The 71,008-nt window shown below is 33.4% G+C and overlaps 2 protein-coding genes across 3 annotated transcripts; one reads left to right on the forward strand and one right to left on the reverse strand.

Moving 5' to 3' along the window:
• Positions 1-566: 566 nt before the first annotated feature.
• On the reverse strand, positions 567-35,921 carry LOC108912801 (head-specific guanylate cyclase-like; the record flags this gene model as incomplete). Its single annotated transcript, XM_018718185.1, has 10 exons — positions 35,830-35,921; positions 35,242-35,466; positions 29,329-29,405; positions 24,765-24,847; positions 16,091-16,451; positions 11,208-11,341; positions 8,780-9,015; positions 6,257-6,436; positions 3,422-3,560; positions 567-733 (listed from the first exon to the last, which is right to left on the reverse strand). Coding segments are annotated over exons 2-10 (1,557 nt in total), but the record flags the coding sequence as incomplete, so codon positions are not given.
• Positions 35,922-37,608: 1,687 nt separating this feature from the next.
• On the forward strand, positions 37,609-64,220 carry LOC108912807 (ADP-ribosylation factor GTPase-activating protein 3). Of its 2 annotated transcripts, XM_018718197.1 has the most exons (10): positions 37,609-37,754; positions 39,577-39,768; positions 42,268-42,396; positions 45,855-45,965; positions 50,096-50,227; positions 50,511-50,776; positions 53,117-53,412; positions 54,149-54,349; positions 61,422-61,549; positions 64,105-64,220. In XM_018718197.1, the coding sequence occupies exons 1-10, from the start codon at positions 37,683-37,685 to the stop codon at positions 64,120-64,122; spliced, it is 1,545 nt and encodes a 514-aa protein (XP_018573713.1). In that variant the 5' UTR covers positions 37,609-37,682; the 3' UTR covers positions 64,123-64,220. The 2 variants fall into 2 exon arrangements, with proteins under 2 accessions (XP_018573713.1, XP_018573714.1); XM_018718198.1 differs by lacking the exon at positions 45,855-45,965.
• Positions 64,221-71,008: the final 6,788 nt, after the last annotated feature.

Below are 71,008 nucleotides of genomic sequence, written 5' to 3' on the forward strand. Positions count from 1 at the left end.
TATATCAAATCTGAAGATGATTTTCTTTGGGTAAATAACTTTCTTTTATTCCCAATTTCTAAAAGTCTGGTTGACTTTAGATAAAATTTATACGTAGATAAGAACCTACTATGAGTGAATCGCACTCTGTATTTTCAATTGTTTAGATGTAAGTCTCCCGTAACTAGTACTTCTGAGATTATCCAGAATCCCATCAGAAATGCAACACTGCATAAGTTATAAAAAATATTGGAGATAGATATAGAAATAACCGGGCAATTTTAAAAATAATAGCCGCCTACAAGGCAAGCCTTACATTCATGAGTGTTTAAGTACCTATATTGAAAATATCTAGAATTGTTAATGGTTTATTATTACTGGAACTATTAATTAAAATGCGGAAATACAGTGGCTATAAAAATTTGGCATCTACCGTTAATTCAATTCAATTCGTTTCTCTTACCAGTTTTTGAGAGACAGTCAACGTTTGCAGATTTTCAATTTTTCAATAGATTGTTTGCACACACAAAATGTTAAACTTATACCACGAGCGGCCCTGGCTATTACATTATTGTATAATCATTTACCTTATACACATCAATGTGACCACAGAATATATCGAATTGATTATAGAGATTTTGTAACATATTTATCACCATCATAGGTGTAGCTGTAGAGCAAATCGATGTAAAACCAACTATATCACTGAATAACATCGTTACGTCTTCGTGTGTTTTGGCTTCTATAGATTCTCCTGTAAAAAGATAATTACATTTAACATACTCATACATTGAGTTCTATTGAAAACTATCTACCATTAGAATTTTTAAAAGTATGAGGATGAGGGACTGTTTGAGAATTATTTCGCTTGAAAGGATTTTTCCATGTCATTCATGTTTTTCCGTCCGAGTGCTATCTAATAGCGGCGTAATAAGAGTTTAAGTGCAGTTTATAAAACGAGTCATAACTATGTTTGATTTAAAAAATAGTAATTTCAGATTAGTATTGTGGGGTAGTACATTTTTTTTCAAAATGGCGTTTTCCATACATTGAAAAATAAAAAAGTTCACTCTTTTTCAACTCTTCCCCTGAACACGAATCCGAATTTTTTTATTAGACTCGAGTTATAATTAGTGTTTCAAAATGCGCTGTAATTCTTGCGTACGCCGCTACTGAACAGAGTAACCAGCGCTCCCGGAACTTAGGTATAAAGTTGTACTGTTTACTGCCGACGTTGCTAGTTGTTTTTATATCAACTACATCGTGTGAAGTTAAAAAATAATTTAGCAAATCAGATTGCTTTTGTATAATTTAGGGACTTGTTATTTTAAAGTCACCATTTTTGATATCACTGTGGTAGAAGAGCCGAACTAGTAAAAAAAATCTATTTTAAAAAAAATAAATATTTACTTGATTTATTAAATATAAACTAATATTGGTACATAGATACGTTACTAATAATTGTAACAAATTTTTATTTTAATCAACATACTGAAACTATTGAAAAATAATTTGGTGGAATCAGATTGCTTTTCTATGACAACGACGAGTTATTTTAGTCACCATATATTTTTATGTCAATGTGGACGGAGCGCCAAACATCAAAAAAATTGTTTTTAAAAACATTTCAATTTTTACATGATTTATTACGTATTAACCAATATTGGTATGTAGATACGTTATTCGAAAAATACAAGCGTTAGTGTCAATTTGTAAAAATATCTTAAAAGAAGAGGAAATTTCCTATAAAAATGTCCCAATTTCCGAATCTCCATCGTCATTATTTAATTATTTATAACTTTAATTTAATGTTGAAAATATTTTTAGCGTCGAAAGCAATGCACGTATTGCGCCGCGAAACCGACCTTAAGACAAAAAAAAGTCGGATAATTATTATTGTTTAAAAAAAAGATGCTTAAATTATTTCATTTCGTGGAGACCTTTTGACAACCATACATAACCTTATTGTGATATCTGAAATAGTTATAACTCATTAGTTACCTATTAATTAAAAATTAATAAAATGCAATTACATATTTTTCATATTCTTTTTGCGTTTCATTCCTTGGACAGAGTATATTATGATTAAAAACGAAATTCTTAAAAAAAATGTTATATTGTTTATAATCGTTTTTTTATTTTATTTATTATTTTAAATAATATATTAAAAATTCTATTCTTTCTTTCTAATTTGCAATTCCCCAGAAGATTATAGAAAAAAAATATATAAAAATTTATTTGTTTATTTACTTAACAATTTGTTATAAATAGTCGTCAAAAGTGGTGTTATTTTTTTACCTAGAAAAAAATATAACCAACCTATACATATAATTTAATTTTTTTAGATTTTTTATAGCTGTTGCGGAGTAATAGATTTGAGTATTCTAGTATTCTAATATTCTAAAGTAGAAAAAGTAGAAAAATCTTGAAAACTGTAAATTCAATTTTGACCTTAAATAACTCTTGCAACAGGAAGATAATCAGAAAATGATAAAAGACCTTTTTATAGAGCGTTCCCTACAAGAATGTCTTAGTCTTATACCTTGCCTTGACGAGTTATAAAATTCCAAATTAAAAAAAAATCCCATGTTATTTAAATAAAAAATAGAAAATCGCGATGATGCGCCTCTTAATATTAATATTAAGAACTTAAATTTTAACAAGATCATATTTTCGACATCCGAAATAATATTTTCGATGTCACTTTTGAAAAAATAATAGTCGACTTTTTTATACAGTCTAATATACAGGGCGTCTCTAAAGGGTCTGTACAACGCTCCACCAGTATAGTACTGCTCAAAATAAGTAGATTTAACTTGCTTTAGACCAGAAATAGATAATAACGGAGCTCAAAGTTGAAAAAATAAATAACGTATTCTTTAATATTTTTCGACAGCTTCGAGCTAATTTCATGAGATTTTGCATCCGGAGTTTTTTACAAATTTAAATACCTTTTTGTTGAAAACGGTTGGCTCTAGACATATTAGCAAGGTATACCCTTTTTAAGCAGAAAAGTTGGGGGAAAAGAATTTTCCAGCCTAAAGTGAAATACACCGTCGCACAAAAAAGTTTTGGCAGTTTAAATGTATCCTAATAGTCGCTTATGGCTCCATCTAGAAGATACAACGAAATCGTCGATAAATTCGAATTTCTCATCCCAAAAAACTTCTTGATACCAAATTTCACGAAATTAGCTCGAAGTAGTCGATAGATATTAAAGAAACTGTTATCTATTTTTTCAGCTTTGACACCCTACTCCGTTATTATTTTCAATTTTTGGACTATCTGATCATTATATTTTATTATATTTTATATTATATATTTATATGCACAAGATATAAAAATATGAAACTGATCGAAAATATTGATATTTTTATCTAAAGGTACAGTTACTGTGAAATCAGTGAAACGCGTTTATAAATTTTTTTGCTTTGCACCTTACCTAACCAAAGCTTTTTTGCTATATCCGGAGGAAAGATTAAATGTAGCAAGCTAACATTTTTTTCTCTTTCCTTGTCAACTGCTTTATTTCCTTCTTCAATTGAATTCTTCAGCTTATCCATTCTTCTTCTTAAACCGTCCTATAACAGAAAAAACGTAATAGTTTGATGACAAAATGTTTTATGGCACTGCCAAAGCCAAAAAATTAAAATGACATTTTAAATTAAAAAAAAGCTTCAATTTTGTGATACTCAGTTAAGTTCATGTAAAAATCTATATTACAAACTTGTATCAGATTTCATTTAATTAGGTATGTACTTTATACACTAGGAAGGAACGTTTGAAAGTCCTTACTCTTGGTTTGCTTTCTTCCATGGTTACAGTCAATTGAAAATCTTTGTTTTGCCCAATAAAATCGAGTGTATGGTAAATACTGAGCGATAGTGATTTAAAATGTACATAGATATCAAAGTTGGCTACTTTTTGGATTTTTGGCCAATTTTTGCCATTTTTTGACAATTTTCGTTTTATAACTTTTTTCTGAGTTAATTTAGGTATATGGAATGCCATATTCAAATGAAAGCTGGTTTCAAGACCTTTAAAATGGTGTCAGGTAGAAGTTTGTACAATTAAAATCAACCGAGATATGTCAATTTAACCAACGATACTTGTTCTTGTTTTTATAAAATTTTTTAAATTATTTTCGGTATTATTTTGTCTAATAAATTTATTTTTGTGAATGTGAAAGTTAAAATAAGTTTATAGGTGGTTGGATATTATTATTTATTTATTTAAACAACAGTTAATCATATATATCTTATAAATTTTCAGTTTCATTTAGTATATTTTCAGTATTAATATCAATTTCGTCGTCATCATTTTCATCAATGTCCTCTTCAGAAAAATAAGGCTCATAAGCATTCTCACAATTTACTCCCATACATTCTTTACTACATTTACATACTATTTTTTCAAGTAAATTTTCAGGCGCAGGAGATTTATTATTAAAAATGGGAAGTAGCCCATTTATGGAATTTTTCCAATCCCAATCAAGGGAACTTAAAGGACAACTATTCCACTGTTGCATATGAAAATATACTTTTAATCCATGATGTTTGAGAGCATCAGTTGTTGGAGGCAATCGAGACAAGGTAAATTTTGCACTTGTTGAATACTTTTGAAATAATTTATATCGAGTAAGTTTTTAGGCTGTCAATTTTGTGAACTATACATTATAGTTACAATGCATTCGGATGCAGCAGTGATATCCTCAACACTAGCATTTTCAAGTAAAAACACATCGAGGTAATTTTTTAATTTTGAAAAATTCTTATTTACAAAATTGAAAAATTTTTTGTAAGTAATTTTAAGTTTTTTAATTAAAAGTACAAAATTAATTAAAAGAATTCGAAATTTTACAAGATAAATATGATTAATTGTTGTTTAAATAAATAAATAATAATATTCAATCGCCTAGAAACTTATTTTAACTTTCACATTCTCAAAAATAAATTTATTAGACAAAATAATACCGAAAGTAATAAAAAAAGGGCAAAAATTGGCCAAAAATCTAAAAAGTAGCCAACTTTGATCCAATGTATCTCGGTTTCTATTAGTCGTAGGTACTTTTATAAACGCTTATTTTAAAGGAAAAAACATTAACTTCTTTTTCTGTGAAGCAATGCCTATACCTAACTCCTCAGAAAAAAGTTGTGGGCCAAAAACCAAAAAAAAAAAAACGCATGTTTTCGGGTTTTTTACTCGTTTTTTAGGCATATTTTCGTTAAAAATATTTTTTTTTTGACTTCAGAATGTCTCATTTCAATTGGAAATTCAATTTGCTACAACTTTTCTGTTGACAACTATAGTGAAAAAATGCAGTTTTCGAGTAAAACTCAAAAAACTGAAAATACCACATTTTTACTACGTTCTCAAAAACTCACCCCTTTAAAAGGTAGCACTCCGCGGTTTTATCATTTTTTAGGGTCAATTGAACATATCAAACAATAAAATTTCTGTTACGTTGTAGTTCCTTTGTACCCTCTGTTTTTTGACATAGTCAATAGCCTATATTGCCGATCAAAGCTTCCATAAATCTGTTAAATGTCAAACCAATATTACAAATATTTTCTTATTCGATACCTGTCAGTTGGATTTATCTATCGTCTTCCGGCAAGAACATCTTTTCCTCCTGACAAAAAGTAGACTCTAACCATTCTTGATTCGTATACATGCTTTTCGCCTAATTATCGTGGCAGTTTGTGGTTTACACGCTTACCATACCGTCATATAATACTAAGTGTGAAGTCAACTAGCAATAGCGACCGTACGGTAGTTTAGGTGAACAGCGGGGGTTAGCCTCCGTTGCCCTAACTTTTTTAACTTTCTTAAATATGTCCCTTGTAAGGAACGAGTCCGTTACATATTTTTATACCGTAAGTAGATCTCATCCTTAGACTACCCTTTGATTAACGTGTTTAACAGGATGCCAGTGCTGTTGGCTAATTATGAACAATTCGCTATTTAGTTTAATGTCTAGTAAAGAAAAGATTCGAGTTAGCTTCGAAAAGACGCGGTCGTACTTTTTGGATAGGGCATGGTAGTATAGGTTATATGTATATGTCATCCTTTGAATTTACGAAAATTTTTGTATAGATTATTAAAATAGAGGCCGGTATTTTAATTTCTGTATTTCTGGCAGATTTTGTGATGGTTAATAACGCGGCGGAGTGTTTCGCGTTGTGTAATGATGGATCGTGCTGAATCCATCTCATGTAATTTATAGTTAATTGGAGTCTGTTACTGGAATGTTTTTATAAAAATATTGAAAACTTACCTGTGCTCGTGCTTGTTCTCCGACTAAGATAACATCTCTGGTCGCATCATGAAGTGGAATATCAGATATGAAGAGTCCACTACCAGTGAGACCATTTAAACCATCGATAAAAGGAGACCCAATAAATAATATTGAGTCAGTCTCTTTACAATATATCATTTGACCTTTTATTTGTAAGCACTGAAAAAGAATGAAATGATATAAATACATGTCAAATGTGTAAACACTGCTGGTTTTTCTAGTAAAGAATTGTCTCTTTTATGCTAAAATTTCAAAATTGAACGAAAAAGTGTTACATCAAAGTATTGTATCTTTATAAAATATTCAACTCCGGTCAATAGTTCCCAAAACACAGCCCCACAAAAAAAAGGCTCAGTACCAGAGACGTGTTTCAATGCCATGTCAATGCTCCCTAGAATATTTTCATAAAAAATAAAGAAATTGCTAAAAATATCGTAAAATATGAGTAACTGATATATGTATAACCCCTTTTATGAAAATTGTAGCTTTTGAGAAGGTCTTTCACATCCAGTTAAAAAATGCAGGGCATTTCATTTGAAAAAAACTAAATTGTTGCCTTTGAAAGAGACATTTATAAACAGTGACCACTTCAGAAATTACGGTGAACCTAGTACATACAATGTGTGTGACAATTGCTTAGATTGTATCTCAAAAAAACGAGTATATCAGCAACGATAAAGTGTAACGCTGAAAACGTCATTTTTTATATTAAAATATTAATAACTCGGGAACGGCTGATTTTTGACACATAGTATCTATTACGAAAAAGTTGCATAATTTCATGTAAAATATAAATATCCACTCAAATACTGAGTGTTCCATTTAAAAACAATACAACTTTCGTCAGCCCTCCGAAAACGAATCACCCTGAATAAGTCAAAATAATTTTATAATGTGCATTTCCACCTGAACCTATTTTGAATTGATAAATCGACTTTGCCACAGCGTTGACCCACCCTGTAAATATTTCAAATTATTTTTATTTTACTAGTAATTAGTCATCAAAATTAACACCTAGTAACAGATGTTGAGATCGAAGAATTGCAAGAATATGGGTTTGACTGAACCTGAATTATAGGATCGATAGTACTATAATGTAAGAGTTAACAGTAGAAAAAAAGTTAGTTTTTGTTCTCTGTGGGGTGCAAAAATGGACATCTCTTGTAGACTTTGGGATATAAAAATTGTAAGTCCTGAGGATGACGTCCCGAAGAACCCGGAGCTCAGCGACGTGATACAGAGAGCGAGGCGCGAGATTGAAAATTTTCACCTATCTTTCCCAAATCTCGACGGCGCGCTCAAAACCGCGAATTCGAAAGGAAGGCGAATCCAATAAGGGAAAATGATGCCGCACCAAACGAGAGCACGCAAAAGTCAACCCGATCCATCGGCAGAAATATAACAAGTGTACTGATATCTGGCCAGAGTTTGTGCTCGCTCCAAACGTATGCTTTGTGTCCTATATTATAATTGACTACATTATTGTACCTAAAATAATCAATAAAAACAAATATATTTTTTTAAATATTCGAGTTAGATTATCTAAATCACCAAACTAGTTCATATCTCACATGAAATTTTATCGTAGTTATAATTAAATAATTAAAAATTAAATTTTATACATACATTTCTCCTCAATTGCACCTAATTCTATAAACCACTTAGTAATACCATCCCCATTATCATCCCCAGTACGTCATATAACATCGGAGAATACTTACACATTGCAAACAAATACCACTTGTGTTTAAAAGCTCTGCAAATGCAAGGACGAACTAAAAACATCTCTTTTTCCTTTTATCTTCTGGCGATTCACATTTCTATGATGGTGAGATGTACTTTGAGAGAAATATTACACTTAAGTATCTGACTTATTAATATTGGCTGCAAACTTAATTGCTTTTGCTTAGTAAACGCATTTATTTAGGTTTCGCTAATATGTGTTGCGATAATATTGCATTCGAAGCTCTGAGCAAAAAAATTCAAATTTTCGCACAACTTTCCAATCGAAACTACGAAGCCGTCCCCAACCACTATGCAGGGCTAATCCTGGCCAAAGTAGAGACCCATGTAGACGAGCGGTCCACCCCTAAAAAGATGCTTAGAAAATCAAGGTCACCAACCACGAGAAGAGGCCAGGATGAAACCTTTTGTAATCGATGCATTGAGTTATTGCGAACAAAAAACCTAAATATATTTTTATTTTGCAACTTTTTTGTTAATAACAAATTACCTGCCACTCGGACACAAAGATGTTACTTCTAACCATCTTTTTAGAGGTGGACCGCTCGTCTAATGACCCAAGTCTAAAAAGACCCAAACCACTGCTCTCCATAGAAAACAGAACACGCGGCCTGTTAAGTCCTAGTTCTAGTTCCAGGTCCCTCTTATGTTTATTACAAAATTAAAAATGTTATGTCTGACAGTAATCGAAATATTGCGGTGGGAAACAGTTTTGTGGCCACTCGATATAGGAAAGAATATATAGATATAGAAACTTACGTCTTTAAAACTTGTGTGTGGACTTGCCTCTGCAAATAAATCATGTCCAAAAGGGTTTCGTAAAGTTAATAAAAATGGCGTATTAGAGGTTTTAATTATGTCGTTGAAGGTTAAAGTAATACTTCTAGGTCGGGAAAATTCGAAGTATGTAGCCACAGAAGTACCATGTATGGGAAGTATGCGTCCAAAGAGCCGCATAAATCCGTAACCCAACTGCACAAATTCCAAATGTCGATCTACAATAAAAATTATACTTTAAGATTTAACCATAAATAAAACTCAATAAATAATTCAGAATAAATCAAGGGGCTAAGTCCCACCGTTTTCACTGTACAGGGCCGTATTGGTCGGTTGTTATAATCATATTATTTACGAAATCTTTGGTATGCTTATAACAAATTGATTTAAATCTAGTGTGGTGTTAACATTTACATGTGCATAATTTACTGCAAAATTTACAAATTTTTGTAGGTCAGTGGCGTAGGAATGGGTAATAAAGCGGAATTTTTTTACCCCAACTTCTACGCCAACCACCTAATAATCATTCGGGATTCATTTTTAGATTCCGTGGACAATTCTTCTAAAAAAGGTATACTTGTTGATAATCGGTAATATTTTCAAATCAAATCATTACTTAACCCCCTTTTCAGACTGATACTGACCGGCTGACGTCAACCGGTTATTCACAGTTTGCGCACGGCTACGATATGAATAAGGCGCCCTAGATGCCATATTTATATATTTTCGCTCATATAAAGACAGTAAATAAGCGGTTTGCGCACGTCAACCAATAATTATTTAAAATGCTATAAATTATTTTTTATAATTATGCAATCAACATATCAAATTGTTATTGTTGCCCAGCAAGAACCTTGAGGAGGTTTGACCATGCCTTGCCAAAAATAAGTTTTTATTAACATCATAATGTTAATTTTTTAATTTGCTGAAAGCCTTCGGACTTACAGCAAATGTTCAAATACATTACCGTTACCGTCTATGCACAAGTGTACACGTTGGATAGATGAGCGGCGGATGTAATGGAATAAACCAGGGTTGTTACGTATTTCTTCAGCGGCATCTTCGGTACGATTCCGCAACTGCTCTATATTCTCTACCTCGGTGTGATACACGACATATTTCATATAACCCCATATACAAAAGTCCATAGGATTTAGGTCCAGCGAACGCGCTGACCATTTTATGTGCCCTCCTCTCCCTATCCACCGATTTGGACATTGATCGTCTAAAAATCCACGGACATCGCGAACAAAATGGGCCGGAAATTCTACTAAAAATTGAAAGTAACGCGGCCCATTCAGATGGACTATTATGGCTGCAAAGAAATTAGCTCTGTTTCAATTTAAATACCTCTGCTTTATTAATTTTCTTTTAACAAAAGTTGACTTCGAGAAGTCAGGCTTGTTAAATCACTTTGCACTAAGTTAATACAATTGTTAAAATTATTTATAATAAAATGCAGCATGCTCCGTTATTTACTTGCATACGTTTAAGTCGAAACCACAGATTATGATGTGAACTTGGCAACGCTGTTCGCTTCAGCTCACGACTGATTCATGACATTACGTTACAAAATTATCCAAGCATCCGGGCATCTGGCAGGGCCGCCCTCTTAGCGGGAATTATGAGTTGATTTCCTTCATTTTTAAAAGTCGAGTAAAACATTTTCTGTCTTTAATAAGCTTTTCGAATACGTTGTTAAAATTAATGATATTATGACTGAATCACCCTGTATAAATATAAAATACTAATCTAATTGATATGAATTATTTTTCTAAAACCGTTTTAAGATTTTACAAATAATTGTCTCACAGTCAGTATATATAATTAATTTGTAAATGTTAGTGTCAATGACCTCTGACATTGACCTAGTATACGTAGAGTAGATAGGCACGCATTTAGGAAATTTAAAACAGGTAATATTAAAAAGTTACGAAATTCTAAACAAAATACAGTATGTTTCTACTATTTTTTTTCTTATTCAGTCACTTCAGCAGCCAATCGGTACTAGACATATTAAAGTAATCCAAAGCGAAATCCTGTTCTGAATGCCTACGAAAGGCAACGGAGGTTAGCCTCCGCTGTTCCGTTAAAATTCCATACTATCTGTCGCCTCTGAAGAGCCGCTATTTCCAGTCGACTTTACACCTGGATACGGATAGTTTGTGGTATCCAATGCAATGAGCGAAAAGAATATGATTCGTCGATTCATTACCCAGGAAGCATCTTTTTATGTTTTTAGGGTAGTTTTTGATAATTTAAGAAAATTGGAGGGCGATGAAGCGTATCCTTTGGCAGATTCGGTTTCCGGGGAACATCGCTTTTCCTTTGTAGGTATGCCTGTGTTGATTGGAATTCCAACACTTTTAACTATGTAATAAATTATTACTGAAATAATGACAGTATTTACCTAGAACAAAATGCCAAGGAAAAGCTTTGCAAAATGTTGGAACACTCATTTCAAGTTTACTGGTCATAGGGGTTGATATAATTTCCGGGCAGTAACTCCTACAATCTTCATTAATAATTTTTTGTATGATGTACCTATAATGATAAAACCATTTAACATGGAGATACATCAAGTTAGAGTAGTGTAACTGCGACGTTGCGACAAACTGGACTAATTCTTCTCGCTATACAAACAAAAAAGCGAGAAAGATGCTTCAAAGTTTGTCACAACGTCGGTGTTGCATTTTGTATAATTGCTCAAATAACGTAATATTTTTTACCTTACGGCGTAAATGAGTTGAATAAACTTCATAATTTTTATTTTCAAATAGAGGGTTAAGAATCAATCATACAATTTATTTCTAATTACTTAAACCTAAATGACTAATACTAAATGACATCCTTAAATTCATGATTATTCCAAACCCGAAAGTTTCAATAAATCAAGGATTTAACCCTTCCCCCTCCCCCAAATATTTAGCAATCAACTTTTTTTATCAAGACCTATCCCATTAAAATAAATCTTCAAGTTCGTGAATACCCTATATGTAGATACATACAGAGTTACAACTTTATACAGATATACTCCTATACAGATATATATATATATACTCCTATACAGATATGTTTCTTATTTTAAGAGTTACAGAAATGGTTAAATGAGCAAAAATATGTTGAATTTTATGACGATCGCGGATCTGTTTTTAAAGAAAATTTCGAATCCGAAGATATTTGAAGAAAACCGATTTTATATTTTCTTTTTTTCACTGATTTTTTCTACCAAAATTATAATTATATTCAGCATCTTGGTTATTTATTTATGAAAACCCCATAAATTATACATCGTTGTAAAGAAAATTTTCTCTTTCTTCTAATGAGGCAAAAATTCAATATAGTGTCCATAAGAAAAATAAAAGTTAACTACAGCTCAGCACATATTTTTAGAGATATGTTAATACTGTTAGCAAAAATCGATTCCTCACAACATTTAATAACAGACTACACAGTTTTGTCCAAAAATTTTGAGAAACAAGTGAAATACGACTAAAAAAGAAATAGCATAGAATCGGTTTTCATCGAATATCTTCGGAACTATTTAAAAACGCATCCGTGATCGCCATAAAATTCTGCACAGGTTTGCCCATTTAATCATTTCTGTAACTCTTAACATAAGAAAGATACATGTATAAGACAAGTAAAAAGTTGTAACCCTGTGGGGATGCTTATTCACCCCTTCTGAAATCTAGGGTATGTAATAAAATTAAAAATTCAATACCTCCAATAGTGAATGGACTATACAGGATTGGAGGTATTTTCAACTTCCGGCTCCCAGCGGAAGTGGCCTATTCTGACCGGAAGCCAGTTTTTTTTTAAATCGAATGGCATACTTTTCGGTTCTACGCGGAAAGCTATGAAACTTATGTAAAAATAATTTTTTTCTACATCGTGGTTTTCCACCCCAAAATGCCTTTCGAAATGTAAGTGTTCGCCTGAAAGTGACACAAAGAAATGAAGCTCAATACTGTACTACCAGGTGACCTAAATATGTACATTAACGAGGTTGTCTCTACTGTAAAAATTTGTTAAATTAATGGCTTTCGACTTTATATTTATTTTATACTCTGTGGTTTAACTGCTTCGGCTGCGAGAGTTGCACTTTCAGATAAAGCCACCGAGATCTCCGGATCTCAACCCGTTGGACTTTTTCATGTGGAGAGATGCGAAAACATTTACTATTCAATGGGAACGCCTTATTGCAGGGGCCAACTAACTGAGAAGATTCATATAACGTTTGATAAAGTGAAAAACAATATAATTTACCCTTTATTCAAACCCTGATATTTCAAAAACCATTCGGAATTCGGAAAAAGTGAATAGAACCATTTTTGCTTAAAATTAGTCATATAATTCATATACTAAGTATCTGCTTTATATTTTATAGCATAAATAAATAGCTCTTCTAAAGACGTACCTATTCAGCGATATAAGGTTATACCATAGACAAAATAGACTGAACTGTAGAGGCAAGCCGGTGAAGCCTACCGTCAGCCAAACCTCGGCCCTGCCAGCCTCGCGCTTTCAGTCGCTGTTAGACATTCGCTGTGTCAACATTGCTACTATTTTATTAAATATATTGTTTTCCTTTGTGCAATCATGGGACAGTGTATCGTTGACGATTGTAGTAGCAGATTTGTTCGCAATAGTAATGAAATTTCATTCTTTAGGTAAGTAATAATATAAAAATATTTTATAACATTTCGACGGCGTCGCGCAGCATTCTCCATCTCACATGCACTTATTTCCAGTGTTGGCTTCATGTTTTTAGTGCCCACGTTATTAACTGATGTAAATATACAGGCTCATATTATCAACCGGCTATTTACAATTAGTTTTTTGTCACAATTGGTGTTTATTTTCATGATGGGTATTAAAAATAATTGTAAATATTGAACCCTCAACCTATAATTTCGATAATAAACATACGTTAATGTTAAATTACAGGTGATTATTACTGAATAAAATTGTATTATTTACCCATTTTCTTGTGTTAGAATGTTGTGTTTCATGTGTTAGAACTTATTAGAGCTATTTGCGAAAAATATGTAGATGTAAGAATAAATCACGAAACAAAAATATTTAACTCTCTAAAAGCTACAAAACGACGTGTACTTAATAAAGTTACAATATTTAAAGGCCAAAAAAGATTTTAAAGTAATATTAGAATTTTATTTTTTATCCAAATTTTAAAAATCTTAATAATAGCTTTAGCAATTTTAATGTTTATATTCGTATATTAAAAATATATGCCGTTACATTTTGCATTAGTTAAACTAATTTTATCATTATGTTTCAGAAAAATGACAATTTAAGAAATAGAAAAAATAATAATATATTTTCTTAATAGCTCCTATAAAAACGGTACACTCAAGCTACAGAATTAAAAAACTTTTTGAATGTAAACTTATTTAAAAAATATGAATAAGAACTTGTGAGGACTGTATGTGAAAAGTATATCGATGTGATAATAAATCATGAAGTTAAAATATTTAATTCAGTGAAATCTACTAAGACAAATATTAAATAAATTAGTACTACTTAATGGACAATAAATATATTCAAATTATTTTGTAGGTTTATTTAATATAAGCAGGACGAATTACGTATATTATTTTCTGAACTTGAAAAATAACTATTTGTCATAAGTATAAAAATATTGCCTTAATCCGAACCTGCTCAAAGTATGCGCGCTCAGATTACTTCACACACTCCACTTCCCCGCAGTTTGGCTTCATCGGTTCCCGTGCTTTGGGATCGGAAACGTACACTCTAGGTGCGATGTGGGTTATACCTACTTTTTTGTCATAGTTGTCAAGAAAATGTAAAAAAAATGTCTTTTATATCGTACTGACGACTATTTCAAACAATCATAGTATCCTCTGTGCTTTAAAAAATGTACCTACTCTTTATTAATCTTTTTCTACTTACTTTAAAGTTTTTTTTTTCTCAAAAAAAAACATCGATAAACACATAAAATTCACCAGAGTATCTTAGGTACAACGTAAATCGGTTTAGTTCCAATTTATTCGTTGTTAAATTATTTTGGAAAATGGTTGCCCGTTTAAGCGAAAAGAGAGAATTAAAATTTTAATTATGATTAAGCGGAGATAAAAGCCGCACCGTAAGTATCCAGACCAGAGAATTAGTCGAGCTACAATAAGTAAAGCATCCAAAAAGTTTGAAGAAAATGGAAGTATAAAGGAAGATTTACCTGGATCAGGAAGGCGAAGAACGATAAACGAAAATGACCGTCAAAATGTGATGCTCGCCGTTACTGAAAATACTCACTTATTCATTAGAGGAAATTAGAAATTTATTTGAAAGACAACCCAACATAAAAAATCACATAATTTTCACTGACGAACCAAGTTTTTGCTTAAACGGAACCGCGAACAGACAAAATACTAGGTTTTGGAGCCCAGAAAATCCGCATTGAATCCAAGAAAAACATATACAACGGCCGCAAAAAGTGAATGTTTGGGCTGGAATACTAGGAAATCGCATACTGGGACCTTATTTCTTTGTGGGCAATTGACAGGCGACATTTATTTGCGATTTTTTTTCATTTTCAGCTGATTCCAGCCCTGGAATAAATGGCTAGTGATGTCTGGTTCCATCAATATGATACCCCTCCACATTTTCGCCTCGATGTAAAAAATTAACTTAATGAAGTTTACCCAAATCGATGGAAAGGCAAAAGAGGGCCGCTTGAATGGCCACCACTCTCCCTTGACTTAATTCCACTAGATTTTTTTGTGGGGTTATCTAAAAAGCAAAGTGTATGTGAACAGACCAGACACTATCGAAGGATTGAAAAATCGTATCAAAGCAGAAGTTCGATACATAACACCAAATGTTATTCAAAATGTAATTGATAATTGAACACCGAATTGGGAAGTGTGCAATGGTTAGAGGGCCACTTTGAACATTTGCTGCAATAAAATAAAAAGTAGTACTAATAAATTATTGTTTTCATTTAATTCCTACATTTTTTGATAACTATGACAAAAAGTAGGTATAACCTTATATCGCTGAATTCGTCTTTAGAAGGGCTATCTATTTATAGGTACTATAAAATATAGAGCGTCCTATTTAAAAAAATGTCGGTAATGTTATAGGTCTGTCAAACATGGCCCAAAAAATAGAAAATATAGCAGAAAAGTGACATTTTCTAGTTACTAATTGATCTGTTTCAGCGTTTTTTTTTTAATTTAAACGGGCAAAAAAAATATAATTTTGTTCCATCATTTTGGGACACAGTGGGATACATCAACTACTCGCACTCACCTAAAACTCCTTCCGTCTTTTCTACTTTGAGTTACTGCCACATCCACGTCTGTTGAATATAAAATTTTGGCAACAGCTTTTAGAATTCCAACCATTAAAAAAGACATCGAAATTTTGTCCGTTGTGAAATCTAGTTGTATATATTTTTCACTGGTATAAGTGCACACAAATGTTTCAATTTGTTGATCTTCTTCTTGATTGATGTCTTTACTTTTTAATACGTCGTGTACACCATCAAGTGTTGTCAGAAATTCTTTTAAATTACTTCCTAGGCACATAAATGCTGCTTCTAATCTTCCTGTACATGTTGTTACAATTAATTCTTGGCCTAATCTGTCTAAGAATTCAATTTCATTGACATCTAAAACACGAAAAAGATACATTTATGGGTTTAAAAGTATATTTAATAAAGTATTTTAATGATTTTTGTTTGTATACACCGTGTCCATCTAGTCCAATATCTCGGTTAATAAAAGATATAGGTAACTTATTTTTTTTCTACAGAGTTGCCTACTTTCCCGAGCTGCATAAAATGAAAATATATTTGTATATACAGGGTGTTCAGTTTTTCCTGGGCAGGTACCAACTTAATTTTTTTAATTGGAAACCTATATTTTTATGGCATTATCGAATACTACGTGAAAAATTAACGGGTCTGTGTTATGATTCCTATTAAAATATTGATAGTTTTCGAGATAATCGACATTTCATTTTTTTTTCTTATGTTTCGTCACTTCTAGTAGTTGACATAATTATGATTGTATGACAGCTAGAAATTGACTCTTTCAAACAACGTATCAAAAGTTGACCTGCGATATACAGGGGGCAACAAAAGTTGTGCCAAACATGATAATTTAAAATTTGAAAAATCTCGACTTTTTCAAATAGAACACCCTGTTTTATAATGTGATTAAATGTCTTTCTGTAGACCCTATAATTCTTCAATAGCTTTCCCTATACCTAAGTTGTTTTTGCAAAAAAAACATTTTTATGTAAAATACCGGATTTGCGCCCGTTCCCTTGTTGGGAAAAATATTGTAAGGGTATTTATTTTAAGTTAGCTTGCGACTATGAGTATTCTTTTTTCAAAATTCTATTCATCCAAATTTTTTAATCTTCAATATCACTAATAACTTTCCTAACTACGGTAACAGTGCTTGATTTTCAATATAATACGGATGAAACTTCTTCAATATTTTATTTGTCAAGCTTTTGAAAACTCCAAGGTTACTACTAATTACCTGGCACTAAAATTTGGATTTTCAACAGCAGACGCCACAACTTTAAACCATAAGAGTAAATAAATAAGAGGCTTTTTTTCCTTGTCTTCTGCTGGCAGCAGCGGCAGAGTACGCCATCTGTAGCTGATGTGTAGTGAAACGACACACAGACCATAAAATAATTAAGGAAACTGCATGGGAAAACACAATTAGAGTAACCTCTAATTCTACTATCTAATAGATGTCGCTGCATTATAATGGCGGTAAATCTAAACGTAATAAAATACACAGAATAAAAAGTATTTCATAAGTAATACTTGGTTAACTTAACACTTGGTTAAAATAATATTGCACAGTTACTTGCCAAAAATTATGACTAAATACATTTGTTTCGAACTAATTGGTTCTCGATGTACTCCTGGTTTCTTTTGTATGTGGGAATTGAAGTACTCGTAGTATACGTAGGAAAAAATCAGTAGGATCGTAGACATATGTATGTGTAGACATGTATCTATCATCACTTGTGGACGTAGTGGACGTAGTATCGTAGGATAAAATCAGTAGGATCGTGGACATATGTATCTAGCACCACTTGTGGAAATAAAATCAAAATGTAAGTATTTACTTTAATTTTGCATAAATAAATGTTAAAACGGCTATTACTTAAATGATAAGAAAAATCCTTTTTGTGAATAAATAGATAATATATCCAGTAATAATTATATACCTACTGTAAAATAAAATTAAATATCCTTTAAATAAATAAACAAACATAAACTCTTTAAAAAACAATACTATTAAAAGAAAATAGTAGTGTAAAAGTAAAAAATACTTTTTAAAATAAATAAAATAACCTCTTAATAAAATTAACAGTTTTAAAAATTCTTAAAAAACAAAACTAAATTAACAAAAATAACTGCCCAAAAAAAAAACTTAAATAGGGACGGATTAGTTAGGTACAGAACCTTTCTTAAAAGGTGAGCGCATTAATAAAATTGTTTCATGTTGTTAAAATAATGAATACTGAAAATGTACATATAAAAAATAATTTCACTTAATTTTCCTCTGAACTGCCTTTCTGCGAGTTTGGTTTTTAAAATTACGATGTATGTCATCAAAATGCTTTCGAATGATTAACAATGACGATGTATCTAACAACTGAGCTTTAACTTGATCGAAGTGTAAGGAACATGAAAACCATGAAAAATCTATTTTACATAATATTGGTGAAATTGTTCTTCCTAATAATGTAATGTAGCCAAAAGAATTTAAAAGTTTTATTACTGTATCATGTATATTAATAATGTAAATTGCCAAATTACGAGTAACATAGTTTAGTCGACGGGCATCATCAAATTCTTTAAACATGGTTAAAATATGATGTGGTTCTAAATTTTCGGTTAATAAGGAATTTTTACAACTACACTCGGACAATTTATTTTTTTTTACTAAATACCCACAAACATATGCTACAGCTTGACTATCAAAATTTGAATCAGAAATGTCTGATTCTAAAACAACCGGAATAACAAAATTTTCAAATTCTTCAATACTGTCATTATCATCTACAGTGTTTATATTATCATTTTCAAAAAAATTGTGAAGGTTTTCCAAAAGTGATGCTCCGTCTTCCTCACAATTTGAACCTCTATCTGGTTATTTACTAAATTATTAACTATACATGTTTTTAATGAAGAAATAAATTGTAATGGTGTTGGGTTGTCACTGAATCCCCTACACTGTCGAACAGCACTAAATAAATTTTCTATGGGGTCTTGATTTAAATATCGAGTTCTTAAGTATGTAAAGTTCTTAAGTAAAACCATACATCTCCGAACATTTTTTCCAAATTTGTTGAACTTCTTTAATAGTAAAAATCCAACCAGATTTTACGGGATGTACATTTTTTACTTTGTTGTCTTTATGAGACTGAAATTGCCAAAACTGAATTTTTTCCAACATATCATTCCAAAATGTAATATGTGCTGATTTCTTGGTAATACATGACTTTGAAGAACTGCAATTATTTAGCTGAATGATACGAGAATTTAACCTACCAAAAAGATCATTAATATCATTCGCAAACTCTGTTGTATGAATAGCCTCAGCAGGTATGCCAATACTAGGATTACTCACCATTGCCTCAATTTCATGAGCTACAGATGCACTTAATTTTTGTGCTGTAATTTTTACTTTCATTTTAACATTACCACGATTTAATTCGAAATAATGGTCATGTATCTTTCGTAAACCTTGGAAGCGTCTAGATTTATCAATTTCATAACATTTTACTATGTGGCTGAATTTTGCTGTTTTATTATGCGAAAATTTTATATTATTGTTATATAAAGCATTTCTGGTATTTTTAAGCAAATGAGGAACGTCAAAAATGGGAATAATTTCCTCGCCATTAACATTAAAAGTGGATTTATTTGATGACTCAGAAACTAACTGTCTGATAGCTGATCTGTTAGTGGAACCTTGATCACAAACTGTACAAATTATTTTTAATCCACAAGACTGCAATGCTGAAATTATTTCAATTAACAAAATTTTTAGGTCCTTTGTTTTTATAACGTCTTTAGTGAAATAAAACGCGATAGGTTGCTTCCAATGTTTACTAATACCTTGTACCAAAAACACTAGAGCATAATTTGCTACCTCATTTTGTCTACCCAGGGACCCAAGATCGACATATCCCGTTACTTGATCTTTACAAGTGTCATAATTTAGACCAACAGACAGAGTTATTTCATCAAATACTAAACAACAAACTTTATCTCTTGTAATCATTTTACTAACACGTTCTGATAATTTAGGTAACAACTTTTCATTTATCCTAACATTTAAAGGTATTTGGCCTAAATATTTCCTTATGGAAGATTTAGAGGGCAGCACAAAAAATTTCTGTAAATACCTGTAGCACCTTGGCCCACGTTTGTAAATCGCTAAAGCAAATGCTTTATTTTCTGAATTATAAATAGGTTGTTTTTTTCGCAATTTTTAATTTGTGACTCAATAAATTTTACTCCAACTGAATCAAGATGTCGACTTAATTTTGCAAATAAATTAGAATAGGCGATACTACAAACATGAGCCAAATTACTTTTACATTTTAAGTTTCCTTTTTAATTTCAAAATCTGAATTTTCTGTTGACGATCTAGATAATAAATTTTTTTATATTTATCTGAAAGTTGATATTCTCTTAACATTCATAGTTTTTAAAAATGTTCTTTGTTTATTATTTGACTGAAAAGGTGTGCTGCTTTGACAAAATGAGGTATCAAGTGAGGTACTTACATGACCAGTATTTGATTCCGCTTCATTCAACTTGCTATCAGTAATCTCAGTAATGGTCCTGGTGTTCGCAGTAGCGCTTGTAGGAAATAACAATTTTGAATACGTGTATTTCGGTTTTTTAAAAGGTGGAGGTGAAAAATCATCCGAAATTGAAGTTTGGCAGCTCGTACTCTGAAAATTCTGTAATGTTACGTTAACAAATTGTTTTGCTGAATATTGGATACTATCCGAGGATTCCAAGGTGACATTATTACAATTAATAGGTGAACTTGTAGTTGATCTTAAAAATAATGTCGGCACAGCATTTATGTTGAGACTATTCCTACAACTGTTTTTAAAACATTTTAACTCAAAATGGTCTTCACAAAAATAATGATCTGTGTTTGTCGGAGCAAAGTCTGATTTACAACATTTTCGAATTGATTCTATCCACAGTAATTGTCTGTCTTTTGTAATTTTGAAAAAACTTTTATTTCTATAGGACGCATTATAGACATTCATATAGTAAGTGCTTTTGCAATTTGGAGCACAACATTTACGTGTAGTTCTTCCAGTAGGTAAACTCATTTTGAATAAAAAAAGAATAAAAATACAGTAAGGCAGTTCAGATGACTAATTCAATAAATCTCTTATTACATTAATATAAAACAAAACAAATTTATTAATGCACAAAACGCGGCAACCTACCTGAACTGAAGATAAACTATAACCTCAAACCTCCAACATTCTACATTGATTGAAATATTTCAGTCAACGCATTCTGTTTCTGTTGATTGAAAGCTTGGAAATACAGATTCGATCTGTGGTTGCAGATTTCTGTTTAACAATTTCCGTAAAGGACAATTTTAGCTACAACAACGTGAGATGGCCTCAGTGAATGCATGTTCAATCCGCCCTATCCAATAAAAGCCTCTTATTTATTTACTCTTATGCTTTAAACTAAATATTATCGTTGTTACTTTTATGTCTCCTGGTAGTTTTCTCATAATTCGTATTTGCTGTTCATTCAAACCTTTCCTTGACATTTTCAAAACGGTGGGAATTTCTGTAAATTTGGATTATTTGCTTTGTAAATACGTGCTGCTAGCAAACAGTTCCCATATTTTACTATAGTAGGATCGCATTCGATGCAAAGTAAAGCAAAAAGTTGTCGGTCTTTTATCAAATTCAAATTTAAAATGAAATTCAATGTAAAATCTGAAATACCGCTGCACACACACTATGTTCTGGTAGTAGCTGTAGTCGCCCAGGTGCATCGAGTGTACGAACTGGTCGGTTATACGTCAAATATTAATCTGGCGAGCTTTGCCGTCAATTAGAGAGCGCTTCCAAAAAACAAGTAAACAACAGTGGCGCGTACAGAGGTAAAATGGAGTACATATGTGGAATTTAGGAAACAAATTGGATTTATAATAAATTACATTTAAAATAAATAGTTTATGAGAATAAAGGAATTTTTGTAGGAACAAGGGTGCCAGACCTGAACTGATCCCCTCGTCCCTTCATACTGTATAAAGAAATTATTCAATTTGTAAAACCCTTAAAAGCATATTTCATTGGTTCCCTTGACAGGCAATGATTTATTACTTTGCATCGAATATGATCCTACTATAATTCTTAATCACTTGTAGCGATTTTATGGTTTTTTGATTTTATTTACAAATAAATGGTACTTTCCATAAAGATTTATTTATTAAACACAAATATCTAAATTTTTCAGTTATTAATTTTTATTTTAAATAGTGTAGCTAGACAACTAATAAATTTAATAAAAATAAATACCCTTACAATATTTTTCCCGACAAAGGTACGGGCGCAAATCCGGTATTTTACATAAAAATGTTTTTTTTGCAAAAACTACGCAACTTAGGTATATGGAAAGCTATTAAAAAATTGTAGGGTCTACAGAAAGGCATCTAATGAAATCATAAAACACAGGGTGTTCTATTTGAAAAAGTCGAGATTTTTCAAATTTTAAATTATCATGTTTGGCACGACTTTTTTTGCCCCCTGTATATCGCAGGTCAACTTTTGATACGTTTTTTGAAAGAGCCATCTTCACTCTACCGTTCCTGAAAAAAAAATAATTTCTAGCTGTCATACAATCATAATTATGTCAACTACTAGAAGTGACGAAACATAAGAAAAAAAATGAAAAGTCCATTATCTCAAAAACTATCAATATTTTAATAGGGATCATAACACAAAGTCCCGTTAATTTTTCACGTAGAATTAAATATAGGTTTCCATTTAAAAAAATTAAGTTGGTACCTGCCCAGGAAAAACTGAGCACCCTGTATATGCAAATATATTTTCATTTTGTGCAGCTCGGGAAAGTAGGCAACTCTGTAGAAAAAAATTAAGTAATATCTTTTATTAATCTAGATATGTGACTTACGCGCACTAGGTGGACATGGTGTATATAACAACTAAAAGTAGACCTATTTAAAGTACCATGGTTTTTGGTTTTTCAAGTTGTTATACCTGCGGCCTATGTACATGGTAGCCGCAAGTTACAGAATTACCTTTCATTTCCTTAGTCTTGAATAATAATCTTTGAACTGTTCTTGCTATGGCTATGTAGAGGAGAACCACCTATCAGAACCCTTAGCCCCGATCTAATATTGATTTCAGTTTTTATTGTTGGGTCTATGATCGCTACGGACGGAACTAATATCTATATTATCCATTATTCACAAACGCTCGCATGTGGTATGAAAGTGGGCGTTTAAAAGTTTGAGGAGTACATAATAAATACACATATTCTTTGCATAAATTTATACGTATGCACAAAATACTTTTCCATTAAGCGAATATAATTAAGTTCTTTGCGCCACTCTCTATAGGGCTATTTTTAGAAGAAGCTCAGGAGTTCCGAAATATGGACTTCACACGGTATTCAGTAAACGAAAATGTAGCAGGATTTTCAATGATTTATTGCACATATTATTAATCTCATCAGCCCCAAACATATCTACATATTTTCAGGGAAAAACCGGCAACCACAAAGCTTATCATCAACTCTGAAGCAAAGAACCTAAGTCATATCGTAATGTCAGTCCTTTTGAGAGCTAAATGATGTACGAATTCAGCAACCTCCTCGTGGTGCACATGAGTAAAGTTACGTTAATACATAATTATTCCAAGATCGGTAGAAATAATCTAGAAGCTCTCATTTTGCTTGGATTGAATTTTCAAAATTTAAATCTTAGGGTGTAGTCTTAATGTATCCAAAGACTGGAGTTCCTGCAATTCATGGAATTGTTGCAACGGAAATGGAGTTTATAGTGTCATAAAGTTATCAGGTTATACGGTTTTCGAGTTATATAGGGTTATATAGTTATATAGGGTTAATGCGGTGTATATGTTATGAGGTATATGGATTATGGGGTTCATAGGATAATGAGAATTATGTGGTCGAGATACATGGTTTCAGGCTTGAAGGTTCTCTTCCAAATTCAAGTATTTAATAAAAAATCGTCGCAATCGGTTGAAATTTGTGGTTTGTAGTGAATTTGGAAACAATGTACAGCAGATTTCCCAGCGCCGATTCCTTTATTTATTTTGTAAGAAAACTATGATGCTCCATTCCGCTGGACATATTTGTATTACCATAATTATAGTAACTTAAGCTTCATTCACATAGTATTAGTGCGATTAGTACTGTAGAAAAGTTCTTAACATGCATTGCAAATAGGGACGTTCAGATAAACTTCACAATAACGCCGTTGTACTGCAGTTGGTTGGTACGGCAGAAGCTAGAAGCGTGTTAGCATTTACCAATCCGTTACCAACAGTAATAGAAGGACCAATAAGACAACAGCATTTTTGACAGAACACCACAAAACATACAATACTGTAAATAATACTAATTTTTTGTAAACAGAGTAGATAATATTTATATCATACTACGAGTAGTACAGTACAATGCAACAGTACAACTGCAGTGCCATTGCACTAACGTTTATCTGAACGTTACTTTAGGTACTTCACGTTAAGTGTAACTCGAAGTAATTTGGGATTACAGATTTGTAGGTATAGATTTAAATAGTTTCTTACATCCGTCACTAATTTGGGGAACACTATACATATTTTAAAAACCAATTTAAAACATAAAAGACTCATTTAAAATATGAAACAAATTTTTGCTTACCACTTTCTGTTTTAAGTATGTCAAATAAGTCATCCAAATAAGCATAATGAGAGATGTTGCTAATATTTCTAGGAAGTTGGTTCCTGAAATAGAAATACACATACTTATTCACAATTTACAGCTATATTGACATTAAAAATATAATACATATATGTACAGGGTGTTGCATAAGTGTGTACAAAAAATTCAGGATTACATTCCTTGGAAAATTGTAAAGAGGCTATTTCATACATTTTTTTTTAGTCGAAGCCTCCCCTAAAAAGTGAGTCTATTAAATGGGGATGGCGTAAACTGATTTATTAAATTTAAAAAAGCAGTAAATAATAATGTATAATTTAAAATAATGTTAGTAGAAATGATATTAACTATACAAGTTATTCAAAATAGCCTCCGTTTTGAAGAAACATTCATTCACTCCTTTCAAGAAATGAAAAAGTGTACATTTCTTCCAAAAAAATATTTTCTTCTCAAACACTAAGAATACAAAATATTTCTAAAAGACAAAAAAATTTCTAAACAAAATATTTTTTTGCTTGCAAAATCTGAATGAATAAAAAAGTTGTTTATAAAAAAGCGTGGAAGGGGTGGTTTATTTCACCCCCTAGCAAACCTAGGAAATGAAAAATTTTCCGGTAAAATATGATTTATAACCATTATAATTATTCCAATTTTCATTTACTTATATTCAACAGTTTGAGTGTCAGTGTACACCATCCCCCTTTAACGGACTGTAACTCTACTCTACAGTACTATTAGATCGCGTCCAGAGCAAATGCCAATAATCACGTTGAAATCGAAGTAGTTGAGATGGAATAGTTTGTGGAACATCAGTGGAGTATAGAGCTATTGGCGAAGAACCACTATAAAAAAGCTAATGCGCCTCATTCGGAACTTCATTAGGTGGTGTGGAAGACCGGAATCCTCATTTTTAAATCGCGTTTTGAACACAGAAAAGGGGGATATATATACATATAGTACTTTTTCACTCCAACACACCTCCACGCATGCATGTCTCCATAATCGGTCACTGAACACGCTCTTTTTTGATAAAAATAACCTGACTCCTGAAAACCCAGGTGCCGACCTTGTATGCGCCGTAGCACAAAATCCTAACGGTAGATTTTTTTGTGCCCATTAGCTTTTTTGTTCAGGATGTTGACTACCTTTTCCACCAAAAATTAGACCTACCGACTGAAACCACTTTTCCATATAAAAAGTTCGGGGTCTTTTGGTTTCTGGACTTAAAATAACGCGTAGAATCAGATGGAGGTACCGATTTTATACAGAGAGTTCCATTTCTCAGGAAATCGATTTACTTTCGATTTTTTACGGTGTCTTATTTTTTTTATTTTATTGTTTTTTTTTTACATTTGCTCCCTTCCCCATATATGTCAAGAGCTCCATGGTTCGACAAGGACGTTTTCAAACTATTAATTCCGCTTTCCGATATAAAATTTTCACTAATAAATTAAGTGCAGAAGGATGAAGATAATCTCAGGCGAGTCGAATCCGAGTTGCTTGACAATTTTATAGAAAACTAATGTAATTCTCTTTCTAATACGCAATCAACGAAAACAAAAAGGAAAAGAAAATTTGAGACATTAGGAACGGTTCTTTCTAATAAAACTTGTTTCCTGTGTTCAAATATTCATCCATTGTCCGAAATTTTAAACTCTAACGCCTAACGAACGTTTTGAGATGGTAAAAAATCATAGTCTGTGATAATTGTCTAAGCAATATTCACAAAACGTTATGTTGCAATTCTTCATTAATTTGCCTCATTTTAAAAATGCCCCTGTCAATACAAAAAGGCATATTTCTAATAACTCAACGGATACTTTACTTAATAACGCTCAGCCTCAGCCAGTATACAGATTTATCCTTGTCTTCTAGGTCGCAACCAAGTCTTAGTTGTTCTCTGACTACTGGTAGGTACTTCTTGTAATTATAAAACTGTCGCGGAAACATTCAAAAGGTCCGAGCTCTTAAATACTGGTTCATAAATAAGTTTTATTATTGTAAAATGTGTTAATCGTTTGGGTTTACGAAAACAAAAAATTATGCAGTGAAATACAAGGGATTATTGATCACAAGTATAATTTTTCTATTAACGATATTATTGTTTTACCCCAAAATTTGTAGTGATCAACCGAGTAATTCTTTATCACCCAGCAGTTGGGAACATGTTAAACATTTAAATCTGGCTGATCTTAATTTTGATAAGCCAGGATCTATTGATGTAGTGATAGGTGCTGATATATTTCCATATATTATACAGGGTGGTCGTGTAGTCGGCGCGGCGGAGAGAACGAACCTATTGTTTTAAATACTATTTTTGGGTACATATTAATAGGAAAAGTAAATTATAATCAATCTACTAATTCTAATTTTCAGAATTATGTTTGTCAGATCGATAATGAATATTAAAAAAAAATAGGAACATTTTGGAATATTGAAAATCTTCTAAAAAATATTTCGCTCCAGAAGACGAACAATGTGAAAATTTATTAATAAATCCTGTTACTCATCTACTGAACATTCGTATTATATTCCACAGCACTGTGTATTAAAACCGGACAGTGCAACTACGAAGTTACGAGTTCTTTTTAACGCTTCCGCAAAAAGTAATGATTTTCGCTTAACGACACTTTACTTATTGGTCCAAAATTACAAAAGGAAATATCTCAATTGCTATTAAATTTGCATAATATGTACAGGCAGATACTAATTTCTCCTAAGCACTGAGCATCAAAATTTTCAGCTTATACTTTGTCGATATGGTATAAATAGTCCGGTTTCCGAATTTCGTTTGCGCACTGTAACTTATGGAGTTTTCTCAGCTCCTTATCTCGCTCTTCGCACTTTGTTATTTTTAGCTGAAAAAGAAAAGGATAATTTTCCTAACGCTGCCAAAGTTATAATTGACTATACTTATATGTCGATGACATATTTACAGGATCTTCCACTATGGAAGAAGCACTCGCAAATGAACTGACGCAATTATTACGTAAAGGCGGTTTTGAATTGCATAAATGGACTAGTAACAATTATATTATCTCATTTAAATACTACGGTTGCCAACACCCCTTCAATTTCTCTTGATTCTGATGATACTACAAAAGTTTTAGGTTTACTTTGGATTCCGTCATCAGATACACACACATTTAATGTCAAGCAAAGCCTTGTGTGTATAAAACGTAATGTACTTTTCGACCCCGCGCGAATTTTAGATCCCCTGGGAATTTTAAGCCCAATTACGTTTTTTATAAAATATTTAATGCAACAGTTGCTAGGATTTGACTGGGATGATCAAGTATGTGACAATCTCTTAAATAACTGGATAGGTACGCTATAAAAAAGAATTGCCTTTATTATCTAAGTTTAATTTATCACGCCATATAAATATGTTTTTCGCCAACTCTGGAACTTCAATTATTAGCAGATCCCAGTATCAGAGGGTATGCACTGTAGCTTATTTAAAATCAACTCAAAATTGTAAATCATATATATTTTGTTTGTGCTAAAGCGTGAGTGCTCCTTTAAATAATATTTCAATTCCTCGTTTAGAACTTTGTGCCGCTTTACTATTATCTGATTTATACGAGTATAGGTATTATACAAACTTAACATCTTTCGTTAAGTTTATGCGTATAGTAGTGATAGTGCTGCTGGATAAAATTCTATCCATATAGATGGAAACCATTTATAAGCAATCTCATTAGTCATATACAGGAACGTATAGATCTCGCTAATTGGTATATAAGAACGCCGATATGCTTCGAGAGGAGCTTTTCCCTCGGAGCTTTTACATAACATGTCCTGGTGGGCCGCACCGCACCTGCTTTTTTGACTGATTCTAGGACTCCGTCCAAATTTCATATAAACCATTTTCATTCCGAAGCGGTTACTGTTGAAGCACGCAACAATATCATAGATATTAAATACTACCTACGCAAATTGTTGATAATTATATCAAAATACCGATCAGTTCTGTTCTGCATATGCCGTTGTAAGTTATCTGTTCCAGCACAAAGAAATCCAAATTGTACTAGTTTATATCCCGACTTTCATACTGTATTGCATTTTACAGGAATCAATTTTCCTATGACCATAGAACAAATACCGAAATTTGAAAAATTAAATAATATTTCAATTAATGTTTACAGATCACAATTAAATGGAAAAATTTATTCCGCGATTCCTGCGTACATTTCAAAAGAAAAATTACCGACACATGTAAATTAGCTTGATTCCCAGAAGACAAATATTTATTTTTCAAAAATTTTAAATATAAGGAACCTGTCCCTTTATTGTTGATTGCAAATTGAGCCAGAATGAACTATTAATATTCTTATTTTCGGCTATTTTAAACCATGAACATAATTTTGGGCGTCATCTTCAGAATCAAGTCGACCCCTCTCGCGCGCCCCTCTCGCGCGCTTCTACCGGGTTATCCATTTTCAAAAATTATGCAAATTGATTTTGAAATGGCACAGTTTATCTACTTGGAACACCACTTATTCTAGGGAAAAATTAGACGGTTAACAAAAATAATAATACTTACAAGAACCAGAACTTCTGTGAATTACGTTTTTCCTCCTTTAACATTATACTATTCACTGCTACCTCCAAAGCTTCATTCTGCAAAGAAGTTTTATACGTTATTATGGGGCATGTCATAGATACCGGGATTTCAAAGTTTCTGGGAAAGTTCAATTAAAGAGTAACCGCAAAAAAAAACATTTTTTCGCCCGTTTTTGCGTAGTGTGTAGCAAGAACGGGGAAAATCATACAGAGGTCTCCGTGGGCTTAAATTGATCGTCATGAAAAATCTAGGTGAGCATAATTCGATTTTTCCAATATTTGTCCGACTTACCCCTACTTAAGGGGTGGAAACCACCCCTAAAACAAGAAACGTGAGAAAATGGTCGATCAATTCTTGGTAAAAATTGGCGGGAATTTGAATGGCAAGGAAGAGATCAGGGATGTTCTTCCAAATATGCTCAAGGTGAAAAACATCCCCCGCGTGGGGGTAAAACCACCCCTATTGCCGAAAACCGGCGGCAAATGATGTTCCCTTCATGAATTGCCTTTTTTGTGCCACTCTTCCTTATAAATCCAAATGATATGAAATACATATCCCCATAATTCGTTCTTCTGTTCGATTCTGATCAGTTACCCCTACTGAAGGGGTGGAAACCACCCCTAAAACAAGAAATCAGAAAAAATGGTCACCAAAATCTGGGTAAAAATTGGCGGAATTCCACATGGCAAGGGTAACATCAATAATGCCCTCCTAAAAATGCTCAAGGTGAAAAACACCCCCCGCGTGGGGTGGGTTTATCATGAGCACTTTTAGAAGGACATTCCTGATTTTACCCTTACCATGTGAAATTCCCCCAATTTTACCACGAATTTGTCGACTATTTTCTCATTTTTCTTGTTTTAGGGATGGTTTCCACCCCTTAAGTAGGGGTAAGTCGGGCAAATATTGGAAAAATCGAATTATGTTCACCTAGATTTTTCATGACGATCAATTTAAGCCCACGGAGACCTCTGTACAACCTTCCCCGTTCTTGCTACACACTACGCAAAAACGGGCGGATTTTGAGGTCACTCTTTACATGCTACATAGCTCAGATATATCATATTAGCATTTTGTACTAATTCAGACCATTCTAATTTATTGGTATTATATAAATTACATTAAATTTTATACAGGGCATCCCAACGAAAATTTGACCCCCCCTATAATTGGAAAACCGAATAATATTTCAAAATTCGCCGAGACCCGTCGATTTTTGTTCTTGGAGGGAGCTTTTTTGACAGTCAAGCCAACTCGATATGTTCATCCCCCTAATGCCTAGCAACCCCAACTTAAAAATTTCAAATGCAACTACCCCACTTGTGGCACATCATTTTAAAGCCCTTTTCATTGCGAATACAGTGACGTACCGTTTTTAGAAATCGGTTGAGATTTGACAGAATTATTGGTTACAAACGAAAAGATGACAAACCAACTTACGCGTAGTAATTTCTACACAAATGCCCACCACTAATAAGTTTTTCATCTACTACACATGACCGCATTACCTAATTGTTATTGATGTGTCTATCAGTTTACAAAAAAGTCAGAAATGAAATAAAAAAGCTGAAGCAAATAAAACTAGATACTAAAATAGTTATTAGTAGAAGATACTTAAGTTTATAGGAATTCAGACCTTTTCAAAATAACAAAAAATCAGTACTACAAAAAAAGTCGGTGTTTTTTGCTTGTGACCAAGAAATCGTTAGTTTCAGCCGTTATTGAAAGTATTAACGTGTGTTCGAAATGGTTTATTCTATCGCGGAAAGAGTAGAAATTGTTGCAATTTATTATCGAAATCACGATTGCGCTAAAGCTACAGCACGAATTTTTAATGCCAATCATCCTGAAAAAAATGTAAACCACCAGTACGTTAAACACCTGATTGACAAATTTGTTGCAACAGGTTCGCTTTTAAACAAGAAACGTGAAGTAATTGGGCCAGTTCGAAATGAAGCAGTTGAAGTGGCAGTTTTGGGTCATGTACAGATGGATAATAAGCAATCGATTACAACTGTGTCTCAAGCTTCTGGCGTATCCCGTTCCAGTGTTCATCGAATTTTGAAAAAACACAAGTTTCATCCATTTAAGATGACGCTGGTTCAAGAGTTACATGAAGATGACTTTGATCGCCGTAACCAATTTTGCGAATACTTTAGTGAACAACTTCTACTGAATCCAAATCTTCTCTACAATACATGTTTCTCCGACGAATGCACATTTATGTTGAATGGCGAAGTGAATAGACACAATTGTCGTTATTGGAGTGATACTAATCCGCATTTAATCAGGGAATTTCATACTCAGACACCTCAAAAATTGAATGTTTGGGCAGGCATTTTGGGCGACCATCTTGTTGGACCATTTTTCATCCAAGGTAATCTCGATGGAAACACCTATCTAGAATTATTGGAAAGTACAATTGATCCTAGGATAACAGAGATTTTAGAAAGTGACGACAATTTACTAGAAAATGAAATAACCTTCCAACAAGATGGTGCGCCCCCGCACTATGCTGCTGCTGTGCGACAATTTTTGGATGACCATTTCCCGGGGCATTGGATTGGCAGAAGAGGTCCCGTCGAATGGCCACCAAGATCTCCGGATCTGTCCCCTTTGGACTTTTTTCTGTGGGGTCATTTAAAATCACGAGTGTACGCCACTCAGCCGGAAACATTGCAAGTGCTACGTCAGAGAATTGTAGAAGAATGCCGATTAATAACTGCGGATGTCTTTAATAATGTTCGAACAGAATTTGAAAACAGACTGTATTATTGTTTGGAAGTTAACGGGGGTCATTTTGAGCAATTCATCAAATAAATCTGATTTATTATTTGCTTCAGCTTTTTTATTTCATTTCTGACTTTTTTGTAAACTGATAGACACATCAATAACAATTAGGTAATGCGGTCATGTGTAGTAGATGAAAAACTTATTAGTGGTGGGCATTTGTGTAGAAATTACTACGCGTAAGTTGGTTTGTCATCTTTTCGTTTGTAACCAATAATTCTGTCAAATCTCAACCGATTTCTAAAAACGGTACGTCACTGTATTCGCAATGAAAAGGGCTTTAAAATGATGTGCCACAAGTGGGGTAGTTGCATTTGAAATTTTTAAGTTGGGGTTGCTAGGCATTAGGGGGATGAACATATCGAGTTGGCTTGACTGTCAAAAAAGCTCCCCCCAAGAACAAAAATCGACGGGTCTCGGCGAATTTTGAAATATTATTCGGTTTTCCAATTATAGGGGGGTCAAATTTTCGTTGGGATATATATACAGTGTGCAAGTAGGGTCAGTTTTTTAAGGGTAATAATACATGTTCTCCAGAATACTAATCCGAAATTCTCCTTTTTTTTTAATCGAGTAAATGATCGACATTATAATTAGTTTTTTAAACTGTTTTTGAATTCTTGTTTACTCCGCCACTGGGTTGCGTAAACTGGGTCAACTGGAAGTAGTGTAGTAAGTTAGTAGGTAGACTACAGTGTAGAAAAGTACCGATGGTCTATCAGAAGTTACGTGAGAGCGATAAAGTAAGCCATAGAAATCCATGTGATAGACAAAAATGGCTATAATGAAGGCACCTAATAGTCAACGCCCATTTCGCCCTTCCACAAATAAGATCCACTTCTTATTTCTGGAAGGGCGAAACGGGCGGTGACTATGAGCGGCCTTCATTATAGCCATCCTTCTCTATCGCATGAATTTCTATGGCTTACTTTATTGCTCTCACGTAACTTCAGATAAACCATTGGTACTTTCCTACCCTGTATGTTCTTTCTGGATCACTCTCCCAATTTAAAACGCCATAAGACGAAATCTTGCAATTTTTTTATGAATTTTACCCCCTTCCACTCTCCTTTTTGTCACCGCCCTCGTTCAGATTGACCAATCAGGTTGCAGCATTCCGCGCAGGCGCCTTTTGATCGACCAATCAGGTTGCAAAATTCCGAACCAATCAGAACATGCCGCGGAATACCCCCAATCTAGGATCTCAATCACCTCCAAGCTAATCTATCAGGATTCCCCCTAATGTAAATAAATACATGTATGTATATTATATTTTTTTACAGGATAGAATGTTTTTTTATGTTCGGCGCTTCGTCCACATTGATATTTAAAAAATATGGTGACTTTAAAATGATCCGTTACTAAGCCATACAAAAGCAGTCTGCTTTACGAAATTATTTTCCAGTTGATTACAAAGGGAACAAATGGCAACGTTGATAGTGCATTGAAATAATTTACGAGGCTAATTCCGTGTGGCCCGGCTTAAGCTCTGATGTAAAAAATAAGAATTATTTAAAATACTTACTAATTATAACTCGACTATTTATTTGATAAAAAAAGAATTTCAGATTCGTATTCTGGGGATACTCACTATTACACCCTATATATATATATGCAATTTTTTCTCCGAAATCTATACTGGGTGATTCACTTTCTATGATTACAAATTATTGTGATCGTAGATCAATCATGGGCATCCGTAAGGGGCTCTGATAACCCCTACTTTTAATATAATTTTTATGACACACAAACAAATAAGAACTGCCTTTTCGGTTAGAACTAACCCTTAGATTATGCGCTGATCGAGGTCCAAATTTTATTAGCACTCGAGATATTACATAATACACATGAAAAAAAAGAACAAAACTAGCACCAAGAAAATTAAATATTTTGATAAGCATGTTTTAAAACACTAAATAACGTTAAAAGAGAACTCTACTGAATTAGAAACAAAGTTTGGGGACAAATTTACTAGATTAATTCACTTCGAATGCCAGTAATAATAAATATTTTTGTTTGATTTTTGCTAGATCGATAAGAAATTGAAATTTTAAATAGCCATTATATCACACAAAGAAAGTTATAAATTCAATAATATTTTACATTTTGTGACCTTTATCACTTTTCATCAAAAGACAAATAAATCATCATGTCATAAATAAATGATTACAAGGTTGTAATGAATAGGTTAATAAACACAATATCATAGGTTTTGATGATCAAAATTGTAATGTATGTATACATATTTGTTTAAATATAAAATATTTTACAATTTAAATTTGTAGTGATTTACTTTTTGTAGGTACATCTAATTTGAACCGAAATTCCAAATTAACAAATAAAGCTTACGCTCTTGTTCATTAACGATAAATTAAAACTTCCCTTACAAATATTTATCGTTAAACGAAGAGAAATCAAATTCAGTTCAGTGTGCAGTCCTAGATTTTTGCCCGCACTAACTCATTTCTCTCGCACACGTCTGTGCGGAATACCTTGTATTGTCAAAATACAGTTGGGTCAGTCCAATAGTTTATAAGGTCTACCTACGGTGATTCCAGTATATTTCTAGTATCGCCGAATCAAATATCACCAAAATGGAAAAAGAAATACCTACCTATATTTTGAAACATTATAAGCAGATATTTTAGGTATACTAATCAAATTTAAATGTTTTATTAATAACACAGGCACACACAAAAAAATAATGTCAATACCCAGAGGGTAGACCCCCCTACCCCTCCGTTTTTGGGGTCGCTGAAACCGAATATGACCATTAAAAAAATTTAACTAGCTATTTCCCCCTTCTGGGAGTTGAAATGTCAATTCTCATACAAAGTCGAGTAGGGTGTGTATCCCTGTTTTCTGGGCCACTAAGAACGAAGAAGACTACCAAAAATGAATTAGACCCCATCGTTACCCCCTAGCGTCACTTTACCACCCCCATACACCCCTTTATGGGGGTTGAAGTGTAAATTTTCATACAAAGTCGAGTGGGTTGTGTATGCCTACGTTTTCTAGACAGCTGAAAACAAATGTAGGTGGCAAAGGGTGCTGAGGGTTGACGAGGGGGGAGTTTAAAAATATAAGTATAGAAATACTTACCGGAGGCGCAGTTAATATAAGAATAGCTTGATTCAAATGTTTCAAATTAAGAGTTTCATTTCCCTCTTCTGGTTCATCGTTCAACACTTGAAAAGAATTTTGTCTTGAACCAAATATTTTTTTAGAAATCGTCATTTCACTTTCTAGGCCCACTGACACTCTTCTCAACGGACATTCCATTATGAACGCATTTCTTAGTTCTCAACTGGAAATTCAATATTGTTCCTAAAATTAATAGCAACATTTACTATTACCTGGGATTAATCTCGGGAATTATGTTTAGGATTTTAAAAAATTTGAATACTACACTGCGTTATTTTATTAAATTTTTTAATTAATAAGTTATTTTAACCAAAGTGCAAAAATAGTTTTTGTTGGTACGAAATTATAATTAAATTAAAAAATTATTATTATTTACTTACATGTACATGTACATGCTTTCTTATTTTCAATGTGTCAAAATAACCGATTAAGATATAATTGCTGACTAACTTGACTAATGTAAATAAAGCTCAGTTGTATTAAACATGTTCATGGAACTTAAACAACCAAAAAATGTTTAAATTTTGATATCATATGAAGTATTACCTAATTGTTTAAAATAAATAATACCTATAGTATCAATAACTATATTAAAAATTAAGTGGTATTAGATAATGTACTCGGCATTTGTGTACTCACACCGACAACGTAAAATATTATTATACTAAAATCGACTCGTGGCAGGCATCGATTTGGTTCTAACGCATGCTTATTGTTATATTCTTCATATATACGTAGGATAAGAATACAACTGATTATTGAGTTTCGGAGATATAAACTAATATTTTTTTATAGAACCACCTTTATACTACTACTACTACAACCCGTTATTATATCCCTGAAGAAAACATTCTAATAGAATATTACGTACAGGACGTTCTATTTAAAAAACATGGCTGTTGCTATTGCTGTTACAGTTGTTGTCGTTGTGCTTGCTGTTGTCATCGTTGTCGTGGTTGTGTTGGTGGACGGACCTGTATTTCTAGCATTATTAGCTTTTCCCCCTTCATCCTTTTCCTAAAAATTTGCGATTATTATTAAAATTTGGTACAAAATTTTGTGCTAAACCCCCATTAATATTGTCACGCCATTGGAGTTATTTTTCAAGAAACCAGAAGCTCTACTAATAGCGACACATAATTTTATTTAAAAGATATTATTGCAACCTACCGTTAGTTGCACTAGGGGTATAACTCGAAAACGGTATTCAACAAATAACAATATATTGATTTTTGAAAAGAACCAAAAAAACAATTACATAGAAGAAAGTACAAGAAAATGGTTTCAAAATGACTTCTTTCTGGATTTAATTTGTGGGCGGGAAAAGTGGTAGGCGGGAGAAAAAAGTGGTGGGGAGAAAGTTTTCATCTCTCCAACTTACCCTACTCTTGTCCCACCTTGATGTTCACCATCGGTTAGTGGCCGCGAAGCAAGAAGAGCGCCAGAAGAAAGGGCCCTAGCTGGCGGGGCCCAGCCAGGACAAAAGGAGGTCCCACAAAGCGCCTACACCGGCCGCATTTACGGTCGGAGTAGACGACGGGCGGGGCCCACCTACGAAGGCTGTCCAGGCCTACACGAGATGAGGCAGGATAAAGAGGGATACTCCTCCTCGATCCCAAATCATTGATGCCAATTGCTAGCCATGAAATAATGGCGATTAGTGACCTTAATTTATTTGTCCTATCTTGATGTTGACCGCCAGTTAATGGCGTAGATTTCCATTTTGCAGTCAGATTGGAGCTCTTTACGCTTAGCACGACGTTCATCTCTGACTTTTTAAATGCAATGTTTGTGATTTATTACCTTACTGTCCTTGAATTTTTTTTAATTTGATTAATTTCTCCACGTTCCTCATATTATAATAAGATATATCAATTAAAATTACTGCAAGCTCTGCTGGGGTAGATTTTTCAATTAATTCATATTTTCTTGTTTGGAAAACTGTATAAATTCAAGCCATATCGATGCTCAGTATTATGAAATAGACGTATAAAATATAAACATGAAGATATAATCATATAACCTCCCCTACGCAAAAACTTTTTTTTCTCTACTTTTAACTCAATTAATCGCTGCCCACAATTGGGCAAGCTTTTAAAAAATTCAAATAAATTCACCAATCCCAATATGCTCACAAAAATTTAATTTTTGATCGTTGACAGGTCTTTTACTCATAAGTTTGTTGTGTTTGTTTTATCAGTTTTGCCCTCACTAGTTTTATCTCGCTCGCACACATTAGGGCGGGTTACATTTCTTTGTCCAATCTATAGTATACTAGGCCTATGGTGCCATCACTATTGTCTGTCAGTTGTCAGTTGTCAGTGTCAGTTGTCACTCTTGTCAGTCATTAATTTGTGGTGATAGTGGTTACTGTTATAAGTGAAATTTTATTTTCAAAAATGGAATCACAACCAACGAAACAAGATATCGAAGATGCGTTTCATAGATTGCGAACTATAGCTGCAAATAAAGTGAGTAAAATTATATTTGTGTAGTTATGCTGCAAAGTAATTTTAAATATTGTATATATGTACGAACATGACGTGTACATAATCGGAACATATTTTTTAGAAGAAATATTGTTGCATTTCTTAAGTAGCCTTTCCTTTCCAACATTGAAATTAAAAAAATAGTAAATAAACTTCTGTGCCATAATTATTACAGAAATTAAAGGCACAAAGTGTAACAAATCCTACAAATACATTATGTACCTACCTATAAAAACATTAAAAATGTGTTTAGCATTATATGAACAGTTTAATTATTTTGGATATTTTAGGCAACTGCCATACTTATCTTTGCCTTACTTACCAGGGTTAAGATTTGAGGAATTTTTAAAGTGCACATTTAACTGTGCAGGTGCTGAGAAGTTCTAAACTATGCAGTGAAACTATAGGTACTACCAGAACAATCGTCTAACTGAACACATGCCATTTTTTTCCTGCCAAATTTTTATTCGTTAGAAGAGCTTGCGATGCTTATGGAGGTTATGTCAAAATGGATTTATATTGCTCCAAGAAGCAGACATTCCATTTACCACACATTTTATTTATGACCAACATAAAAAATATGTATTACATTTATGTTTTAAAAGTTACTTAATGAAAAACAAAGATACTGTTTGCAATTGTATTTCAACAGAAGTCTTCCTAAAAATATGCAGAAAAGGCATGAATTTAAAAAGTTTTGTTGTCTTCCTTTAATTGCATTAGGACATAGTTCTAAATTGAACTAGGGTGCAAGAAACCCATTTTTCAAGCGTTAGGTAATATATGTTATTCACCTTCAAACTATATTGCGGTTTAGGACCTATGACATTCACAATCACCAAATTGTAGATTTATAGTATTTATTGGAAAATCTGAGATTGTGTCAAAAATCTGTTGGTATATACTGGACTGGTTACCATTCAGAGAAATGGTTTCAGAGTTTCTTCTCATAAGATAGCGATATGTCCCTCGAAAAGAGAAGAAACCTAAACCAAGAACGTGGCAGCCAGCCCAGAAATTATTCATCAAGTCTCAATCTCATGTCGTTCTTTTGGGCAGAAAAACTTTTACAAACATGGCTGCCACCTAAGAACTCTATATTTTTTTAATTTTAAATACAGCAAAAAAATTAAGTAGCAGAAAAATTTCCAAATTCTTTTAGTGACTTTTGAAAGGTTCTAACTTCGTGAATAATGGTTGTATCGAGAAGAAAAAACATTTTGAAGCTTGAAGATACTAGTTTTGAAATCTTGAGATGAAAAATTTTTACAATTTTTTTTTTCTCAAAACTGCCCAAGGGCGCAGATAAATTTTTTCTGGTTTAATCAATGACAGGGTCAATTAGTCTGATTTCTCAGCTTCAATGTTGTTTTTTTTTTAATTTTCTATACGATTATTTCTCATTGAGTCCCCCTTTTTTTTTTGATCATCGATATCTCATGAACTAATGATCATACAGCGAACGGAAGGTGGGTTTTGGAAACTTGATTCAATCCTCTTCAATGACCTTTTGGTATGTTTGAGAAAAAAATATTATACTCGGTATCAATTTGAAAAAGTGCAAAAAAAACTTTTTCTGCTGTGTTCGGAAATATATGTACTTTAAGATTAAATCACTCTGTGGAATATGCAAAAATGCAAATATGTATTCAAATGTAAAAGTAATGTAATCAATAAAACCATAAACTTCTACCTACTCAGATGTTGTTTTGTTGAATATAAATAAGTCATTGGCTCATGATCTAGGGACTTCTCATGTTAACTGATTCACAAAATCACATCGTTTTAAAATCTATATTTTTAGGTATGTTTTGATTGTAATGCCAAAAATCCGACCTGGTCTAGCGTTACGTATGGGGTCTTCATTTGTATAGATTGTTCTGCAGTACATCGCAGCCTGGGAGTACATGTTAGTTTTGTAAGATCCACACAGTTAGACACTAATTGGACATGGCAACAATTGAGACAAATGCAGTTAGGAGGAAATAACAATGCTGTAAGTATTTTTTCTTATTGGTGTTATATGATAACGTTAAAAGTATTTCAAAGTAAAAACAAAAGTATTTTTCATAAGTATGTAATACTAAACTGTATGTATTAACTTTAATATCAACAGTTGACATTAATCAATTTCAAAAACATCCCCAAAAAAAATTCTGGAAAACAAGGAAAGGCGCAAGGTCAGGATTAAGATCTAGGAAATAAGAAATAGGTAGCCAGAAAAAAGAAATTAGCAAGGCAAAACAGATAATGTTTTGAATACTGTTTTTAATATACAGTCTGTCTACTATAGGAGGGCCACTCCTATGTATCTTGCTTAATACACGATGCACATCAAGAATCTTTATGTTTTTGTTGCATTTTTTGAGATCTTGATGCTTGTAAAAATAAATACTGACCGCAAAAATCGCCCGTTTTTTCACAATTCGTAGAGAACTAAAGAAAATAGATAAAAATATGTTTTTGGTCTCAAATTACTCGTCATAAAAAATTAAGATATGCTCATCTTAATGATGCTGATGAATGCTTTAGTTTTTTGAAAATTCTCAAAAATCACCCCTGTTTAGGAGTTGAAAAGACGCTCAAAATGAAGAATTGAATTTTACCAATAAATATAAAAACTATTAGCATGTGAATTTTTCTATCGAATGATTCTTGATACAAAGAAATATTTATTCTCATGACTGAAATAAGCATGTTGAATTAGAAAATCCACCCTTAAGCGCGCTCAGGGGGTGGAATCGTCCCCAAAAATAGAGAATATCAGAAATAATTGTAGAAATTCCAAAAAAAATATATTAAGATAATTCACATGCTAATAGTTTTTATATCAATTGGTAATATTCAAATTCTTCATTTTTGGGATTTTTTCAACCCCTAAGTAGGGGTGATTCTTTACAACAAATAATTTGCGACCAAAAACATATTTTTATGTATTTTTTGTAATTTTTTAAGAATTGTGAAAAAACGGGCAAAAATGACAGGTTTTTTGCGGTCACTCTTTAAGATCCAGGGCCAACTTTATGAGTAATCATAAAAAAACCGGAAAAGTACCGAAAGTTTAGGGCCGTCTAACTTTTTTATTTTATGAGATGAAGAAAACTTATTTTAAAATAATTTCATGGCAACATTGATATCTTTCTAATAATTCTAACCCAAAAGTTTACTGAAAACCTCTGTTGAAATGAAGTTTCTCCATGCCAATGTAAATTACCATTAGTTCATTTGAAGTAAATGTTACTATTAAAAAATCCATTGTTACAAAAATTAGGCGCACCTGACCAGAGAATTCTTCTGCATATAAAAGGATCTTCCCTCTTTCTTTCTTGTCACCACCTACAGAACCCTAATCTCCTCGGTTTATCTTGCTCTCTCAAGAGATGCACTTTTTTCACCTTATAACAATTTAAACCATTTTATCGTAATATCATTCTTGCACTATCCTTCTGTAAATTGTAATTCACTTCAACCTCTCACTGTTTTGCTCATGTTTCCTATTTACATAATTTAAAATTCTGTTAACATTACCTATTTTATTAACAGCTGATTTTATTAGCGTAAGTTTTCTACATTCCGCAAATGCTTGAATAGAATTGAAATTGCCCTGATAGTACAATACAAACATATTACACTTCTCAATATGTGAAAATATTATTATTCAAAATGTTAGTTTTTCAAATCACAGTTAACTGTAACAATTTTCAAACCTACAGTTATGTATAAACTATAACAATAAACAATTTGTTAAATAATGACATTACTGAGATAACACATTTTTTGTTGAAGGTTCAATTTTCTCTAAAGTAAAAACCGATATTATAAAAATGCTTAAAAATTTTGCTTAAAAGAATTACATTATATTTATTAAATTTTTTGTAGTTGACACGCGTCTATAACAATTTCTACGCTAACACGAAAATGTTTACATTTTTTAAACCAAAATTATAAAGAATGTAATAAATATGAAAGATACAGGCAACATGTAGTATATCACATGAAAGAGGAAAAACAAGCAATTTAGCTACAGCCTGCTTGGATGACAATTTTTTTCTATCTACAGGACTGAGCGGGGCACGGATAATCAAAACATTTATTTTTTACATAAGAAACAGAGCAATACATAGGTAAACATGCACAAAATCATTGAAAATGCAATCTAGGTTAATTTATTTTTAGTACCTACTTTTTAAACAGTCAATCATTTTGGTCCATGTTTAACTTCTTCTGTTTTTCATTATTTTGTGACGTATTTTACGTAGGTTTAAAAGGTCGACTTACTCGATATAGGCTAATAGAATATTTGCAACTTCTGCAGATTAGAAGCGTTAGCCATGCCATAACCGAGGCCATAACACATGACTCTATACAGTCTTTAGTGAACAAAAACACAAAATAACACGTCACCACAAATTAACAGACATATCATTGATAAATCCGCACCCCGGATAATCGGGGTTCTACTGTATTAATATTAAAAATAATTTTTCTTTTCTAGCTTCAATTTTTTACTCAACATAACTGCAATACCACAGATGCCCAAAAAAAATATAATTCCAGAGCTGCCCATCTATACCGTGAAAAGTTGAGTCAAATGGCTTTGAATCATCTAAAAACAAATAATCAGGTAACCATTACTTCCACATCCTGTCAAATTAGCCTTCATAGCTTCAGATGTCTTGATAATATAGCTACAAAAAGGTAATTAAAACAGTGCAAAGTATTTAAGGTATCTCCAAAATTGGTGATTTCTTTAAACTCTTAGGTGATCAACCAGATCAAATATAATAGTTTTTAAATTAGCAATTTAACTGTGTGCAGTTGTCTTTATAAATTGGTTATTAAGACGAGATAACCCAGGTCACTGGCAGAAATTCCCTATCGAGCCTCTGTATGTCTATGTATAATCCTGCTGCTGTATCACCTAACTGTAACTATCATTCAACCAGACTATCCTCGAGGGCAAGAGTGAGAATTATAGAATATTTTAATCCTGTTTGTATTTATTCGCCATTTGTTTACTAAATTTTTGTAGTGGAGATTGGCGACCAAGTTAATAACAATTTTTTTAATTTCCTTTAATGTCACCTGCTGCTGAAATCAATTTAATCATGACCCTTTGCCTCCGCTATAAAAGTTGGTGTTCTTCCTCTTATAACATTCATTTTAAAATATAATATGTTATAACTTTCACTTTGTTATATTTCCCTTAAAATTAATTTAATTCTAGTTCTTTCCGTTGATATTTGAAACAGTAGAACCCCCGATTAAGTAACTCACCGAATTATAAAATTTTTATATTTCATAAGACGAATTAATCGTATTTTAGCCTGCATCATCAAACCGCTCTCATATTTAATAAGCATTTTTAGATAGTCTTTAGCAGGGGTTCTCAACCTTTTTCAGACTGTACCTCTTAATGAAAAATTAAAATTTTGCATACCCCCTTGTTAGGCATGTAGTTGAAAACCCAATAAGAATGTTTACAGCAGTATTTAGTAAGTAGTAGTAGTAGTAAAAATCTAACAACGTAGCACTCAAATATTTTTTTTAACGTCGGATCACATGATAGTTCAATCAGTTGTTCCTTCTGGAATGTTGTCATAGTGAGACAAACCTATTGCACCTGTTGGTTCTAAGTAACTCGACCACACAAGTATTCAATTAGAATCCATTATTAAATTATAACCTTGCGTGATTACGAAACGGAAAGAAATAAAAATGGTTTAATTTTCCATTAACCTGCCCCGCGTACCCCCTGAAAATTTTCGCGTACCCCTTGGGGGTACCACAGTTTGAGAACCCCTGCCCTAACCAATATGTGAATAGGGCAAAGTCCAACAAATTTAGCAGTATCGGTCTGAAACATATGCGGAGACGATTATCTTTTCTGAAGGTGTCGAGAACAGTAGTATTACCCTTTAATATGATGGCATTATGAGAGAACGTTATAAATAAAAGCAAGTTTCCACACCACTCATGAAGTATTGCTTATGATGCGTTACCATTTTTTTATAGTGGGTAGTTCGCCGGTAGCCCTATTTTCCATGTTAAATTAACAATTCTCCATTAAACAACATTCTAACATCAATAAAATAAAAATTTTTTCAAGTAATAACACAAATAATCATGAAAAAAAACGTAACAATTCCACATTTAAAAAAATGTAGATATAATAATATAACAATAAAATTACAAAATAAAATTTTCTTCTAATAATAACACAAATAATATTGAAAAAAAACATAATAACAATTCCAAAAATAATACCGCATCTAAAGACAATCACCCAGTCAGTTTCCGGTACTCCATTATCACTCATCACAATCATTATTACCGACATTGATAATAAAAGGATCGATGAATTCATCAACCATATTATCTACATCCCACATTTTCTTTTCTTCTTTTCAGCGTGATTAATACGATCTCTTCTGTTATAATGTTTTCTAATGCTTTCTTAAGATGGCGTTGAACATCAGCCAATTTAAATGATCTATTTTCTCGAGCCACTTCCCCTTTAACTTGTGCCCAAATTAACTCGATTGGGTTTAGTTCACAATGATAGGGGGGCAATCTTAGTACGGTTATTCCACGGCTTAGTGGTAATTCATCAACAGCGAGTTTCTTATATTTATATATTTATGGGCATGTAGTTTCACAAGCTGAAGCAATTCTGCTTTTATGTGGTTTCATCATAAGGAACACCTTTGTCCAGTAACCATTCTTANATATGCCTCGGTTGTGAAAAATATTGACTACCATTGACATTTAAAAGAACTTCTTGAGTTCTTCCTTGTAAATAGCTATTAAGCCAGTTCAGCGCAGGACCTCTTATGCCATACCTTTCTAACTTGCTTAACAAAAGTGTATGATCAACTACATCGAATGCCCTAGTCAAATCAAATAATATACATGCACATTTGTCTTTATTTTCTAATGCATTTAATATAAAGCTATATAAAGATAAAATTGCATCTTGTGTCGCCAAACTTTTTCTAAATCCGAACTGATTTTTATTAATTATGTTATTATTTTCTGCGAAACTTAATATTCTTAAATAAAATGCCCTTTCAAATATTTTCGAAAATACAGAAAGGAGTGCTATTCCTCGGTAATTAGATATTAAATACTTATCATTCTTTTTATGGATAGGAATAATTACAGCTTTTTTTAATAAACAAGGGAAATATCCTTGTGTAAAAGATAGATTGATCAAACTAGTCAAAGGAACGGATATAAAAGAGATTATTTTATTAAGAATTGTGCATGGAATGCTATCAAAACCCGCCGAATTTTTCGTGCAAACTTTCCTAATTATATCCATTACTTCTATTTCTGTAAAAGGGAACAAAAATATGGAATTAGACACAAAAGGGATGCCTAAAGACACATCCCTTTGAAACTTTTTATCATTTAAGCACATGGCCGAATCGACAAAGAAATTATTAAATGCATCTGCGGCCTTATGTAAGTTTAAAATATTGTTCCCATCATCATCGTGATAGCTTTGACAAATGTTACTATTTAAAGTATTACAATTTTTTTTAATAATGTTCCAAGCTGCTTGAGATTTGTTAGAAGAATTCAATATCTTATTACCAAAATATGTTGATTTTGCTACAATAATTTTTTGTTTATGAATTTTCTTTAAAGTCTTATAGCGCAATTTTAATTCGTTATCATTAGTACATCTGTATATATCATATAATTCTCTTAACATAATCCCCTCATTAATGATTTCCAGTGTCACCCATGGGTTTGTCTTCATATGAGATTTATTCTTATTTTTACACAGTTCCACAGGAAAAGCTTTATCAAATGAATTCAAGATAACCTCATGAAAGAATGAAAATTTTTCATCAAGCGACAAATCGACTCGACCACACAAGTATTCAATTAGATTCCAATATTAAATTATAGCCTTGCGTGATTACGAAACGGAAAGAAATAAAAATGGTTTAATTTTTCATTAAGCTGCCCCGCGTACCCCCTGAAAATTTTCGCGTACCACAGTTTGAGAACCCCTGGTCTTTAGAATTACGATAAATCGCAAACTTTGGCTATTTTTATATACTGTTTCAGTTCCACATTCATTCTCATCCAGAAGAGAAAATAGGAGAAAAAGAAAGCGATTTCTTTTTGGATAGTCATCAATTTTCCCTTAAAAATTCTGTGCCACAGCAGCCGAATCCAGTAAGTAAATATACACACAATCCACTTGCAGTTAGAAACACTATAATCACTTGGTGTGGTATTTTTAATGGACAACTTCTACCTATTCAAATTTTGCCTATTCTTTTAAATGGTGACGCATACATAGCATTTTTAGAAAATGATTTGCAAGATTTATTAGATGACATTCCTACTGGCCTGCAAAATAGAATGTGGTATCAGCATGATACCACTACATACTGGTAGGAATGTGGTGGGGTGGCTTAATAGTAATTTCAATGGGAGATGGATTGGAAGGTGCGGTCCCATCCATAGGCCTACAAGCAGGCCCGGTCTGGCCAGGTCGTGCCGTCGGCAAAGCCCGACTTATTTTGGCAGATAGGCCCCCAAACGACTAACGAGGCTCCAAATGTATAAGAAAATTTGTTGTAAATTCTTGAGATATAGCCACTGTAAATTGAAAAGAAAAAAGAAGAACATAAAAATGAAAATTGAATCTTTTGTAGAAATGGGATTTTCGCAAGTCAAAAAAATAACACAAGTTTTATTATTTTGCCCTATACCCCTATAAACAATGTACCTACAGAAAAGAAAGAGAGAAATAAATATATATTTCAAACCATAACCCCTTTAAACTAATAACTCCTTTATCTATAAGCCGTGGGCCTGGAGGAAAAACGAGAAAAATTAATAACTCCCAAACTGTAAGTCTTTTAACCCTTTACCCTATAGCCGTATAAGCTATGTGCTCGGAAGAAAATATGGGAATATAAATAATAACCGAGAGCTTTAAAATTTTTTAAAGCCCTTGGACTATGTCCAAACTATTATTGATTTCCTGTATCCCGGGTCGATAGGTGCAACAAAAAAATAAATGAAGAAGTTAGAAAAGTTATTTTTGATGAATTTTGGAACCTTGGAGATCATACTCGGCAGTGGGATTTTCTTGTAAGGTGCGTGACATGAGAAAAAGAGCAGGTTAGGTACTGTACATAATAAATATTCCAGAAAGTTTGTCATTGACAATAATGAGAAACAAATTTGCAAAACGATGTTCTTAAATACGCTTGCAATTTCTGAAACAGTTGTAAGCACCGCTTTACAAAAAATTGGTGAAGGTGGTACTGTAGAACGGGACAGAAGAGGAAAACACAATACTAGACTGCATATGAACCCGGATGCTCTAATAAAAAACATTATGGAAAATGGAACACATAAAACTTTTTCCACTTATGCCTTCTCATTAAAAACTCAAAACGAATGTACTTGGAAGTAGGTTTGAGTATTTCACGAATGCACAGAATGTAGGTACCTATTTGGAATATGCAAAACAACAAAAAATGGGATGCAGTAGCTACACTCAGACAATACAGGGATACTCTTAATTCGAAATTTAATATAGCTTTCCTTAAGCCAAAAAAAAATATCAGTGTTCGGTGTGTAGTGCCTATAAGAATACAGATCCCGAGAAGAGAACAGAAAAAATGGAAGATGATTATAATAATCATAATTTAAACAAAATCGCGGTTCGAAATCTGAAAGACATTGATATAGAATTGCCGAAAAATTGATAAATCTCTAATAACGGCATGCTTTGATTTTTATTATAAAAGTAAAATCGCAACATACAACTTTACAATTTATGGTTTAGGCAGCAATCAAGGCTATTGCTATATATGGCATGAGCAAATATCGAAGAGAGGACCGGATGAAATTGGAAGTTGTTTATGGATCTTTTTAAAAAGTGTTAAAGAAAATAGCATACGAAAGGTTATTCTTTATTCCGACAATTGCGGTGGTCAAAACCGTAATCGTTTTGTTTTTGCGATATTTGCTTATCCATCAATGGCTTTGGATTTGGAAATAACACACCGTTTTCTTGAAATTGGCCACACTCAGAAATGACAGCATGCAAGCTGTGATTGAAGTTGCAAAAAAACGTCACTGCTATATACACTCCTGATCAGTGGATTAGTCTAATAAAAATGGCCAAAGTTACTGCCAGTACAGTACAAAGTAAAATAAATGCCTCAAGAAGATTTTGTAACTTTTAAACCAATGGTAAAGAAACAAAACTGGTAAAAAGATATTACTGGAGAAGCTGTAAAAATCATCAAAACCAGAGAAATCCACTGCGATCCAAAGTCTCCCAATAAAGTATTTTTTGTGTATAATTTTGGAGAATATCAGTTTCCAAGATTATATCAAGGTTTGCTGCCAATTGATGGTAAAAAATTAAGCGGCCTTTTGGGTCTGTGTAAGGCTAATTTGACACCACCGATGTATAATGGATTTTACAACTCCCTTCTTACTGCTAGTAAGACTGACCACCAGGAAAAAAGTAATATTGACCAAGAAGATGACTCTGACTCTGAATCGTAATAAATTTTCCTTTTATGCCATTATTGATGATTATTAACAATTATTTTTTATCTAAAAATAGAAAATTTTTCATTTTTCTGTACTTTATTAATGTAGCAAGTTGTTTCTCAATAAAAATTTTGTCGACGAAAACTGTAGTAAGTCATTCAAAATCCATTTTTTTCTTATCATAAACTATTTTATTTAGATCATCAATAATTAATTATGACCTGAACAATAATTACTTTGTTAAAGAAGAATGATTTAGCTCTCTTGTAATAAAAAAAATAACGAACATTATCATTTTCTCAACTATTCAAATGCAATTATCTCGGTATAACCAAATTTGAGATACGACAGTTTTCCTTGGGAGAATCGATATGCACCCTAATAACACACAAAACCAAATAGGCCCCGATTTCGATTTTTCCCGATGGCTCCTGAAAGAGCCAGACCGGGCCTGCCTACAAGGTCACTGGAACTTAACCCTTTGGACTTTTACCTATGGAGTTACTTAAAACAATTAGTTTATGCTGAGCTAATTAATACAATTGAGCAATTAAAAGATATAATTTTAAATTCAGTGCATAAAATTCAAAATTACTACAAATTGTGGAATAAAATAATAAAGTATTTTTATAACTGAATATCTCCTGAAGGAAGCCAAATCTGAAAAGAAGTTATTCAATGTATATAAAGATATAAAGTTTACTTTTGTGAAACATGTTTACAGAAAAATATGAAAGTCAGTTAATTGACAACAAACATATTTTGACTAATCATGTATGTCTGGAAAACAAAAAATAATACAACAAAGCAAGTAAATGTCGTTTTACCGTTCGTATCCCAGTTTTTTACACATACCTACTTTTCTGTGTCACTTACAGTAGGTTATTTATTGAAATAAGCTCAACAGTGCAAAATATGAGTAATAATCAATTGACGGACATGATTCAGGTATATTTTAGGTATAATAAAAATCGTGGTGCAGGAGTCCGCCTTTACAGAGAATTGTTTCCTCAGAGAAAAGATCCAGATTTGCTTTTAAGAAACAAAAGCAAGAAGAACGCCAATTTAATAAAAACACCGGGTATAATGTTCTTCTTAACGTTGAAGGACACCTAAGAACTTCCATTCGGGAAATTTCTAATAACATTACAGCATCAGAAAGTATAGAGAACTACGACTACAATTTGTTTCTTTAGTTGTTTTGTGTTTATTGTTCTTCGTTTAATGTGTTTTATGCTTAATCAATGTCATTTCGTGTTGAACTTTGTTAATGTATTTAATTAAATTATTGTTTTTCTTTTAATTGATATTCATTGTATTGTTTCTTTTATGTTAACTACAAAATTTTCTTTTGTGGTTTATTTGCTTTACTGTATTATTTTTTGTTTTCCCTGGCACAGATGATTAGTTAAAATACATTTGTCGTGAATTAATGACCGGGCGCCGAATGCGGTATCGACTAATATTTTGTCGTCTTTTCTTTAATAAATGCTTGACAAAAGTCAAGTTCATATACATCGTTGGATTCAGAAAATAAATCTGCACAATAATAAATAACAAAAAAACTATATTGCCACTTGAAAAAAAAAGTTGACTCGCTTTTCAAAAAAAAATAGTAAATAAGTTCTAATAGTCTCCCTTTATAGTGTATTTAGAGCCATTTCATTAAATTTTTTGTTTTTTTTTTAATCAGACTAAATAACGGAGTTATAGCTTGCGGCATTTTCTAGGAGACAGCCTGTATATGTAATATACAAAAATAATTTTTTTATTTTTTTCAGAAATCGAGTGCATTTAAGGACAATGCTGTAAGCAGCGAAAATCATGAAGAACCCAAAATTAATTTATCTCTTAATAACAAAACAGAGTCCCAAAAATCTATTTTAAAAAAGCAACCTCAAAAAAAGTCAGGGGTAAGTCTTCATTTCTTTCATATATCTAAATCTAACTAAATTCTGGGCATTGCATTTAAAATTGACGTATGAATTTGATAATTATTAAAAAAACAGTAATTAGAGGTAGAAAATATATTGTTATATAGTTATATTAGTTATACAAAATACAATTAGTTATATTTCACCAACTCGATAGATTTTTACAAAATATGAACTCTCGGTGAAGTGCCGGCCCAATATATTCTTATAAAATGCCTGTTTTATGACTGTCACAGATAAGCAAAAACTTGTGTACTTCCAGTTAGGTGTAAAGAAAGGTGGTTTAGGAGCAACCAAAGTTAAGACAAATTTTGCTCAAGTGGAAAGGGAGGCTGAATTAATAGAAGAATCACATTCAAAATCTTTTGCCGAATTAGTAAATGTTGCAACTGCATCTATTAAGGAAAAGGATGATACTGCGACTCCAGCACGTTTAACTTATAAGCATAAAGAGGAACACCAGTATTACGAAGATGTTGAGAAAACAACACAAGCCCAACGTTTAGGAATGGGTATTCCACAAAGAATGTAAGTTATTTTTTACATATAATTGTTTAATAGTTCAATTAGATTTGTCAAGCAGAGAACAATGTTAGAAAAAAAATAATAAATTAAAACATATTCACACCAAAATCACAAAGATACTGTAATCTGAGGGTTTATTTCTTTAATTATCTACCTTTCGTTATGACCAGTATCATAACAAGTCTGGATTTCACAAGAGTTTACTATTTAATTCTCGAAAGGGAGTTTATAATTATCATAATACTTTAATTAATACATGGGAACTTAGAAATGTTGTATGTTCAGAGAATGAATTCCCAGCACTTATCATTCATTGCTTACGTAGAATGTAATCCAGTGGCTGGCTATACAGGGTGACACTGAAGTTGGAGAAACAAAAGGAAACACCAAAACTTCCAGGAAGGGTTTTAATAGCAATAAACAAAACAAACAAACAAAATGACAACACAACGGCTCGAACAACATTATTAATTGAGAACTGACTTTTTCTCCTAGATCTCTCCTGAATTCCTCACTTCGCTTTGACACGCCCATTTCTTGGGTCCAGAAGTTTCGGTTCTTATCTTATTGGCTGGGACCTGAATATCGGGATGCTTGGATATAACTATACTAGGTTAATAATCACCTAATTGACTTGACTTACATGTATATAAGAATTCTGAAACTAAACTTACTTACAAGTAACCCTAGCCTTCCTCTAGCGACTCCGTGTAGCAAGTACGGGACAGATTAGTCGATCACATTTAATCTACTCTTATAGCTTGGAAAATCCGTCAAAAAACCAGCTTATTAATATACTTTTCTTTTTCAATTATTATCAATTTAACAATATAATTTAATTCTATTTTGGAACCTCTACGCTCTACTCGTGGTTTTGCGCGTTATTAAAAATATCGATTTTTACGCTGGCGCCTCCCAGACGCAACAGATGACTGTCACATGGCCCCGACTCTAAGCGAACTTGTTAAAAATATTGGTAAATTTCTGCGAAGGACGACGCTACCTACTTGAAAGCTCTCAACTTTCGTTAATTTGTGTTGACTGAAATATTTTAGTTGGACCATCGGTTCCGAGAACTAATAAATAAATGACTGCGTGTCCCAGCTTTTGTTACAATACGTCTTTACATCAAATGTGACATCTCCACTTTAGGGAAATCAGACCTCAAAAAAAGTTAGATACACTCGTACTTTTTCTTAAACAAAACCCATCTGTTGCTTTCCGAGGCATTGTTAATTTTTTTTTCTGTAAAAGCAAAATAACAAATATTTAATTCTTGAATTAATAAAATAAAAAGATATGAAGTGCTTCAAATAAATACAGGGTGCGGCAAAATGATAGGTACTATTTGGGGTGTCAATAAAAACCAAACCACACAAATCAAAGAAAAAAGTTTTTTATTTTTAGAAACTACATATGCCATTTTGAAACATTATGTTTGAAAAATTACATCTCTTAAATGATGGCCATTATTGTCGATACACTCTTGAAGGTTTTCACGGAAGCGCGCCATTGCTCTATGGATCTTCTGTTGCGGAATCGCGGCAATTTATTATGGCTGCTTTTAATTCTTCCAAGTTCTGTGGTCGACGTCTAAAAACTCTCGGTTTGAGGTTTCCCCAAAGAAAAAAATCACAGTGGGACAAATTATTCCGATTACGGAAGGCATGCTGCGTCGCTTTTACAGATTCGCCATTTCTGATGAACTCCTTGACTACGAAAGCGTTCCGGTCAAAGGCATGCCGATAACTGAAAATGGCACAAACTGATTGTTGGGATTATGGGTAGAACTAAAACACTTTAATAATTAAAAGATATTGTTTATTCACTTATTCAGATAGCACATCTATTCTGTATCAAATCAGATTAGAAACTGAAAATCTCTCTTAAGCTTAGTGTTACAATATACCTCCGTATGTTTATAAGCATTTTAATTTATGAGCTAGGGCCGTTGGGCTTGAGTAATATATAAACACATTAAAAGTAGGCATTAGTATCTAACGATGGGAATGTTTTTGTTTACATAACTTAGTACATTTTAAAAAATTTTGTTTTTAAATTTAGTTTTGAAATAGGTTCATTGCATTACATAGATGCAGGATTGGTGGGGAATATTCTAAATAATGCAAACATTATTGGAAAGTTTATTTTCTTCTTAATTTGCCTAATTGAATTATTGAATGAATTGAAAAAGTCACGGGATGTTAAAGTTTCTTTTTTATTTCTTGTTTTCTCCTTAACTCAGAACCGATTTGAGCAAAGTTTGCTGCTGCTCAGTTTCTCTTCTTGAACTATCCAGTGATTATGTCTTTATTAAGTTAAATCATACAGGGCGTATTTTAGGGACATCAGTCATTCTGCAGTGAACGATATGAAAACTATTGAACAGGAGAATGGACAGTCCACCTCGAGCACTTTAAACTCATTGGGAAAGTTACGCATTTCAGACAGCGACAGCTTCTTTGATGACTACAGCTATGGAAACTCTTTTAGTATGAACCGCAATATTAATAACAGTGGTTATTTTGGTAATAATAAAATCGATCCCGTACTGCACGATATTGGTGTCAACAATAAAGAAAATTGGGTTATTATAGACGATGAACCTAGTAAACCTGAAAATTTGCCGACATCTATTGGTAAGTTTAAAATTGTTGTATATTTATTTAATTTTATATTTTGCATATTTATGCACATATAGCATATTGCTGCCACTGGATTATGTTAATTTATCGCTAGGTATTGAAATTATGAATCATGATGTATATAAACAGTGTAACAAGTTCCAAGTTTTTTGATGAACCACTTTGGGTGATATTTCATAAAGATTAAAATACCTCAATGCCTGCTTCATTAAAAAATAAGTTGAATATACCGGGTGAGGCATTTATCTTGAGACAAAATAATATCTCGGTTAGACTCGATTATTTCAAAAAAAGTGTCAGACAAAAATTGTCCATATTACGACTTCTGGTCTAGACTGGAAGTGGTGTTTTTAGACCGGAAGTTGATTTTTTTAAATGGAAACACCCATTTTTTACCACGGATTTCGATTGAAAATAAAAAAAACTTTTTGTTCTTATTTTTCTGATTTAACCCATGTTTTGGCCATAAATGGTCATAAAAAAAACAAAAAAAAAACAATCTTGGGATCACTAAAAAAAAAAAATTCATACGAAACTTGTAGGGGGACTATCTTGCATGTGTAAAATTAAGTAATTTATTCAAGACAAATACACTGTCAAAACTGTTACAACTTTTTTTTGTTTTGATGAAAGGATCTATGGAAAAATTGTTCTTGAAGAACTACTTTATATTATTTTTAAGTAAACAAACAGTTTAATGGATAATTACAGAACCGCCATACTTTTACAGATAAATATAAAGAGGAAGCTGTTAGGAGACCTGTCACAGCCTCTAATGCAGATGAAGCCCAAAAAAAATTTGGAAACGCTAAAGCAATATCTTCGGATAAATTTTTTGATGAGAAAGGATCTGATTATGAAATGAAAGCTAACCTAAGCCGATTTCAAGGCTCTTCAAGTATATCTTCAGCTGATCTTTTTGGCACTGGCAGTAAGTTATCTGTACTTGGTGCTTTTTGTTTTTGCTTATATGGAGCGTCCCAATATTCCTTGTACATTGACATGCGCACATTCTTAAGGTCAAAATAAATGAAACAATTAAATTCTTCTCTATCTAAAGTTGCTTCGTTTAATCTCTAAAGGGCATCAGAGTTGACAAAAACTTTTATAATTTTTCCAAATAACCAGCTGGCTTTGTTCGATTTTTGATTGATTTCTCGATGTGGCAAATTTCATTTTTAAAAATGGGGAAAATGCCTTCCGCCTAAAGAACATATTTTTTATAAATTTATAATTTTTGTTCTTATTTTATCACAATTTTTTTCTCTTGTAAATTTCGTAATAGTTTTTTCACATATTTATTTTATTAGTCATCACATATGCATTTTTGATACAAGAAATTTGTCTTAACTACTATAAAATTTTTTATTTACTTGATAACAAAAACATAATACAGGGTGATTCAGTCATAATGTCATTAATTTTAAGAGCAGATAGAGAAAAATGAGTATAATACGATGGCGTGATTAAAAAAAAAAATTAAATGCATATTTAAGCTGAAAAAAATATTTTCAAATCATTATTCAACCCCCTTTTCAGGCTGTTACTGACCGGCTGACTTCATCCGGCTAGGATATGAATAAAGCTACCTAGATGCAATGTTGCCATATTTATATATTTTCGCACATATAAAGACAATAAATAAACGGTTTGCTCACGTCAGCCAATAATAATTTAAAATGCTATAAATTATTTTTTTATAATTATGCAATCAACATATTAAATTGTTATTGTTGCCCAGCAAGAACCTCGAGGAGGTCTGAGCATGACTTGCCAAAAATCATTTTTTATTAACATCATAGTGATAATTTTTTAATTTGCTGTAAGCCTTCTACTAAAAATTGAAAGTAATGCGGCCCATTCAGATGTACAGGTAGAAAATGCGGCCCAATTAAACGATCTCCATATACTCCTGCCCATAATACATCGACACCGAATCTCCTATGAAAGCTAAACCGACAAGTAGTGTGCTGGTTTTCATCTGACCAAATGTGACTATTATGGCTGCAAAGAAATTAGCTCTGTTTCACTTTAAATAAAATTTAAAATTGAAATTACAAAACCCCAAGAGTTCAAATAATTTAAATTTCATATCATAACCATTTCAATTTCATTACAGAAATAATGACATAAAAAACCAACACTCACTAGATAAATTATAAAGAGAGGGTGAAATGTATGTGGTATTTAAATATTGACTGTAAGTAATAGAAAATAAAAATACAATCGAACGGAGACAAATAAACAACTCGGTACGTATTTCCGACCTAGGTCAACCTGTGTCGAGGTCAATAACCTTCTAATTTGCACGTGTGCACTTTAGTAGGATCGTATTCCATGCAAAGTAGAGCAAAAAGTTGTCAGTCTTTTATCAAAGGAAAATCGTGTCATCAATGAATAGGAATGATTGTTTTCGAATGTACAATTATTATAATTTATCATTTTTAATATTATTAATGTTTTCACGTTTTATAATTTATTATGTTAAATAATACAAAGTTTTAGTATTTCAGTTTATTATTCAATATGCAGTTGCGTATAACCAAAGTTTACATAATAAATGTAAACTTTAGTGTAAATCTAAACTTTGGTGTAACCTAGGTAGGCACTTATTGTTTTTGAGAAAGCAATACTTATGTTTTTGTTTTATATCATCCTTCCAGAGCACTTTGTTAATAAAGTTCTGCTGCACTTAGGAACCAATTGCAAAATTCAAGACGATTGGGGAAATCAGCTGTTTCTAAAGCTTGAACTTTTTGAAAATGTGTTATATTAACTCCTTTGCGGGAAAAATGCGGGAGATATGGACGGTGGTAGATTTGAATAAACGCTTTAAATTGTTAATGGTTTTGTAACCGTGTGTAGTGTATTTTGTATATTCGGGTATTTAGTGTGCCGACTTTTTTTATTTGATAAAATACAGTGTGCCTACAAACCTCTGCTTTATTTATTTTCTTTTAACGAAAGTTGACTTCAAGAAGTCGGGCTTGTTAAAACATTTTGCACTAAATTATTAAAATTAGTTATAATAAAATGTAGCATGATCCTTTATTTACTTGCATTTTATTGGTTCCATACATATGTATCCGTATACTAAAGCGGATTAATTAAATGTGAACACAGATTATGATGTGAACTTGGCAACGCTGTTCGCTTCAGCTGACAATTTGTTCATGACATTACGTTACAAAATTTTCCGAGCATCTGGCAGGGCCGCCTTCTTAGCAGGAGTTATGGGTTGATTTCCTTCATTTTTAAAAGTCGAGTAAAAAATTTTTTTTCCGATTTTCTGTCTTTATTAAGCCTTCCGAATACGTGATTAAAATTAATGACATTATGACTGAATCACCCTGTATATTAGATTTGTATTGAAATTATGTAATTATGATAACAAATAATTATGAGAAAACCTTAGAATTACAAAAACTTACTTTTACTACACAGGGTGTCACTTAACGAATGTTACATACTTCAAGGGTATGATCTAGAACCCAAATGGTGTCGATTTAAGGGGGCAAACCACTCTAAAAACTGAAAAACAGAAAATTTCGGGATTGTTTTTCAAGCTGTAAACAACAAAATGGCGGCTTCTCAGTATTTTTCTTTGGTTCGGCCAAGCAGCAACAACTTTCAAATTTAGAGGTACAATCATGAGCCAAGATAATTTTGATTTAATATGGTATTAACTACAACAGTACTTAGGACTTTTTTTTTTAAATTGATTTTGAAAAGAAGAGTTTGTAAACCCAGAAGGGCAAGAGATGAAGAACATTCGATAAAGATGTTAAATAGCCTCTAGATCTCTGGATATCACTTCTATAGATTTCCATCTTTGGCCATACCTAAAATCACCTTTGAATGATATTGACGACCTTAAAAACAGAATAAGCGTAGATTGTCGGAGATTAAATGAAGAAACACTAGAATGTGATTGTAGAGAGGGAGTGATAAACAGAGCTATTCTGTGTTTGGAAGCAAATGGAGGTCATTTTGAACATTTGAAATAAGTATTGTTTTAAATTGTTATATTATGGTATTAATAATAAAATATGTTACTTTAAAAAACATAGTAACTTGTTTCCGCAGCTGGCTATCATTTTTCAGAATAAAGCTACGAAAAGTAGGATTCATCTTTTTTACTGTTTTTTTAGCAATATTTCTAATGAAACTATACAGGGCGTCAAAAAAAGAGTGTAAAATATTTCAGGAGGTAATAGTATGAACCAAAATAAGCAGAAAAGTCTCAATAAACATTGGTCCACAAAGTAACGGTTGCGGAGATATGGACCACTATTCGTTTTTCAAACATTTTATTTTATTAGGAATAAACCGACAAAGGAAGCTTTTAACAAACAAAAAACAAAGTTACAGAAGATGTTCAAAGTGCCCTCCGTCCATTTCCAAGCAGGCACGACATCTTCGTCTCAACGATATTCGAACTCTTTCGAAAACACCCTCCTTGGTTTGGATTTCTTGACACTTTTGATTAATCCGTAGCTGCAGCTCTTCCAGGCTATTTACAGGAGTACCATACACTAATGTCTTCAAATATCCCCAAACAAAGAAATCTAGAGGGTTCAGATCAGGCGATCTTGGAGGCCATAAAACAGGTCCGGCCCTTCCTACCCATCTATGTGGAAAAGTTTGGTGTAAATGCTCTCTAACGGCCATGGAAAAATGAGCTGGAGCACCATCATGCTGGAACCACATTTGTTGCCTCTGATTCAAAGGAATGTCTTCCAAAAACTCATACAGTGTGTTCTGCAGAAAGTTGAGGTAAGCAGCGCCTGTTAATCGGTTTGGTAAAACAACAGGACCTAGAAACCTGTCACCTACAATACCCATCCAAATGTTTAATGAAAAACGTGCCTGATGTCCAGATTCTATTAGAGCATGAGGATTTTCGTCGGCCCAAATATGCGTATTGTGAAAATTAAACACTCCATTTCTTGTGAACCCGGCCTCATCAGTAAAAAGAATGTTTGCAAGAAAACGAGGGTCTTCAGCATCATGACGTAGAAACCAGCGGCAAAAAACCAAACGTGCTTGATGATCATTTATTGGATTTAAGGCCTGTACTCGTTGCACATGGTATGGATAAAGCAGTTGCTCGTGAAGGATTCTCCAAACAAGAGGACCACTAATTCCTACCTCGGCTGATATTCTCCGCACACTCGTACCTGGATTCTGCTCTACCAGTGCTAGAATTTCTTCTTCTGCTCTAGGAGTGGATACCGACCTTGGTCTTCCGGATAAATGGCACTGTTTGCTCAAGGAACCGGTATCACGCAATCTTTGGTGAATTCTTCCAAACATGCGTTGTGAAGGAATCTGGCGATTTGGATAAGCGTCAACATAAAGACGTCGCGCTTCGGTGGCGTTCCCATTAGCACGACCATACATGAAATGCATGTCTGTTAATTCTGCGTTAGAGTAACCAGCCATAGCGAAAGAAAACTTGTGCACTGAGAACAACTGTCAAATACGTACTGTTTATTTCACTAAACATCAACCAACTATTATAAGAAAATACACAACGTTTTTGCAAAATAAAAAAAGGGGCTAAAAAACATAAAACATTCCATATCTCCGCAACCGTTACTTTGCGGACCCATGTTTATTGAGACTTTTCTGCTTATTTTGGTTCATACTATTACCTCCTTAAATATTTTACACTCTTTTTTTAACACCCTGTAGACTTCCTTACATAGCTGACCATAGAAAAAATATATCTTCCAGAATTGATAAAAAAATATATAGTGTGCTATTTAAACAAAAACAGTTAGTCGACTATAGCAATTTTGACATATGTTACCATGGAGACGATCTAATAATGTCATTTGATAGAGTTTGAGCGGTGATTTAAAAATATATAGGGTTTGTTAGAGCTATTTGTAAAAATAAAAGAGATACAGGGCCGCGAATACCAAACTGAATCACCCGGTATACCTTCAGTATCACGTGGAGAACAGGTGCTCCAATTCTTGATACCAACAGCACCTTGATTGTGCGCGCATAGAGCAACAAAAGAGGCTGTGCTGCATTTAAAATTGGAGCACATTTGTCGTCTAGTATTAATGGCTATTTCTTCGAGATCTCCAGGAAGTTCTTGCCGAAGTAATTCCAATTAATCTTGGAATATTAACTGGAGAAATCGTTCACAAAATGTTAATCTCAGCGGGCAGTCTGGTTCAAGCAAATTTTGTACGGGGTGAAAATGGAAACAGTGTAACTGCTAGTGTAACTGTTGCATGTGGAGTATAGTTGAAACGGTTTTGCAGCCAACTCTTGTGACTGCTGACTATCGATGGATACTAATTGTGAGATTTTCTTCTACTCTTTTTAGAATTTGTTCTTTGTCTTGTACCCTTCTTTGAATGTACCTTCCATTTCCTGAATTAGACCGAAAGTTTCCAGTTTCTTCTAATCTGGTGAATAAAGAAGCAAACAATGTATGAGAAGGCTGTCTGCGATTCAGATAAAGTTCTTCATATAGTTTCTTAGCAGCGCGTCCTCTAAAATGTTCCTGTACATACACCACTATCACGTCTCATTTCATAATTCGTAAATTCATTGTGATCAGGCATTTTTAGAAACAAACTTTTGCAAAATACAACCTTGACAGTGACTTATCGAAATTGTCATGTTATGAATTCATAGTTATTTCCAAAAGATATGGTGTATGTGTTCGTAAATACAGCGTGATAAAAAAGTTCTGCATAAAATTCATATTTTCGTTAAACAATTTTTTTTTCGAAAAACGGTGAGACCCGTCGATTTTTATTTGATCCAGGGCACCTTATTATGTGGAAAAATTTTTTTTTTTTCGTTCCAAATTGATGACAGTGATAATTATCTAAACAACGGTGTGAAAATTTTGATGACTTACATAACAATTTTTTTTAGAAAAATACACCTTAAATTCTTATAAGTGATAATTGTCTACTTACACTATTAATGGCTCCGAAAAGGACAAAGTTGACAAAATTACATTTCAAACGAGTAAAATTACACTAATGTTTGTGTAAGTCTAGCAAAATTGTTCGAATTGCCCACCCTGTACCATTTGGCATTGTCCTAAGCGTATAAACGCCGTCTACACTTTGTTCAAGCATTCCCGGGTCGTTTTGATTTACGTTTACTGGCCGGTGGATCGGGCGACGCGGAACAATTGAGTGGCCTCCGCGTTCGCCTGATTGAACACCTTTAGACTTTTTTTTGTGGGGCTATTTGAAATCGCGTGTGTACACAAAACAGACCAGGTGATTTGGAAGAACTTAAAAACCGTATTCGTTTTGAAATAAATCAAATCGACCCGGGAATGCTTAAACGAAGTGTAGACGGCGTTTACACACGCTTAGGACAATGCCAAATGGTATAGGGTGGGCAATTCGAACAATTTCGCTAGACTTACACAAACATTAGTGTAATTTTACTCGTTTGAAATGTAATTTTATGCAGAACTTTTTTACCACGCTGTATACTTTCTGTAATATCTTAACTGAGCATAATTTTGAATTTTGATAGGTATATATTTTTTGTGTAGAATAAAATTCTCAACATACTTCTGATAGTTGCGTGCAAAAATTTAAAGGTACAAAAAAGTTACAGAAGAATATTCACAAAAGGTTGTAGTAAAATGAACGCTCTGTATGATTTAACCTAATAGAAATATAATCACTACATACTTCATGAAGAGAAACAAAGCAACAGCAAATTTTGCTCAAATCGGTTAACTGAGTGAAGGAGAAAACGACAAATAAAAAAGTAACTTTAACGCCCTGTAACTTTTTTTGTGACACATTTTGTTTAAGTTAAATCAGCACCATTTGGGTTCTAGACTATACCCTTGAAGTATGTAACATTCCTTATGTGACACCCTATAGAGAAACTTGGAAAAAAACTTAATCTTAATTTGGCCTCGAAAATCTGTAATAGTTGCATGTACAGAGAATATTGGAACATCCCTTATAAATCAGTGACTATATGGATCTTACTTATAGAAAGTGACGCACCTAATAACCTCTCCACTTACGATATAGAAGACGTAAAAGAAAGTGTTAGGCAAGGCGTTACCAAGGTTGCTGGAAAATTAGGTTCACTAGCAAATGGTTTAATGTCATCGATACAGGTAATTTTCTGAATTGTATATACCTCACGGTCGAAATTATAGAGAGCTCTCGGTTTGGGGGGTCGAAACTCCATAGGCATATCTGCTTAGAAGGCAACAAGCGATAGAAAATATATGGAAAAAATGTAACAAAACATAACATCTATTATTTTTAGAGGTTTTATCAAGAAATATTTTAGCAACATTTTGTTTTTAAATTTTAAGTGTTTTCTATAAAACGATGCCCTCTTGGACGATGATCCTCCACCACCTAAATTACACCTCCGCAAGATAACGTAACATTGACTGTTAATATACAGTAAAACCGTGCCATTCGCTGGGAACAGGTTCCAGAAAATTCCCGTGAAGCGCAAATTCGCGATGTGCAAGTCATTATGTTAGTGTTTAAAACAGAATTATCAGAAACATAATTCAGTTATTTATATATTTATTAGGGTGGCCCAAAAAAAACTAATATTTTTTTCGTGTCTCTTGTGAAAATATGTTAGTTATTCATGTTTTAACAGCCTGCTCAAAAAATCAGCTCAAAAAAAATTTTTTTAGAGGTCGCACAAGATTTTTAAAAATTTCCAAAATTGTCAAAAATTGATTTTAAAAAAAAAAAAAAATTTTTTCTCGTTATTTTATCATTTTCTAGGATGAAAAAAATCTCGACTGAAAATTTCAAATCGAAATTTAATTTCTAAAGTTCACTCATAATCACTCATAATTCAAAGTAGCGTACCTATGCGTTCGAGCGATCTCTAAAAATAAATATCAACGGACTAATAATTTTTTTTATTGAATTTGATGAACAAAAGAATAGAAATAAATCACGATACTTAAATTTTAAAAAATAAAAAAATTATAAATATTTGATACAGTGCGGTAGTAAATTTTGCCTCGAGATATTTTTTAACCGACCTTTAGAAATTACAATATCCATTTGAAATTTTCAGAATCGAGATTTTTTTCATCCTAGAAAATGATAAAATAACGAGAAAAAAAATTTAAACAAAAATTTAATTTTTGATGATTTTGGTAATTAAAAAAATCTTGACCTCTAAAAAATTGTTTTTGAGCTGATTTCTTGAGGGGGCTCTTAGAACATGATAAACTAACATATTTATGTATATTTATTCTGAAGCAAAATCAAAGATACCTATTACATTTTTGTGTTCCTGCATGCGTATGAAATTGACAAAAAAACCTTTTGTTTGATTACATGTCTTTCAGGCAGGAATACATTGAGCGATCTACATATAACTACAAGGTTAGCATACATTGAATCGATTTTAAAACATAAAGCTATCGAGTTTTTGGAAATGGGGCCTCAAAAAACTCTTTTTTTTTTAATATTTTCGAAACGGGTTGAAGGAAAATTAGGAATTTTGACACCATGAACGCTCATTAAAAGTCACAAAATCATAAAATTCTTCAAAAATTTTAGAGACGTCTCAACTGGGAGAGGTTTTTTTTCTTGCTGAAATTTTCAAATTTAGAAGCCTAGAACATGTGATAGACCTTGATATCCTCTACAAAAAAGGTACTTTTTATTTCTTAGTAAAGTTTGTTACTTTTTCATAGAAAACTGAGATCAATCAATGTACTGTTCATTTTAAATTTTATATGCTTTATCTTTATAAGTAATAGTGTTTTTTATGTTATGTCTTGAGTCACTCTCTATAATTTCGACCGCAAAGTATGGAATAGAAATTTAAAAATTTTACACCTAATAAATTGTGCATTATCAACAAATTTTCGCAATTGACTATTTGTGGTACTATTTTGCACGTTATTCCTTTGCCAATAAAATCAATTTATTGGCAAAGCATAAAATTGACAACTTTTTGTATAAAAATACAGACTCTCTAGGTAGCTACTTATTTGTGATAAGTTTTTAATAAACATTTGATTTTAATTAAAAGTGCATATTGAGATAAGAAATATATTTAATTAATTCATAATGATTTTTTAATATTAAACAGTATATTAGTCTTTATGGATTCTACAGTATCAAATAAAAAGAAATGTCAAAATTGTGGACGGTACTAGCAATCAAAAATTAAAAGAAGTAAATAAAAATGTCAAAATTGGTTAATAAATTTCTTGTTATTTACTAAAGCTAGAAATTTTCCAATAAATTTTGTTTTACACTAATTTATATAAAATAATTGTTACTTTTTTTATGTTGACTAAAAATTACACTAATATAAATTTATTTTGAGCCTAAAGAATATAGAAAGAATACATTTTTAATTCGATTATGCAGTGCCTTCATAAATGTCTGAGTCCCACGTGACCGCGACACACTGGAGAAGAATGATTAACACAAAATTCCCTAAAGACAGAAAATGAGTCCAGTGGAGTACATATTATAATTCTTTACAAACGTTGAATTTTAATTTGCAAATTGTTGTCATTTTAAAATATAGGATCTTTTGTAATCCACTTATCATATATAGATATGTATAGATATATGATATAGATATCATATCAGAGTTAATGGAAATATTGTTAATAAAATTGTTTTGTTTTTATAATAAATGTCACTTAATTTTTTTTTTTTGTTTCAGGATCGATATGGTTATTAATATATTCATTAGGAATTAAAAACATGTCCTCTAACTCCTACAAATTATTACATATTCTGTACCAATATATTTGTTATAAATATAATGTGCCTTGGCTATTTTTATATTATTTAATAGAAACTACAACAAATTACAATAACAATAATTGTCTGTTGTGGATGTACGACAAAAAATATTTTTGTTTTGCGCTTCAGTTTTTATGGATTTTGTAAAGAATAAGTGGCAGCATCATTTCAAGTGTTGCAGAGACCAGCTGCCTAAAATAGTTACATTGAAAAATAAAATAATACGCTAAATTACATTAATTATTATTATTTCTAATTTATAATTGAAATTTCAAATAAATAGGTATCCAGTCATTAATTATATTTAAAGTTAAAATTGTTATTGTCTGTAATTTTTTACTAGTGGCATATTTTTAATACTTTATTTATTTAAAAAATAATTACTTTTATTTTATGAATTTAATTATAAAACTTTTCTTACTCTTGTTATTTTTCAAAAATTGTCAGATTAAAAGATCCTGTAACATTTTAATGGTGCATCATCCCTTATCAACCCTTTAAAATGCCTCAATTTAACTGTCGATTTATTATCTTGGTACACTCACAGTGTATCAAATTCAGTTTTTTTAAATTCAGGTACCTGTATCTGAGATATTGATTTTTTTCGAAATTTGAAACCCCACTTTCAAGACTCATAACATTTCTGATGTGCAGCTTAGTACAAAAGTAAGTTGCGTTATCATCATATTTTAGGTTCCCCTACTCTGCCCCCTCTGCTCTGTGTCGGTTCTTATGTGAAACACCCTGTATATTTGAAAACTAAAGTCCGAGATAATTATCTGGATAAGTTTGTGTTCCCGCCATGGGTAAATATAAATATGTACATATAGCCTTGATTGGCCATCTTATAATGGCCGCCATTTTGATACATGTAAAAATCGGCACAGTTATATTCATGTAAATTGTAAACAAACATACAAAACAGTATAGATTTAAACATTTGTCTGTCTGATCCAACGAGATTCTCTGTTGGAGATAAATTTAAGCATGTACTATTTATTTCCTAAATTTCGATTAATTCACCTTATTCCAAACCCTTTCAGAGCTGATCAAAACCTGTAAGATAAAAGTAGTCACATATTGACAATTTCGAGGTTTTTTCATAGTACTAGACACGTTTAACTGTATTATTACTAAATTATTAATAATACTACATTACTATACAAATACTATTTCTTAAGGGAGCGGAAAATTCCACAACTTAAATGAAAATTTGTTGTGTCCTTTAAAAAAAGGCCCCAAAAAATACCAAATACTTATATATTTTATAGCATTTTACTGTTAACAAAATCATCAGAAAAATAAATAAATTTCTTAACACCTTTAAGAATTTTCGATATATAGAATATGGTCTAAGTAATAATGGTTTAATTGTATTTATTTAATAATAAAACATCCACTTAACTAAACTGTACGTATACTCATAAGATACGACTCTAAATTTGTAAACTGGAATGTATGCAAATAATCCAAGTACAAGAACTTCAGCCGAGTTTCCACTGGTTGGTATCTACATAGTAGTGATGTAACGAATGCCAGTTTTTAAGCATTCGCGAATGCGAATGCGAACATCTGTCGTTGACATTCGCGAATGCGAATACGAATATTCAGTTTTTAAATCTAGTGCCGTTTATCTATGATTCAAAATATGCCGCGCGCGACGCACATAATATTTCCGGTGACAGCGGCGCTAAAGGCTAAAGAAATTAGCGTTGTTAAGTTGGTAGAACGGTATTTTTGTATGTTGGAATTTTGTTTTGTTTTCGCTACCGACTCGGAACTCAGATGAGTTTGTGAATTGTGAGGTTAGACTGTTGTTAGTTATTTCTTAACATGAGTAAATCAACTTGATTATAGAAATGTCGTATTCTTTGATCGGAATTGCCTAATATTTGAGAATTATTGGGAGAATCAGCAACATGGGTTCGTTGCGAAGACGTCGAAGCAGAACTTCGAGCCCCACGTTGAGAGTCATGTCGTGTAATATTATCGGAAAGTTGTGTTTGGTCGACATGGGTCCTTGGTGGAGACATCGGGAGTTCTAATCGAGCTCCACGTCGGGCGCCATGTCGCGGATCTGTGATCTGGGATGTCGGTTCCCTTGACTGGGGTCCGCGATAGTTATGTACGGAGTTCTAATGGATCGTCACTAGGGACTCCAGGTCGCAGGATATTCTCAAACGACTGTTGTATGTGGTGGATATGGCCTACAGACGTGGTGTCTAGGACACGAGCTCGCGGGGGAGATCTCGACGAAGAATGTGGAGCCCCACGTTGAGCGCCGTATCGGGTTAGACTTTCTAAATATGGACCACTTAGGCGGTGATCGTATGTTCGGGGGAAATCATGAGTGGACGGACGATGTACCAGCATTGCTTTGATAAAAAGAGCCGGCTACGTCACCTACGACATAGTCGGCTAAGGGGTTTTCGCTTACCATGGCACCCGAACGAGATGCGCATTGCTCCCACAGGGTACCATTTCGTGAAAAAGCTGACTGTACTGTAGCGCCCTCGCCAACGGCTTCACGTTCCGGAATACCCGATATCGGAAGTAGGCCGCTATCGGGGCCGGACCGCGAACCGTGGTTGGGCTCATGGGATTCCCCGGACCCTACCAGTTGGTACGTAGGTATAACCTCGTCCCGAGTATCTGTGGGTGATCCACTTCGTTGTAACTCATGAGTGCTACTCGGCTCCGTGAGTGCGCCGTGAGGGGTGGTCGAGGTGGTATCAGTAACCCGCGTAGCAGCGGACCTCAACGCGTACGGTGCTGTGGCTGCGTCGTGCCGCGTACTTCCGCGAGCTACCACCTTCGCTCCCTCAGACTCTTCACGCAACATCGAGATAGCGTTGGGGAAGTAGGCCATTTCCTCTTTCACCCGGTGTGTCGAGAGATCTTTCGCCGGCAAACAGGTGTGAGGGCAGTCCGTGTAACCGCTGGTCTCTCCGATTTGGGACGAGGTCTCGTCCAGCTCAGTCTTGATCAAAGAATCACGATCTGATTTATTATTTGTTATACCTTCGAGGGCACCAATCCTCGTAGCACTGGATATCGAAGTCGCGTTGCAGGGATACATCTTACCCCGTACGACAATGTCGGAGCAAGCTCTTTTGCTCCGAAAGTCTTGTAGACGTCTGGTAGAAAACACTGACTCTACTATTAAAAGTGGGTCTCTCGAGGGAGCCCTAGAAGCAAGGACAACTTATACTAAATTTGGAAGTACGCCGCCACAATAACGTGCGTACTATTGCTTTGTGCCCGTGGGTCACAAAGCAAATGCCTCGTAGAGTGACCGCCTAGAGGTTTGACGAGGAAAGTTGCCTCGGATTTGCAGATCTCGATTGAGTCTGAATGATAGGACTCGTAGGAGCTTATGTATGTACTCTGTACCGAGGTGCGGGTCTCTCGATGGAGCCGGCACGATCGGAATCACAGTCTTCGTCGGAGGTCCTCAGGTTGGGCTACCTCGTTCGGTACGCAGATCTCTGGAGGAGCCTGGGGTATTGCTGTGTCGATGCAGGAGGCTATCGCACAGGATCTTCGCCTCAGGTTGGGCTACCTCGTTCGGTACGCAGATCTCTGGAGGAGCCTGGGGTATTGCTGTGTCGATGCAGGAGGCTATCGCACAGGATCTTCGTTGGAGGTGGTCAATCTCGGACGGTATCGCAGGTCTCAAAAAGGATCCTGGAATTTACCGCTGTTTCGATGCAGGGGGCTATCGAACAGGGTCTTCACCTCAGGCTAGGCTACCTCGGGTGGTATGTCTCGTGAAGCGAGTAGTGGTTGCTAGGCACTATAAATATCACGTCGAGGAATGGCAGCCTCAACGGGAGCCTCGTGAAGCGAGCCTGTGAGCTGAGCTCCAAAGTTCTTGAGCTTGATGACAGGATTTTTTCAATCAAACCGTGGAAGATATGTTAAAAGTATATATTGAATAGAATAAACAGACAATAAAGATTCACAATTAACATATACAAGACTTTTACCATAGATATTGTTTGTTACAATGTTGCTCTTTACATCGTTCTTCGCACCATGTACTCCCACTGTAATACTGCGAACGCCGGGAGTCGACGTTCGTTCGCTTTTCGGTGATCTCCATACTTTTGGCGGACCGGTCGTGAATTGTCCGCCAAAATTTTCAGTGAAAAGCGCCCGTCGTCGCTGTCGACGTCGGATTTCGTTCCCCTCTGGCCTCTCCGGATAGTCGATGTCGGCGTCGGGGATTTTGGAGTTTTTTCCCATTTTGCGAAAAACTACCCGCGGTTTCAACTTAGGCTACCGAGCATTGCTAGGCACTAAAAATATTCGCGTTGAGGAATAGCAGCCTCAACGGAAGCCTCGTTAAGTGAACCTGTGAGCTTGAGCTGCAAAAGTTCTTAAGTTTGATGACAGTTTTTTTTCAATCAAACCGCGGAAGATATGTTAAAAGTATATATTGAAAAGAATTAACAGACAATAAAGATTCACAATTAACATATACATGTTATTTACCATGAATAAGATTTGTTACAATTCGCTCTGTATCGCTTTCTTTGAACCATGTACTCCCACTTAAGAACTGCAAACGCCGGAAGTTGACGTTCGTTCGCTTTTTTCCAATCTCCATACTTTTGGCGGACCGCTCGTGAATTGTCCGCCAAAATTTCCAGTAAAAAGCGCCCGTCGTCACTGTCAACGTCGGATCTCGTTCACCTCTGGCCTCTCCGGATAGTCGATGTCGGCGTCGGGGATTTTGGAGTTTTCTCCCATTTTGAGAAAACTCTACCCGCGGTCTCGGCTTAGGCTACCGAGAATCGCAATCAACCGCCAGAGCGGTGGGACCCTCGGAAGGCGGTCCTTTCGGCCCAAAGACGGGGAAATTGGAAACATCGGTGAAATTTCCCCCGACTTCGTAAAAGGGCCTACGGAGGTCTTAATACTGGATGGATTGATTTGAGAAGTGGTGCGTAGATGCACGGCATGAAGTAGTGCCGTGGTTGGAGGGTTCGGCCGAGATCGCGCGGACACCTTCGGCAGCAGCTATGAAGACGTCAAGACCTATTATGGCTTAGCTGGCCGTTAGTAGTCGCGCGATTCGGCTCGAATTTGAATACGACAACCACCGAGGGATACTCTAGTGTGGTTGAAGGGTTCGGCCGAGATCGAATGAGCGGAACGGCTGAAAACGCGGAAAACGTGAAATCCGCGTTTCCCCGTATAACGGACGAAAATTTAGTGAGATAATGTCGGCGACTTGAGGAGTGCTGCATTAAATTTTGACACCAATCGCTCAATAACTTTTCGAGTTATTGGCGATAGCGTCCTTGACCAATTCAAAAGTGTGGTAAAAATTCAGATGATAGTTTCCAAATATAGCCTCGAAGCGTTCCGGGGTTCGTCTGCACGTTGCAAGAGTCGCGGCAGTGGACACTGCGCGCCGGGATTGCAGACCCAGGCGAGATCGGTCGCGATGCGGGTGACATTGGAAACATCGGTGAAATCGCCGGGAGGATCGATGTTGGGTTATGGGGCGACGTCTGCACTGAGATGCAGAATCGCGGAAATTGCTCCCCGACGGTATCGAGTTCGATGTCTGAAATGATACCATGGAGGCTTTTTTTTTATTTGCCCGCCGACGGCGATTAGTTTCGCAACCGTGGCGGGTTTTCGGTTTCGACTGGAAAGGTAGACGAATATTACTGTTTCGCCTCCTTCCCAATTCAACGGTCTCCGGCATATCCGTACGTACAAGACTACTTCTATGAATATACTGGGTATTCTGAAATCCTGAAGCTCGCTCGAAGGGTGGAATACGACAGAAAGATATAATTGTTTTAAGTAAGTTTTGTAATTAAAAAGAAAAGAATTAATTGTTTTCACATTCTGTATTTTTCTTTCACGTTCATATTCGCAAAATATTCAAAGATATTTGCGAATGCGAATATCATAAATCAAATGAATATTCGCCAATGCGAATGCGGATATTCGTTACATCACTACTACATAGTAGGTATCTAGGTATTATTTTCCCTTATTCCTGTAGCTACTTCTGTAGGGTGTAGGACTCCAAATTACATTAGTGTAAACACACGGAATTGTCAAGTCAAGTGGAATGACAAAAATTTCACACAGAAGAAGCCTCTTGTAAGCTGCTCTGAAGAAGGTACATAATAAACGCAATAGTTATTGTAACCTGCATGTTCCGTTTGAATTTTTTATGAGGAATATTGAGGAAAGATTATTTTCAAGTAGGTATCGAGGTCTTTTAAAGAAATTATGCATACGATATTTTTAATTTGTAACTTACTAAAATTATTGATTTTTATTATTTGTAAGTTGGCAGTACTTGTATACAGTGCTATTTTTTAAAACCTGACAGGCCAACTTTTTTATTTAAAGTGATAGACTAATACTTCCATTTGCAAAGTTGAAGCACAGAGTAAGTAATACAGAGGAGACGGCCGGCGGAATGCCTTTGATGTCTGGACATTCTCTAATTTGACCTTGTCCCTTTAAATGGGGAGTGGGCAGTGTTGCCAGACTTTCTGTTTTTCCCTAGAAGCAATGTTGCCTTTTACCTACATTCTGTTTTTTTTTTGAAAATTTACGTATTGGGTGATGTTGCGGTGTACTTTAGAAAGATATATTTTTGGGAAAGTATTCCAATTCACATTATACATATTTAGCAATATTTGACATACCTATATTAATTGCCCAAACAAATTAATAATGGGAGCAAAATACCTTAACTGTGTTTTTAATAGTTATTACATTTATATAATAGTTTATTACTTATATTACTATTATTAGGTAATACATAATTATAATTATCGCCA

This window comes from Anoplophora glabripennis, unplaced genomic scaffold (assembly GCF_000390285.2).
Source record: "Anoplophora glabripennis isolate ALB-LARVAE unplaced genomic scaffold, Agla_2.0 scaffold836, whole genome shotgun sequence".
NCBI lineage: Eukaryota > Metazoa > Arthropoda > Insecta > Coleoptera > Cerambycidae > Anoplophora > Anoplophora glabripennis.

Coding starts and splice junctions, on each gene's coding strand:
- LOC108912807 (XM_018718197.1), top strand. CDS start 37,683: ATGGAATCACAACCAACGAAACAAGATATCGAAGATGCGTTTCATAGA. Junction 50,777..53,116: donor ATGGGTATTCCACAAAGAAT/GTAAGTTATTTT, acceptor GGCGTATTTTAG/GGACATCAGTCATTCTGCAG. Junction 54,350..61,421: donor TGATCTTTTTGGCACTGGCA/GTAAGTTATCTG, acceptor TCTTACTTATAG/AAAGTGACGCACCTAATAAC.